This window comes from Cryptomeria japonica, chromosome 8 (assembly GCF_030272615.1).
Source record: "Cryptomeria japonica chromosome 8, Sugi_1.0, whole genome shotgun sequence".
NCBI classification, from domain to species: Eukaryota; Viridiplantae; Streptophyta; class Pinopsida; order Cupressales; family Cupressaceae; genus Cryptomeria; species Cryptomeria japonica.
In genome coordinates this window covers 617,829,899-617,901,987 of record NC_081412.1, presented here as the reverse complement: position 1 = coordinate 617,901,987, position 72,089 = coordinate 617,829,899, and the positions used below count along the sequence as shown (strand labels likewise).

The following is a 72,089-nucleotide window of genomic DNA, read 5'->3' as shown; positions in this document are numbered from 1 at the left end:
GGTCGTCAATGGCACTCTCCTCATCAGTTTCGATCGTGAGTGAGTCTAAATTATCATCACTAGTAGCACCCTCAGGGACAGGTGTCCTCATCCTATGTGATCTTGACCTAGGGCCTTGAAACGAAGCTTGTGCGGGATCCTTATGGGTCGGTTCTTGACCAACTCTGAATTTCTTGTAAAACTCCTCCTCCTTTGTAGGTTCCTCTGGCTCTCTAAATGTCTCGTTGAGTTCATAGTTGCTGGAGGATTTGTCTGAACCCCATTCCCATTCATTGGAATCTGTAGAATAGTCATCTTCTTGTTGGACTTCAGCCACTTTGACTCACCATATCTTTTTTGTTCTTTTGTTGTGAATCTTGGGATTTAGGAAACCAAGCCCCTTGGAGCGTTCCCTTCTTGTAGTTAGCTCAGGTTGTAAAGGCTCCATGACACCTTCTTTGCGTAGTCCAAGAGGACTTTTTCCATCATACCCAAATCTTTGCAGAATTTTGAAACCTTTGCCATAGTTCTCACAGGGTATTATAATTTGATCATGTGTATCCTCTTCAGCGTCCTTATATAGCATTTTATATAAATTTTCTTCCTCTAGTTCGCCCCATTTTTGAAAGACGGTAGGATCCCATTTGAGTAGCATGATGGAGATTTGCTTATTAGGATGTGGCCTCCCATATTCCTTGGGGGAGTTCATGACTTGTCGTAAGAACATTGTTTGATTCAGAGTGTATTCTCCCATGCCTTTGTCTTGAAACTTGGCTCTAAGTTCACCTTGTTTGGATGTCGAGGGCTTTAATGACTCAGGATCAATATATGTTGAAGAAGGAGTAGCCTCACGATTGCTGGGAATGATAGTCTCAGTATGTGATCTCAAGTTATTGCAATATATGAATGGATTTGGATCACCATTGACCATTACCTCGACTCCATTATGAGGAAACTTAATGCATTGGTGGTATGTTGATGGGACTGCCCTCATTTTATGAATCCACGGACGTCCTAGCAATATGTTATACGTGAGGTCTAGATCCAGGACTTGACAAACCACATCCTTTGTGACTGGCCCTATTCTTAGTGGTAAGGTGACTGTACCCTTGGACGAGCGCTCTTCATCATCATAAGCCTTAATAGTGATTTGGTTTGTAGAATTTACAGCTTTGTCAAAATATCCCAATTGTCTGATGGTGCTCAATGTACAAATATTAAGACCTTCTCCTCCATCTATCAGGACTCGTTTTATTCAGTGTTTATGTATGAAGGCTTCAATATGTAGAGGTGCATTATGAGGCTGACTTATGGAGGCGTCATCGGCTTCTGTGAATGTGAGGGAGTGTGGAACGGATAAATATCCCACCATGGCTTGAAACTGGTCCACGTTTAGATCAGTAGGGACAACAGTATCTCTCAAGGTTTTGTCAAGGACAGCTTTATGTGCAGGAGATATACGTAAGAGCTCAAGAATAGAGATGAGTGTGGGTGTTTTCCCTAATTGCTCTACAAGGTCGTACTCAGGCTTGACAGATGAAAGATTGGTATTCTTAGTAGAGGCACCAGGCAATGTGATCATACCTCGACGGGTTGTAACATGACATTCAGAGGTAGATGCGGACAAAGATCCCACACCTTTTAGGACAATTTTGGGTCTTTGAGAAGAATTCTCAGGATTTTTATTTTTGATAGTAATGGTAGAAATATGATTGTCCATTGAGATGTGATTAATAGTGGAATCATAATTGTAAGATGCTCTAGTGTAATTGGCTTGATCATCTGTGACTTTGCCTTTTCCCTTTCATGTTTTGGGAATGGTTCCTTAAACACCTCATGCTCTTGGTTAGATGAATGTCCCTCAATCTCAATATCTCCTCTGTCAATGAGATCTTGTACAATGTTTTTCAATCGATGGCAATTACTTGTCTTATGACCCTTGCTCTTATGAAATTCGCAAAATTCATCATCATTCCACCAATTCGGTTTGACCTTTGGTTCATATGGAGGAAAATCTGGGACCGTGACCACTTTGTTTGCTACAAGCTTTTTGAATACTGATTCAAGTGGTTCTCCCAATGGAGTGTACTTCCTTCGTGGTTTAGCAGCCGTTTGATTGTTCACTTGATTGTTGGTAGAACTTGATCCAGAAAAGATGAACTTTGGTCTCACTGTATTGGCATCAACAACACCATCATTAACCGTGTTCTTGTTCTTGTTCCAAAATTTTGGTTTGTCCTTTCCTTTGAAGTCCTCTTTGTTTTCTTTGAATAGCTTGATAACTCCTTGTTCAATTAAGACCTTTTCTGTTGCTAGGCCCTTTTCAATGACATCCTTGAATGTAGACAAACAAGCTTTTCTGAGATCATAGCCAATAGCTTTATTAACGTTTTGCGTGAACATCTCCACCATTTGTTTTTGCGGAATTTCGCAAGAGCATCTGCTAGCTAAGTTTCTCCATCTCTGTAAAAATGACGCAAAAGATTCTCCTTCCTTTTGTTTCGTATTGCACAAGGTAGTAACTGAGACATCTGTTTCAATGTTGTAAGAGAAATGTTGAATGAATGCCTCTGCCAAGTCGCCCCATGACTTAATACCAAGAGGTAATTGAGAAAACCATTCCATCGGTTGATCTCCTAAGCTCTGTGGGAACAACCTCATTAAGTATGTTTCTTCTGTGGCTACCTCAATGCAAGCTGTGAAGAATTGTCTTATATGTGCCTTGGGGTCTCCTCTCCCTCTATATTTGTCGAATTTTGGTGTTACAAAGTGCGGAGGAAACGGAGGCATTGGAATGCTCTTATCGAAGGGATAAGGGCATATATCTCTCATAGTATATGTGGGTTTTGATGTGCCCATGTCTTCCACTTTCTTTTGTAGATCTCTAATTTGTTGCTCTAAATTATTTTTGGGAGGAGATGGATTTCTTGTAGCATATCCCATGTTTGAAACACCCATTTGAGGAGGAACTTGTTGCATATATGGATGATACTGATCGTAGACATGTCCATATGGAGGTCTATATTGTTGCGACATGTATGGAGCACTTGGCATAATTTCTTGCTGAGGGACCCCATATCTGTTTTGTGTATATAAACCATATTCAATAGGCCTTTCATTTTCCATTGTGTTGCCCCCAATTTTGGCATGAGGTCTCCTTGTGTCAAAATTTTGAGGATGTCCTTGTGTATCCACTTGTCTTAATTGACCCATATCTTGAGCATGTGTTTGAGCATAAGGCCTCCATGATGGTCTTTGAATGTAAGTATCATATGTTTGAGCTTGTGTATGTGGGATTGCTGGTTTTTGAAGCAAAACTGATGGTGACTCCAGCATCATATTATTTGGTCCTCCACTATTTGGTCTCCTTTGATCCATGTTATGTTGAGTTTGTTGTGAAGGTCTACTTTCCATAAGTTGAGATAAGTCAAAATCATGCGGTATTTTGGCTCCACTTTGTGCCATCATGTTTAGAAAGTAGTGACGATCTCTCCTCATTATCTCTTCAACCAAGCTATTGAATTGAGGATCCATTATAGATTCTTGTATGTCTGCTGATAGTATTGAAGAGTTGTCAATATTGTCATTGTGTGTAGTATTGTTGTTTATAGCATTTGCGCTTTCCACATTTGGATTGTTTCTATAAACATTCATGTTTGGTAATGTAGTGTGCTCAGGATTGTAGAATAGATCATTGTCATACTCATAAGAACTCATGTTTGCGGATTCTTGAGCTTCTTTAGCTATTCTCCTAGATTTTTGAAGGCGGGTTTCAACCATGAACTAGGTGTTAGACCAAGATGTGAGAGACTAGATGGAAAATATGAAAAGAGTATGGAAGACCAAGAGTTGTCTGGAGTGTAAATGAATCTTAGGTGTACTTGCAATGTCCAAAGTGTAAGACCAAGTATGTAAGTAGTAGAGTAGGTGTGACTTCCAAAGAGAGGATAGTTTCTCTTGATGAGGTAAGCTGACCTTGACTCTAAGTAAGACCAAATGAGACCCAAAGGTAAGAAACCTTGATGAGGGACCACTTAGCAAAGTGTTGTTGTATGTAGTGTGTTGACAAAGTATGATGAGGACAAGCAAGTGACCTTTTGACTCAAGTTTTAGACAAGTATGAATGTAAAATGAGGTGTGAAGCAATGATGGACTATGTGAGACCTTAGGACAGGTTGAATGCTAGATGAAACCTGAAGAGACAACCTAGGAAGCTCAAGTATGCCGAAACTAATTTTCTTTGTGTTTTTGACTGTTAAAATTTTCAAATCCTGACACAGACGCCTCTGTATACTTCACAGACGCGGTTTTAAGACACAGATGCTACTCTGTTTAACGCAGACGTGATTCTGAGATTTTCCTGTTGATGTTTGCTGGGACTATAACAGTTTTTTGCAATTGTGGACACAGACGCGCCTGTATACTTCACAGATGCGATTCCCAGACACAGACGTGTCTCTGTTCGACACAGACGCTGATAAAAACACAGACGCTATTCTGTACTTCACAGACGCGTTTATCTGACACAGACGCGGTTTGGACAGACACAGACGCGTTTCTGTAACCTTAGTGCAATCTTTCCTATCTGTGAAGTTGTTTTGTTGTGACCAAATCTGATTGTTCGACCGTTTTTCGTGACAAGAGGACACAGTGTTGATGACTCAATGTTTGCCAGTGTTTAGACTCCAAAATGACTCCAAGAAAGTGTGTTGTTTGATGTAAAAAGTTTTTGCATACACTTGAAGACACAAAAGACACAATGTTTTGCTATTTTGTTTTTGAGTGTTTGAATGTTTATCATAAGTCAAGCACAATTCTTATGGCTGGCCAAGACAATAGTTGTTGATCCCACATGGGGTTTTACCCCCGAGGCTACGCTATTCAGAGCGGATACTTAGATGCTTGACCTCACTGGCTCCACCCTCGGCACTCACTTCTCGGGTCAGCCAAGCATCAGTCCCCATGAAAACTCCCCATGGCGAACTTTGTATCTCTACTAAGAACCGTATGTGTGTGGGCCGCTACCAGAGATCCGACCTCCTGCCCCAACAACTAGAAGGATTTGGGCCTTTAAAACAAAATGGTGCTAGTAAGGGCTTCCGCTCGTGTGGCCATACATGCGGCACTTTCAGCTCTGTAAATACAGAAGGCTCCCAGCCGGTAGGGGTTACGCCCTACAAATGATCAAATAAATTTGATCAAACGGGTTTATGGGGAGACATAGTGTCGGTATGAACTAATCAGCACACGTTATTCATAGTTTTCACCATGAATACATTTGATTATAGTGGTTCGGATGAGGTGGGTTTTCCTCGCTACCACTTGGGTCGTTCTCTTCTCACTAGTAGTCCTAATGACCACACGGGAAGACAGGCCCTCTAAAGAGTAAACAAAAAGAGCCTATTGCTCAAGACATAAAAGACAATGATTCAATTTTAGTGCACCAATTGAAGTGTTTGCTAAGCTATGAAAACAAGGCACACAATAAAAATTACAAAACCCTAGCTAAGGCCCTGCAACAAAATTGTTAGTAGTTTGGATTGTTTCAAATGATAACCCCTTCCTACAAGCACACAAGCTAGGTAAATTTTTAGAAAACCCAAAAATACTTTGTGAAAAGGGGCCTTCAACAAAAACGTATTTGCCTCCAAAGCAAGCTGCACAAACCAGGTTAGCTAGATCTGCAAAGGTTAGTCGAAAATAAACCAGATCTGAAACCCTAAGTACAAAATCCGAAAACCCGAATCAAAGAAACTTGAAAAATTTGCAAAACAGAAAGCACAGACGCCTTTATACCAGACACAGACGCGTCTGGGCTACACAGACGCGGTTCTGTAGTTCACAGACGCGATCAAAGGTCACAGACGCGACTGCCAAACACAGACGCGATAATATCAGTCACAGACGCGATTAAAATTCTCAGACGCGTTTCCAGAAACCTGCAAAAAATAAAAATCTGGCAAAAACATAGGCGCGATTCACGATATCACAGATGCTTCTGAAACACAAAAACGCGATCCAAACACTCGCAGACGTGGAAAAAAACCTAAAATGTCGTCGAAATCGTCCGATCTGCAACTTCAAAAATGCTAAATCTACAACAAAAATGTTAAATGCAAAGGGACAAGAGTCCCACCGGGCGTGCCAAAATGTATATGGTGAAAATGGATAACAATAATAACAATATTGAAAGGCTAAATGAATTCAACCACAAAACCCTAGCCTAACAATGAACAAAGATCCACCATAACATATGAAGATAACCTAAGACAATGCAAAATAACTCAAAAATCACAAAGATTATACCATCACATGTCCAATAGGGTTTTGATCTCCATTCTTCCTATCTCCATTGATCTTGCTTGATATATTTGCTCTCAGATTTTTGTATGCACAAGAGCTCAATAAAGAACGGAATGTGGTTGCAAGTAGGATCGTAGTGTAGCAAGTTGCATGAAAGATTATTAGCATGAATGATTAGGGTTTGACAATGAAGAAAGCATCTCCTTAAATAGAAGACACAATATGAAATGGAGGGTTAAGATTGAGAGGTGTAAAAAGAGAGGTCGGCTAGGATTAGAGGGTAGGTATAAGAAATACCAAAATAATGAAAGAGGTAGGTAGTGTAGAAAATAAGAGATGAATGACATGTGTCATGGGTGGAAAAAGATAATGAATTAAATAAATAAATAAAGATTTATTTAAATAATAGAAGAAGTGGGACAATTAAATAAAAAATATTTATTTAATTTAGGAAAGGGATAATTTAAATAAATAAATGTATTTATTTAAATGAGAAATAAGGCTAGAAGAGGATAAATGAATTAATTAAATAAATAAAAATTTATTTAATTAATAGAAGAATTAGGCTTAGATAATTAAATAAATAAAATATTTATTTAATTAGACTGGACAATTTTAGGTGTCTACAGTAATTACTTTGTTTGCTACAAGCTTTTTGAATACCGATTCAAGTGGTTCCCCCAATGGAGTGTACTTCCTTCATGGTTTGGAAGTTGTTTGATTGTTCACTTGATTGTTGGTAGAACTTGATCCAGAAAAGACGAACTTTGGTCTCACTATATTGGCATCAACAACGCCATCATTAACTGTGTTCTTGTTCTTGTTCCAAAATTTTGGTTTGTCCTTTCCCTTAAAGTCCTCTTTGTTTTCTTTGAATAGTTTGATAACTCCTTGTTCAATTAAGACTTTTTCTGTCGCTAGGCCCTTTTCAATGACATCCTTGAATGTAGACAAACAAGCTTTTCTGAGATCATAGCCAATAGCCTTATTAACATTTTGTGTGAACATTTCTACCATTTGTTTTTGCGGGATTTCGCAAGAGCATCTGCTAGCTAAGTTTCTCCATCTTTGTAAAAATGCTGCGAAAGATTCTCCTTCTTTTTGTTTCGTATTGCACAAGGTAGTAACTGAGACATCTGTTTCAATGTTGTAGGAGAAATGCTGAATGAATGCCTCTGCTAAGTCGCCCCATGACTTAATACCAGGAGGTAATTGAGAAAACCATTCCATAGCTTGATCGCCTAAGCTCTGTGGGAATAACCTCATCAAGTATGTTTCTTCTGCCGCTACCTCAATGCAAGCTGTGAAGAATTGTCTTATGTGTGCCTTGGGGTCTCCTCTCCCTCTATATTTGTCAAATTTTGGCGTTACAAAGTGTGGAGGAAATGGAGGCATTGGAATGCTCTTATCAAAGGGATAAGGACATATATCTCTCATAGTGTATGAAGGTTTCGATGTACTGATGTCCTCCATTTTCTTTTGTAGATCTCTAATTTGTTGCTCCAAATTATTCTTGGGAGGAGATGGATTTCTTGTAACATACCCCATGTTTGAAACACCCATTTGAGGAGGAGCTTGTTGCATGTATGGATGATACTGATCGTAGACATGTCCATATGGAGGTCTATATTGTTGCGACATGTATGGAGCACTTGGCATAACTTCTTATTGGGGAGCCCCATATCTGTTTTGTGTGTATAAACCATATTCAATAGGCCTTTCATTTTCCATTGTGTTGCATCCAATTTTGACATGAGGTCTCCTTGTGTCAAAATTTTGAGGATGTCCTTGAGTATCCACTTGTTTTGATTGATTCATACCTTGAGCATGTGATTGAGCATAAGGCCTCCATGATGGTCCTTGAGTGTAAGTATCATATGTTTGAGCTTGTGTATGTGGGATTGCTGGCTTTTGAAGCAAAGCTGATGGTGACTCAGGAATTATATTATTCGGTCCTCTATTTCCTCCACTATTTGGTCTCCTTTGATCCATGTTAGGTTGAGTTTGTTGTGAGGGTCGACTTTCCATAAGTTGAGATAAGTCAAAATCATGCGGTATTTTAGCTCCACTTTGTGCCATCATGTTTAAAAAGTATTGACGATCTCTCCTCATTATCTCTTCAACCAATCTATTGAATTGAGGATCCATTATGGATTCTTGTATGTCTGCTGATAGTATTGAAGAATTGTCCACTGTGTCATTGTGTCTAGCATTGTTGTTTATAGTGTTTGCGCTTTCCACATTTGGATTGTGTCTATAAACATTCATGTCTGGTAATGTAGTGTGCTCAGGATTGTAGAATAGATCATTGTCATACTCATAAGAACTCATGTTTACGGATTCTTGAGCTTCTTTAGCTATTCTCCTAGATTTTTGAAGGCGGGTTTCAACCATGAACTAGGTGTTAGACCAAGATGTGAGAAAGTAGATGAAAAATGACAAGAGTATGGAAGACCGAGAGTTGTATGGAACGTAAATGAATCTTGGGATGTACTTGCAATGTCCAAAGTGTAAGACCAAGTATGTAAGTAGTAGAGTAGGTGTGACTTCCAAAGAGAGGATAGTTTCTCTTGATGAGGTAAGCTGACCTTGACTCTAAGTAAGACCAAATGAGACCCAAAGGTAAGAAACCTTGATGAGGGACCACTTAGCAAAGTGTAGTTGTATGTAGTGTGTTGACAAAGTATGATGAGGACAAACAAGTGACCTTTTGACTCAAGTTTAAACAAGTATGAATGTAATGTGAGATGTGAAGCAATGATGGACTATGTAAAACCTTAGAACAGGCTGAATGCTAGATGAAACCTGAAGAGACAACCTAAGAAGCTTAAGTATGCCGAAACTGATTTTCTTTGTTTGTTTGACTGTTAAAGTTTTCAAATCCTGACACAGACGCCTCTGTATACTTCACAGATGCGATTCCCAGACACAGACGCCTCTCTATTTGACACAGACACTGATAAAAACACAGACGCTATTCTGTACTTCACAGACGCGCTTATCTGATGTAGACGCGGTTTGAACAGACACGGACACGTTTCTATAACCTTAGTGCAATTTTTCCTATCTATGAAGTTGTTTTGTTGTGACCAAATTTGATTTTTTGACTATTTTTCGTGACAAGAGGACACAATGTTGATGACGCAATGTTTGCAAACTGTTTAGACTCCAAAAGTGTGTTGTTTGATGTAAAAAGTTTTTGCATACACTTGAAGACACAAAAGACACAATGTTTTGCTGTTTTGTCTTGAATGTTTGAGTGTTTAGCATAAGACAAGCACAAATCTTAGGGCTGGCCAAGACAATAGTTGTTGATCCCACATAGGGTTTTACCCTCGAGGCTACGCTATTCAGAGCAAATACTTAGATGCTTGACCTCACTAGCTCCACCCTCGGCACTCACTTCTTGGGTCAGCCAAGCATCAGTCCCCATGAAAACTCCCCATGGTGAACTTTGTATCTCTACTAAGAACCGTATGTGTGTGGGCCGCTACCAGAGGTCCGACCTCCTGCCTCAACAACTAGAAGGATTTGGGCATCTAAAACAAAGAGGTGCTAGTAAGGGCATCCGCTCGTGTGGCCATACATGTGGCACTTTCAACTCTGTAAATACAGAAGGCTCCCAGCCGGTAGGGGTTACGCCCTACAAATGATCAAATAAATTTGATCAAACGGGTTTATGGGGAGACATAGTGTCGGTATGAACTAATCAGCACACGTTATTCATAGTTTTCACCATGAATACATTTGATTATAGTGGTTTGGATGAGGTGGGTTTTCCTCGCTACCACTTGGGTCGTTCTCTTCTCACTAGTAGTCCTAATGACCACACGGGAAGACAGGCCCTCTAAAGATTAAACAAAAAGAGCCTATTGCTCAAGACACAAAAGACAATGATTCAATTTTAGTGCACCAATGGAAGTGTTTGCTAAGCTATGAAAACAAGGCACACAACAAAACTACAAAACCCTAGCTAAGGCCCTGCAACAAAATTGTTAGTAGTTTGGGTTGTTTCAAATGATCACCCCTTCCTGCAAGCACACAAGTTAGGTAAATTTTAGAAAACCCAAAAGACTTTGTGAAAAGGGGCCTTCAACAAAAACGTTTTTGCCTTCAAAGCAAGCTGCACAAACCAGGTTAGCTAGATCTGCAAGGGTTAGCCGAAAATAAACCAGATCTGAAACCCTAAGTACAAAATCCGAAGACCCGAATCTCAGAAAAAATTGAAATTGCAAAATAGAAAGCACAGACGCTTCTATACCAGACACAGACGTGTCTGTATGACATAGACGCAGTTCTGTTATGCACAGACGTGCTCAGAGATCATAGACGCTGTTAAATGACGCAGACGCGATTTGATGCAGCACAGACGCGGTTCGGAATCACAGACGCACCTTTCGGAAACCTGCAAAATAAAAACTGACAGAAACACAGACGCGATTCCCGCTATCACAAACGCCTCTGAAACACAAAAACACGATCCGAACACTTGCAGACACGGAAAAACCTAAAATATCATCGAAATTGTCCGATCTGCAACTTCCAAAAATGCGAAATCTGCAACAAAAATGTTAAATGCAAAGGGACAAGAGTCCCACCGGGCGTGCCAAAATGTATATGGTGAAAATGGAGAACAATAATAACAATATTGAAAGACTAAATGAATTCAACCACCAAACCCTAGCCTAACAATGAACAAAGATCCACCATAACATATGAAGATAACCTAAGACAATGCAAAATAACTCAAAATCACAAAGATTATACCATCACATGTCCACTAGGGTTTTGATCTCCATTCTTCCTATCTCCATTGATCTTGTTTGATATATTTGCTCTCAGATTTTTATATGCACAAGAGCTCAACAAAGAACGGAATGTGGTTGCAAGTAGGATCGTAGTGTAGTCAATTGCATAAAAGATCATTAGCATGTGTCATTAGGGTTTGACAATGAAGAAAGCATCTCCTTAAATAGAAGACACAGTAAGAAATGGAGGGTTAAGATTGAGGTGTAAAAAGAGAGGTCGGCTAGGATTAGAGGGTAGGTATAAGAAATAGTAAAATAATGAAAGAGGTAGGTAGTGTAGGAATTAAGAGATGAATGACATGTGTCATGTGTAGAAAAAGATAATGAATTAATTAAATAAATAAAGATTTATTTAATTAATAGAAGAAGTAGGACAATTAAATAAATAAAATATTTATTTAATTTAGGAATGGGATAATTTAAATAAATAAATGTATTTATTTAAATGAGAAATAAGGCTAGAAGAGGATAAATGAATTAATTAAATAAATAAAGATTTATTTAATTAATAGAAGAATTAGGCTTAGATAATTAAATAAATAATTTATTTAATTAGACATGGCAATTTTGAGTGTCTACAGCTACTATAAAGATAGATTTAGATTTTAAAGTATCAACATCATCTGCACCATCATTTGACAAGTCTGATTGGAAAGCCTTTTATGCAAGAGAAATTGAAGAAAGCGGGAGAGAAAATGAAGGACTTGAAGAACTTGAAGCACTATTTGCAATAAAAATGCCTAAAGGTCCAGTTGGAAGTATGTATAAAGGTAAAGCACCCTTTAAATGTTTTAACTATAATAAGATTGTCCATATAGCTTCAAGATGCCTTGATAGACATGCTAGATTAAGAGAAGAAGATAGAAGAACATACAAGCCTATCCCTAAATATCAGAGATACAAATTTAAGAAGAATAAAGATAAAACTTGGTATCTTGTTGATGAAGGAGTCACTGATGATTCTAAAGAGGATCTGATAGACAATAGATGGGTTTATGTTGCTATAACAAAAGATCAAGCAACACCTACTGTTGAACCGGTAGAACATGCCCTGGCAGCTAAAGTTGAAGTCAAGGATGAATGGATCATTTATTCAGGATGTTCACATCATATGACTGGTGATAAAGGTAAATTCTTGAACTTTCAGAAATATAATGGAGGTCTAGTAAGATTTGGAGATGATAAAGCTTGTTTGATAAAAGGAAAAGGTACTATATATCTTGATGGTAAGCATAATACCAACAATGTTTACTATGTTAAATGTTTAAAGCATAATCTTTTGAGTGTTGGTCAATTAGTTAAAAAAGAATTTCAGTTACAATTCAAGAATGGAAAATGCAAAATTATGAACATAATTGGTTGGAAAATTGCAACTGGTAATCAAACTAGAGGTAATATCTTTCATTTGAATAACAGTGAAAAGACATGCTTGATTGCACATATTGATGAAAGTTGGCTATGGCATAAGAGACTGTGTAATGTAAATTTTGATTACATTGTGAAAATGAGAACAACTAAGGCAGTTAGAGATTTACCTAAGAATGTTAAACCTCACAATCCGGTATGTAAGGAATGTCAATTTGGAAAACAAGTTAGAGCATCTTTTAAAAGTATTCTAGAAAAATCCAAGAATGCTCTTGACTTGATTCATACTGATTTATGTAGTCTAGCTAGAACTAAAATCTTACAAGGTGATAGATATTCCATGCTAATCATTGATGACTATTCTAGAATGTGTTGGGTTACTTTTCTTAGAGAAAAATCAGAAGCACTCGGGAAATTAAAACTATTCAAAGCAATGGTAGAAAATGAAACCGGTAAAAAAATTAAATGTTTGAGATTAGATCAAGGAGGTGAATTTACATCTAACGAATTTAATGCATTTTGTGAAGTAAATGGAATCAGAAGACAATTATCAGTACCCCGGACACCACAACAGAATGGAGTTGTAGAAAGAAAAAATAGAACTATCTTGGATGCAGCTAGAAGTATGTTATCTAAAGAAAATCTACCACATGCATATTGGAGAGAGGCAGTAAGTATAGCGGTCTATACATTCAACAAATTTCACATCAAAGGTGAAATCGGTAAGACCCCTCATGAACTATGGTTTGGTATTACTCCTACTCTTAAATATTTTAGAATTTTTGGAAGTAAATGTTATAGTAGAAGAATTGAGTATATTGGAAACTTTGATCCTAGAAGTGATGAAGGAATATTTCTTGGTTATTCTTCTAAGAGCAAGACATATAGATGTTTTAACAAAAGATTGCAATTGTTGAGAGTACAACTGTGAAAATTGATGAGCAATTTAGAGGAACTTCAAGGTATATAGACTTTGAACCGGCAATAGAGATACTAACAAATGAACCTACATTGAACCAACCGGTACAGAATGAAGGTCTAGTTACACCGATATCATCTGAAAATTCCACTGTAACTGAGGAACAACAACAAACGAAGACACCACGATATGTAAGATTGAACCAATCTGAAAATCAGCTAATTGGGAACAAGTATCAAGGAGTTATGACAAGAGAAAGACTGGCAAATGAAGAGGTATGTCTTATTTCTCAAATTGAACCATCATCAATTAATGAGGCATGTGAAGATAAACACTAGATTAAAGCTATGGAAGAAGAATTAGGTCAAATTGAAAGGAATAACACATGGACATTAGTACCCCGGCCTAAAGACAAAAATGTAATTGGAACAAAATGGGTATTCCAAAACAAAGTTAATGAAGATGGTAAGGTAATCAGAAATAAAGCAAGACTAGTGTGTAAGGGATATTCTCAGAAAGAAGGAATTGATTATAATGAAATCTTTGCACCGGTAGCTAGAATTGAGCCAGTCAAATTATTCTTGGCTTTTGCAATACATAAGAACTACAAAGTATATCAAATGGATATTAAATGTGCATTTTTGAATGCAGATCTTGAAGAAGAAGTTTACATTGAGCAACTTGATTGATTTTCTTTGACAGATAATAAAGATATGGTTTGCAAGTTAAGGAAAGCGTTGTATGGGTTGAAGCAAACTCCAAGAGCTTGGTTTGCTAGATTGGATAAATATCTTTCAAAGATTGGTTTTTCTAAAGGTAATACTGACAGTAACTTATACTATAAAGTGACTAATGATGAAATCTTGGTTATATAAGTTTTTGTTGATGATATAATCTTTGGAGGAGAAGATGGTTTCTATAAAGACTTTTCTATTGAAATGCAACAAGAATTTGAAATGTATGATTGCAGAGATAAAATTATTTTTAGGATTTCAGATTTCACAAACTGATAAAGGTATATTCTTGAGTCAATCTAAGTACTTAAATGAGTTACTAAAGAAATATATAATGGAAAACTCTAAACCGGTAAGCACACCTATGACTACAAATGACAAATTATCACTAAGGGATGAATCTACACTTGTTAATCTGACTAGGTACATATCTATGATAGGAGGTTTACTGTATTTGACACAAACAAGATAAAATATTATGAATGCAGTATGTATTGTTTCAAGATTTTAAAGGAATCCTAGAGAAAATCATGAATCAGCTGTAAAAAGGATTTTCCGGTACCTTCAAGGCACTACAAATCTTGGCCTATGGTATCCTAGAGATGAAAACTTTGAATTATGTCCATACACAGATGCAAATTGGGTAGGAGATGTGGATGACAAAAAAAGAACCATAGGGGGAGCATTTTTTCTTAGAAGCAGACTAATTTCTTGGTTGAGTAAGAAACAAAGTTGCACATCTTTATCAACAGCAAAATCATAATATGTTGCAGCAGCAACTAACTGTACACAAGTATTATTGCTTAAGCAAATGTTGAAGGACATAAAGATAAAATGAAAGGAACCTATAACTATCTATTCTAATAACACTGCAACAATTGATATATCTAAGAATCTGGTACTACATTCTAAAACTAAACATGTTTCTATCAAACTAAATTTTCTAAAGGAGAATGTTGAAGTAAAAGAAGTAAAACTGGTTTATGTGAATACTAAAGAGCAGATTGTAGATATTTTCACTAAGCCTTTGTCTAAGGAGACTTTTCAATATCTTAGAGATCAGCTTGGGGTGATACCCCGACTGGTAGAGACTTAGACAATTGATGTTTGTCATCAACCGGCAGAATTAACAGAGAAATCTTTTACTCTGGCTTTAATGAGGAGAGCTACTTCTTAAGGGGAGTAGTTGCTATACTAAATAAGTTGGTATTTTGTATTTGAACCTAGTTTTGTATTGACTTTGGCATTTGATGTCAAAGGGGGAGAGATCGATATGGAAAAAGTCAAGGACAACTCATGTTACTCCTAGGGGGAGTATTTGTTACTTTGGGAGAAATTAGTTACTCTTTGTATCTGAATTTTCATTTATGGTTATAATCTCTTTTGGGAGATTGTTGGTTTTTGGTACTTTGCATTTTTATTTTGGCACTTTGATGGTTTTTCCATCTTGTGTTGCCATCAATGCCAAAGGGGGAGATTGTTGGTATTTTGTATATGTTGATATGGTTTTGTCATTGATGTCGACACCTATTAACACTTATCAACTCTAGAACTTTGGAGAATTGGCAATACTCACTGGCAAGCAAGTGACTTATGCACAATCACCGGTATCTGGTACACCGGTAGGATATATTGTTCACCGGTACTTGGAATGACATGGAAAACATTTGGTTATGTTGAACACATCGTTCAGACACTTTGTCTTGGAGATTTGTTCACTCCTATATTTGTGTTTGCATATTTTCTATTACCAGCAAATAGGTCTAGAATAAGCACCGGCAGGCTTATCTATTCCGGATCAGCATGACATGCTATGGAGATGATTTATTATTGTTGTAAATGCATTAAGACGACATGTTGTATCGATTACTGAATCAGTTATTGATTTACTTGTAAATTGTTTTTGTTGTAATATCTTTTAGAGCCGACCTACTAAAATCAGTCTTAGGTTATGGTATATATGTAAGATCTTATTTGTAAGATGGATAGGCGATTGAATAAAGGAATTGTATGAAAGTATATGCAATAATAAGAAGATCTATACACATAGACATCATTTGAAGGTTGAAGGAAGGTTCTTGTGAAGGCAATCAGAACTAAACCGGTAGTGAATCCAGCATATGAAGATGCTATTTTGAGCAGTACATCATTAATGGATTTAACCATCCAATTGTAGTCAGTGTGACTCCTATTTTTGTTTGAGCAGTGAACTCTAGGCACTTGGTCTTTCTACATGTGTAGACTGCATTTGTATACACATACTATCTGCAGTAGTATCATCTGATTGTGGGTAAGGTTTCCGACCGTGGTATTTCTCCTTACAGGGTTTCCACATACAAATATTGGTGTTATGTGTTGTTGATGTTATTGTCTTTATGTTTCATGCATTAATCTTTACCATTACTACAATTAATTGATAAACTGTCTACTGGCATAAAGTTTGGTTCACCAGTATTAAGAATTAAGTTTGGTTAAGTTGCTTTTGGTTTAAAATTTATTAGACAACTGATTCACCCTGCCCCCCCCTCAGTTGTCTTTGAGACCTAGCACTTATCCCATGCGATCCTATCTCTAAATGCATATCCTAACACTATTTGTAGGAACTTGAGGCATTGCACAAATCATTTAGAAAGTAAATCATCAAAATACCATTGAATATCAGACATACAAAAAGAACTAACAAGATTTTTTATGCACCATTCCATGAAAATTTATTTGAATTACTTGGACAAATACTAAAAAGAAAAATTACAAAAACCAAATATGATATAAAATAATAAAATTATCGAAAAAGCTTCATATATTCAATCTCCATATAAGAAAAGCTTGGAATGAATTTGCACTGTACATTACTAGTTAAATATTTTTATCACATTCAGTAATCCTAATCTGGCTGCCCATTCATACAGGATTCAACGAATTCCATTTACAGTATAAATGGTTCAACAAGTTCCACGGGTTCCCTAAACTCAAGTAAAACATGTTCGAGTGTACCAACCAACAGACAATCTCCACACTGGAAAGCAATTTTGTATGGGGTTCAATAATGTAAAACTAAATCAAAACCTTTTTACTTAGGAATTTTAAGCTTTTGCCGAGAAAAGCTCTGTCAACCATTGAAATTTCATGGGAAACGTGTCGAAGGAGATGACAAAGAAATGACACCACTTTTTATGTGCATCAATTATTATAGCAATATATTTTGTGTGCTATGACTATTTGCTTTTAATAATATATATCCAGTTTACAACGAAACATTCTGTGGGCGGAGATATTAATTATCCTATTTTTTTCTTAATAGAAAAGAACATTATTATTTTGATATCTGTTAATAGGTTAGTTAAAATATTGTAAAGAAATAGAATTTTTTTATATATTTAAATTAAAGCATAATTAATCTAGATTTAATCAAAAAGTTAAAATTTTACAAGTAAAGTGCTAGTTTTGAAAACTAAATGAGAAAGATAGGTGTCACTAAATTTGTAAATTGATGATAGAATATGGATTTTGAAGGCACATACAATCAAATCATGAGACTTATTTTATTTCAAATGTTAAAATGTGGACTAGTACTAATTATTCTAAATGGTTTTATAAAAGTCTACATTTTAAAATATTCTATATGGTTGGAATGAGCTCTGCTAGGGTTTCAAGTTGTGTATTGTTTTTTTCAGATTGCATTTACTGTGGGAATTTAGAGTTTATTATTGATCTGACCAATTTTAGACCAGCAATTGATGTTGGTGCTGAAGTTGCTGCTATGGACTCTTATGGTGCCTCAGAATAAGAGCCCTCGCAAATTTGTTTTGAAAGTGTTTCACGAGGTATGTCCTCACTTGATGTTGTGCTTCCTATTCAAGATTTTGATAATGCCTATGAGGGACTTGAAAAATGCACTTTGATAGGTTATTTTGTGGGTAGGATCCCTCCTAAAAGCATTCTTCATGACTGGGTCACCAAAGCCTGGTCTCTTCATGGAGTCTAGCTTGATGGTGTCCAAAGCCTCACCAAGGGCTTCTTTTTGTTTTGCTTTTCAAACCCTTCCCATGCTGAGGCTATCCTCTCTCATGGCCCATGTACCGTTCAATCTTCCCTTCTGATTTTCCAATGTTGGTTTCAAGACTTTTATGTCTTAGATGACAAAAAGTTACAAGCCCCGATTTGGGTTGAGTTACCTGGTCTTCCTTTGCCTTGTTGGTCTTTCATGCAAACTATTGCTCAGTCTGTTGGCAAAGTTACTTGTCTTGAACTAGACTATTTTTTTAATGCTCACCCTCAAAAGAGGGTCTGCGTTGAGGTCAACCTTTCCTGCGACCTGAAAGAAACTATTGATATTAAAGTGGGTGGCAATACCTTCACCCAGAACGTTCTTTATTTGAACCTTCCTAACACTTGCTATCGACATGAGTCAACAAAACACAAAATCAAGGATTGTCCCTTGGCTATACCAAAAATAAAACCCCTTGTTAAGGAGACTGGATCTCAATCTATGGAGGGAGATAAGAATGATGAATGGACCATTGTGGTTTGCAAAGGCAAAAACTCTATGGCTTCGGCCCAAAATCCACCCATCGGATCAATTTATCAGCCAACAGTGGAGCCTCCTAAGCAGACATCGTCTGCCCAGGTGGTCTCTACGTCATCCGCTTCGGTTTCAAACCGTGGACAGCAGGGGAAGGATTCTTCTGAGGGTGTCGCTCGACCCCCTTGGGGTCACACTCCTTAGGCTGAGTCTGTGATTTCTGCTCCACACTCTCTGCACCACTCTTTCAGCCCTTCTGGGTGTGCTAAGATTACAGATGGGGGCTTAGAAAAAAGATGAGTTATTTTCGGTTGGGACTCTCTTCCCAGTCTCAGTTCAAACTTTTTGCGTAATAGCTTCTCCTCTCTTAGGGGCGAGGATGACATGCGCTATTTTTCATGAATTACATCACATGGAATGTTGGAGGTCTCACAAACCTCACCAGAAAGTATTCTATTAGAGATGTTTGTCAACGTTTTTTAGGCCTGGATGTTCTCTACCTTCAGGAGGTTAAAATTGTTGGTTTTATGCTTACTGTTGCATGTCATGTTATTTGGCTGGATATCCTTGTTTTTACTTCCCAGCATGAAGCTAGTCAAGGTGGATTTGCTACTCTCATTTCACCTTGTTGGCTTTCTATGGTTATTTCTCATGGTTTTGATCCCATGCAGCGCATTGTATGGGTTTTGCTATCAATTGATAATCATTTCATTGGGATTGTTAATGTTTATTCTCCCAATGATGTGGTTGATAGATCACACTTATGTCACTGGATTGCAGACAATCTATCACCTACAACCCGGGTCATGTGTGGTGACTTCATTATGGTTGAGGTGGCGGCCGATAAGGACAAATTTTTTCCTTTTCAATGTACAACTAGCGAGAGGGAAGCCTAGTACTATATGTGTAATAAATTGGGTCTTTTCGACCCCAACACCAACCACCACCACCTAGGTAGGGTCTAGCACACTTGGTCTAATTTTAGAGCTAGCTCAGATAGAATATTTAAAAGGCTTGATCATGCTATGATAACTATGCAATCTTTTTTTCTTTTTTAGAAGATCAAGATTTTCCCGTCACTCCTCTCATTAATGTGATGCTATCCAAGAACTTCCCCATAAAGTTTAGCATTGAATGATAGCTAGCTAGGTCGCATCCTTCCAGGATGCAGTTTTACCTCAACACATCTCTCCTGCATCATAAGGCCACAATGGCCCACATTCAAAGGGTTCGGAATTTGGAACCAAGGCCTCATCATCACATTGGTTGGATTATGTAGTGGAATGATGCCATTACCCCTCTGTGAGGTTTTTGCACATTTATGGTAGGTAACTTGCCATGTACAGTAGGCACTCGTATGATGCGGCCACCAAGGATCTTTGTCTTGCATAAAAGCTTTGGCCTTGAATGCTTTTGATTCTAACCTCCAACTTTGATTAGCCCAGCTCTGTCATTAGACACAAGTTGCAGATAACTACTCTGCTAGAGGAGCTCAAATCAAAGTTAGGTTACATTGACTCAAGGTGGGTGACAAGGCCTTGAAAGAATTTTTCCTTGCTTTGCATGCCCATCATACCTCTGTAGGTATTAAGAAAATCAAAGAAGGGCATGCTATTCTCATCGAGCTGCCTGATATTATGCAAGCCTTCATCCGTCATTATGAGAAGGTATTCACAACACAGGGAAACTCTCCTACTAGAGCCCAAGATTTGAAAGATTGCTTAGTTGTTGTTCCCAAAAGGCTTTCTGAGTCTCAACAGACCTTTTGTGATCTCTTACTAACCATTGATGATCTCAAGGAAGCTATTTTTTTAATGGCGGATGATAAATCCCTTGGGTGTGATGGTTTCCCTTGTGATTTCTACAAAGCCTTTGGCCTTGTGTTGGTTCTGACCTACATAAGGTCTACCTTGAATCTTTTCACTCCCAGTCCCTGGGAAAGATTCTTAACTAGGGTCACATCGAATTTATCAATAAGGCTAGGGATCCGAAGAACATTTGCAATGGGAGGCCTATTACCTTTCTCAATCTCTCATATAAGATCATTTCCAAAGCCTTGGCTCTCATGATTCGTCATCTCCTGCCCTTGATTGTTCATCAGGAGTAGATTGGATTTATCAAGTCCAGGTTCATTTTGGAAAATATTATTACTGTTTGGGAAGGGATGGACTGGACCAAACACTCCAAACAGTGGGCAATCTTCCTTAGGATTATCTTCGCTAAAGCGTATGATCACATTGAGTGGCCATTCATTTTGGGTATGCTCAAAGCTATGGCTTCGGCCCCAGATTCATTCAGTCTGTCCAAATGCTATTCAGAGATGCCTCACCCTGCATCACCATCAATGGTCATCAATCTAAGACTTTTGGTATTTTTAGATCCATTCGCCAGGGTTGTCCTCTGGCTCCTTCTTTATATGTTCTTGCAATGGAGGGTTTTGGGTACTTGCTAACGTAATCTCTATTGGGCATGTCTGTGGAATCTCCCTGCCTGAGTCACCTTCTCAACTTGCCAATGGCCATTTTGTGGATGACTTCTTTCTCACTCTCATTGAAGAAGAAGATAATGTTCAGGCTTCTCTTCAATGTTTGGACACTTTTTGCTTGGCTTTCAGCTTGGCCATTCAATGGCACAAGACGCAATTTTATAGGAAGTCTTTTCTTCCTACTTGGACTCTTCAATATGGTTGGAAATGGCTTCATCATGGTGAAATTTTTTTCTTTCTGGGCATTCCTTTTGCCTTTCAAGCTTCGTGTGCAGATCTTTAGAATTATATTTTAGCCAGGATTGAGAAAAAGTTTGCCTTTTGGATAACCAAGCCTCTCTCTCTAGCTAGTAAATTTTAAATTTGTTTGAATGTTTTGGCTATCACTCATGTCTATTACTCTTCATTTTGGGCTCCTTCGAAGGCCTCTTACATGAAGTTGGAAAGACTTATGCGGGCTTTTCTTTGGGCCTCTTCCGACCATCAAGGTTTTCACAGAGTTGCTTGGGAGTGTAAGGAAGTAAAGTAGCGGAAACAACTTCCTACACTAACCTTGAGAGGAGGGTAATGCAAAACTTTTTCAGATCGTTACAATAGTTACAGAAAATAGAAATAGACATAATAGCATTCATACCACAACACAGTGATTTACATGGGGAAAACCCTTTCGGGAGAAAAACCCCACCCTCCAAAAGCAGCTCAATATTTTATTCAGCAATCAAAAACAGATTACAACATACTTGCAGAGCAAGCTCTTCACAGGAGTACCACTAATCAGAGATTCAGAGGCAACTCAATAGCCATGAGACTCTTACACACAACCTCTATCTCACACACCTCATAAATAGGAGATACAATACAAGAAACCGTCAAACGGTATTACAAAACCATGAGCTAAAACCACCCAATAAGGTGTAGCCGACCTTATCTCCCTTCTATGACATGTTAAAGCACACATCAACACGTGTCGCTCCCTTTTACAGCTCATTTATGTATCCGATACAAATTATTTTTCCTATTTCAGGAGTACAAACTTCCGGAGGCCATAACTTGAGAACCGGGTGTCCGATTGACGAACCGTTTGAAGCGCTGGAAAGCTCGCAAAGTGCTCTATCACCTCGTAATTGGCTGTTTTGGAGCCTCTAAAGTCCCCAAAATTAAGTTTAAACAATTTAATGCACCCCTCCAAGATGAAAACATTAATATCTTCAAAACTAGCTGTGACCTTGCGACGCAACTTTATCGGAATGTTTATCTAGCCAACCAGAAGCTTCAGGGAGAGTTTCGCACCATTTCGTGCTCAAATGAAAACTTACTATAAATAGTAACCTCGCATAAATGCAAGGTTGAGACACCATTTTTCCCAACAAATCTCCCACTTGTCGAACACCTTGCATGAGCGAAAGGGAATGTCAACACAATGAATCAATTGCTAGTGGCCATAAGGCCCATAGACTCTGAACACCATCTGAACTTCTCTGTGGTCACAGCCTTAGTTAAAGCATCTGCAACATTCATCAAAGTTTCCACCTTAACCAGCTTCACCCTACCATCTTCGACCATATCTCTAACAAAATGATACTGAACATCAATATGTTTGGTCCAGGCATGAAATGTCGGGTTCTTAGCTAGGCTAATTGCACTCTGACTGTCACAGTAAACTGTCACTGTACCTTGTTTTATTCCAATATCCGAACACAGTCTCTTAAGCCAAATGGCCTCTTTACAAGCATGAGTAGCTGCCATATACTCTGCTTCAGTAGTGGATAAAGCAACCATAGCCTGTCACTTACTCATCCAACTAATTGCACCACCAAACAAAGTAAACACATAAGCACTGGTGGATCTTCTGCTATCAATATCACCTGCCCAATCTGAATCCACATAACCATGGATATCAAGGGAAGTCATGTCTCCAACTGAATTACCATGATAACACAAAGAATACTCTGAAGTACCCTTCAAATATCTAAAGACTCTTTTGACTGCATCCCAATGAACTCTACCAGGATTAGATATATATCTAGAAAGTACTCCCACTGCTTGGGCAATGTCTGGTCTAGTACAGACCATAGCATACATCAAGCTTCCAACCGCACTCTGGTAAGGCACTCTGCTCATGTCTTCCATCTCCAATGGGGATGTAGGACAATCTGAAATAGATAGTTTCATTCCAACTGTAAAAGGAACACTCAATGGTTTACAATTCTGCATGTTGAACCTCTGTAACACTGAATTCACATACTTACTCTGGCCTAGCCATAGCTTTCTGTTCACCCTATCACTTCTAATTTCCATCCCAAGAATGTGCTTTGCTGCTCCAAGATCTTTCATTTCAAATTTAGTAGCGAGCTGAGACTTCAGTTCTGAAATCATACCTTTCCCTTTACCAATGAATAACATATCATCAAGATACAATGTAATGAATAAGAAATGATCACCATAAGATTTATAATAAACACAGTGATCTGATTTAGAATGTTCAAATCCCAAACTCAACACATATGTATCAAATTTTTGGTACCACATCCTAGGACTTTGTTTGAGGCCATACAAAGATTTCTTCAATTTATAGACCAAATTACTTTTGCCTTTCACCACATAGTGCTTCGGCTGTGTCATATAAATATCTTCCTCCAAATCACCATGAAGGAAAGCAGTTTTCACATCCATTTGCTCAACCTCTAAATCATAAGCAGTAGCAATAGAAAGCAAAAATCTAATGGACGTCATTTTTGCAACAGGAGAAAATATCTCACCGTAATCAACACCCTCAACCTGAGAGTAGCCTTTTGCAACCAACCTTGCTTTATACTTCTCAATGCTTCCATCTGAACCAATCTTTTTCTTGAACACCCATTTACAACCAATAGGTTTTCGTCCTTCGGGAAATGGTACAAGATCCCATGTATCATTCTTTTTCAAAGCTGCCATTTCTTCTTCCATAACAATCTTCCAGGATTCTGCATCATTCATACCTAATGCCTCTTCTACAGATTTCGGTTCATCAACACTAGTATTCAGAGCAAAAATACATCTCCAATCATCAGGTGAATACCTTTCAGGTGGTTGTCTATGTCTTGTAGACCTTCGAACAAGCTGAGTTGGAGGTTCTTCCTCCTCTTCTGAAGATTCAGAGCTAGACGAGCTCTCCTCAAATTCTTGCCTATCTAGGGGTCTCGATTCAACTCTTTCAGGTGTAGAAGGAAGTTGAATCACATCTTCTTTTTTAGTCTGTTCTGGCTGCAATGCAACAGAAGGAGACTTAATTTCTCTAAAAATAACACTTCTACTATGAATTACCTTTTGTGCAACAGGGTCCCAAAGCTTGTATCCTTTCACACCATAACTATACCCGATGAAGATACATTTCACAGCCTTGTTCTCCAACTTTGTTCGCTTCTCCTTTGGCACATGTGCATATGCCTCACAACCAAAAACTCTAAGATGTCTCAATGAAGGCTTGTGACCTGACCATGCTTCCATAGGCGTTTTATCAACAAGAGCTGATGTAGGAGACCTGTTAATCAGGTAACAAGCAGTGGCAACAGCTTCAGCCCAAAACTTTTATTCGAGACCAGCACCACTCAACATACTCCTAGCCTTCTCCATTAGTGTCCTGTTCATTCTTTCTGCAACTCCATTCTGCTGTGGAGAATACGGAGTTGTCTTCTGCCTGTTAATTCCACAGTCTTTACAGAATCTATCAAAATCATTAGAGCCAAACTCACCGCCATTATCAGTTCTCAAACATTTTATTTTCTTTCCAGTCTGCAACTCAACCATTGCTTTAAATTCTTTAAAACGACTAAAAACTTCAGATTTACTCTTTAGAAAATAAACCCATGTCCTTCTACTAAAATCATCAATAAATGAAACATAATATGTGGATTTTCCAATCGAAGAGACATCTACTGGACCAAACACATCAGAATGGATAAGATCCAAAACACCACAAGTTTTATGAGAACTCGAGTAAAACTGAACGTGGTTTTGTTTTCCATAAATGCAATGCTCACAGAAATCAAAGTCAAGATTACAGTCATTCAAACCTTCAACAAGGTTTTTATTTTTCAAGGTCCTTAGACCCTTTTCTCCAATGTGGCCAAGTCTCTGGTGCCATAACATAGTCTTCTCTGCAGGTAACTTTGCTTCAGACGAAAGAGCACCCTTAGGTACCCAAAAACCATTTCCATCTGCTGAAGGTGAAACCTTCAAATCTTCCAGTGAAGTATCCGCAGATTTACTTTTTACAGAAGTGCTATTACACTCAACAGTGTATGCTTCAAGCTTATACAAAGTGCCAAACCTGACACCTCTAGCAACTACCATAGCACCCTTAATCATCTTACATCCTGCTTCAGAAAAGACTACCTGCACACCTGCATCTATCAGTTTGCTCACAGATAACAAGTTTCGTTTTAATCCAGGGATATGCAACACACCATTAATCCTTTTTATTCTACCATCAGAAAACCTGATTCTAACTTTACCTCGACCAACAATGTCTAGATGTGAATCATCACCCAAGTACACCTTACCTCCATTAAATCCTTCATATTCAGAAAACCAATCTCTATTGGAAGTCATATGAAAAGATGCACCTGAGTCAATTAGCCAGGCATCATTACCTGCATGAGTCGCCAAAGCCGCAATAAAGGCATCGCCATCTTCCTTATCGGACTCAGAATCAGAATCGAACTTTTTCTTTTTCTTCTTCTTTTCTTCTTTGCAGTCCTTACGGATGTGACCCAGTTTACCGCAATTCCAGCAAATGACTTTGGACTTTCCAGGAGATTTCGATCTCCCTTTGGATTTGGACTTGCCACGCTTCTCATTCTTCTTGCCTTTCTCCTTAGGTCTTCCACGAACAGTTAGGGCTTCCTTTGAACTGATGGATACCTTCCTTCGCATCTCTTCACCGAGTAGGGCACCCACCACATCTTCAGATTTCAAAACAACATAAGTACTACCGATAGCCATAACAAGAGAATCCCATGAATCAGGCAAAGAGCAAAGCAAGATCTGACATTTTTCCTCCTCGTCCATCTTAACACCGACGGATACTAATTGAGCCACAATCATATTGAATGCTTCTAGGTGGTCTGCAATTCGTCCACCCTCTTCCATCTTTAAGGAATACAATATCTTTCTTAAGAAAATTTGATTTAATAAAGATTTCACTTGATACATCTCACCAAGCTTAGTCCATAGCTTCTTTGCAGAGTTCTCTTCATGGACATTGATTAGAACAGAGTCTGCCAGGCACAGTCTGATTAGACCCTTGGCTTTTCGGTCCATAACATCATACTGAGCTACCATAGTAGGATCTGAGGGCCTTTGGACATTCGCATCAACAGCATCCCAAAGATCTCGATCTATTAGCAGATCTTCCATCTTCAACTTCCACATCTCAAAATTACTTCCATTAAATTTCTCCACCTCTATTCTCCTTGACGAACTCGCCATCTGAATATTCCTGCAACAAGATCAAAAAGTGTCTTTTGCACAAGCTCCCACTCAAATCTGGATTAGTTCAAAAAACCCAACTGCCCACAATTGAAACCAAAGGTGATCAGGCTCTGATACCACTTGTAAGGAAGTAAAGTAGCGGAAACAACTTCCTACACTAACCTTGAGAGGAGGGTAATGCAAAACTTTTTCAGATCGTTACAATAGTTACAGAAAATAGAAATAGACATAATAGCATTCATACCACAACACAGTGATTTACGTGGGGAAAACTCTTTCGGGAGAAAAACCCCACCCTCCAAAAGCAGCTCAATATTTTATTCAGCAATCAAAAACAGATTACAACATACTTGCAGAGAAAGCTCTTCACAGGAGTACCACTAATCAGAGATTCAGAGGCAACTCAATAGCCATGAGACTCTTACACACAACCTCTATCTCACACACCTCATAAATAGGAGATACAATACAAGAAACCGTTAAACGGTATTACAAAACCATGAGCTAAAACCACCCAATAAGGTGTAGCCAACCTTATCTCCCTTCTATGACATGTTAAAGCACACATCAACACGTGTCGCTCCCTTTTACAGCTCATTTATGTATCCGATACAAATTATTTTTCCTATTTCAGGAGTACAAACTTCCGGAGGCCATAACTTGAGAACCGGGTGTCCGATTGACGAACCGTTTGAAGCACCGAAAAGCTCGCGAAGTGCTCTATCACCTCGTAACCGGCTGTTTTGGAGCCTCTAAAGTCCCCAAAATTAAGTTTAAACATTTTATTGCACCCCTCCAAGACGAAAACATTAATATCTTCAAAACTAGCTGTGACCTTGCGACGCAACTTTACCGGAATGCTTATCTAGCCAACCAGAAGCTTCAGGGAGAGTTTCGCACCATTTCGTGCTCAAATGAAAACTTACTATAAATAGTAACCTCGCATAAATGCAAGGTTGAGACACCATTTTTCCCAACAGGGAGTATTGTTACTTTCCCAAGGAGTCTGGAGGGCTCGGCCTTATTTCTACCCAAAAACAAGGGCTTGCCTTATGTGCTAAATGGATCATCAGAGCTTTATCTCACGAAAAGGCTTGGAAAATCCTTCTTCGGAATTGCATTTCTTTGGGATTCCCTACCAATAGGCTTGTTTAGAAGGGGATTGGTTCTCAAACCCTACTCATTATGAAAGACCCAGTTTAGATCTAGGGTACTTTTTTTGTTAAAATAATCTAGCATTCTTGGGAAGCTATTAATCCTTGGCTTCAATGGGTGGGTGATGGTTTTCCTTATGGGATCTCCATGAATCAACACAACCTCTGGTGGTCACCTCTTTTTTAGGTGCAAGGGTTACCGCTAGCCAAAATCCAGGGTGTTAGTGCTCTGCATTTTCACATTTACGATATTTGAACACCTAAGGATCTATTTTCTAGATTTTCTATGAGTCTTCGGTCATGGGATGACCTCCAGGTCTAGTTTCGTCTATCTCGACCTAATCGACAGACTTATGACCTTCTGGTTTCAGCCTTACCCTCACATTTGTTACATAAGCTTTCCATTTAGTCTATTAGACCTTGGTGGAAGGATTGGAAGTGGTATGCTTGGACTCCTTTCACCAGCTACAAACTAAAACTGGGTTATCTCTGGTTGGTAGCCCATTTGCCTATGGTCCATATTTTTAAGTAGTGGTGGCATTTGCAATCTTCTCAAAAATCCTGGAGACTCAGGTTTCTTGCTATCTAGTCCACCACTAATGAACCCAAGATTGCACACTTTTCTTGGTGTGTACTTTTTCAAGGGTTTCCTTTGGGTTTCAGACTTGAGCATTTTGGGGTTTCTGATCCTCGGTGCCCTTTTTGTGGTCACCCATAGACTTTTATGCACATTTTATGGTTTTGTAGAAGAGCTCAATAGTATTGGAGTTGGATCCATGATTTCTTTCAACCTTTTCAGCCTAAGCCCTTTTCTTGGCATATGGCTCTTCTGGGAGATTCGCCTAGAATCCCCTTCAATTTTTCCCAGAAATGGCATGCTTTCAGAATGGAGATCCTATTTACTCTTTGGAAAGATAGAAATACAGTTCTTTTACTCACAACTCTCTAGATATTAATGTCTCGCTTTATGCTAAGCATGCATTTGTAATAATGTATTAATACAAATTTAGGTGCAAGCAGATAAAGTGGCTCTTGAGGTGGATCACTTATAGGAGCTTCTTTGGGATTAGGGCAATGCCCCTTGTGTGGTTGCCAGAGTGCCATTGGATTCTATTTCTATCAACCTCACTCCACCTCATGGCCACCACCATGGCCGAAGTTCCTCTGTCCAGTGTTGTCAGACCTCGTGGTCCCAGGCTCCTCATTGCTCCTCTGGTGGGAGAGATGACGTTTGGAGATGACGCTCGACTTCTCCTCCATGTCATGGCTCTACCTTGGGGTGGCCTTTTGTTGCTCCTGTTACTTTGGCTCTTGGTGCTGGTGATGGCTCTAGGTGGCCTACTACCACCACCTCCAAGTTTCCTTGCCTGGCTCTGGCTATTTTGCCTCCGAGGAGGGAAGAAGGAGAAGAAGAAAAAGACTCTGAAGAGGGATGGTCTGTGCCAGACCCGACTTTTGGCCTCGCTGATGTATGAGGCAAGAAAGATGATCCAAATCCCCCCCCCTTGGCTACCTCTTCTTTGGCTTATTGACCTTAGATATTGTTTATTAAATAGACCAATAACTATTGCAATGCTTACAATATGATAAAAGGTTGAGAAAGAATACCATGTTTACATGGTGACTTTACTTTTCAAAAAATATAAAAAAGCTGTAAATGATTTAAGGTTAATTTTTCCCAAGACCATCAAATTTTAGTTTGTAATTTGTATTTTTTCTTTTTTCGAACCCTTTCAAAATTTAGTATATGTGAAGCTTTATATCTATTAAGAATATTTTGGAGAGTCATATTAGGAGTTTAAAGAAGGCGACAATGATGAATTTGTTTATAATTCTTAGCTTCCTTTAAAGAATGCTCATAAGATTATTAGTCTAGTTGAGATGCATGTACCTAATGGAAACTTTGGAGCAACTAAATCGTATCTAATGCATAGTATTGCATTAGCTATCCATATATACAAGATACGATGCTAATTATGTGTGATATTATAAAAGGTGACATTTTATTAATCCAAGCAATCAAAACTAGTCTAAACTATATCAGCCACATCAAATCAAACTACTACCATGTGAGAATATAGTATAGATTTTGTAAGTAATTTACATGAGAGAAAGAGTGCATGAATATCTCATTACATTGTTTGACATTTTTTAAAATTTAGATAAATGTAGAACATATCAGAATATAATTTGAATTAAAATCAAAATTAAAATTGAAAACTATACTCAAATCATTGAAATGATAAATTAGGGAACATGAACCTTAGAGAGAATTTAAGGAATCTAGTTGAATTTAACAAAGATAATTCATTTAAAATTTCTATGAAAATTATAAAAATTAGATCAACTTACAACATGTAAGAACATAATCCTAATATTAAACTTAACTCTAAAACTATAAACTATACTAGAATCCTATAGTTGAGGAAGCAAGCAAAAGATACATTCCCTCTAGATGAATTAGTGAATCCAATTTTCTCTTCACGTATAGAATATATATTTAGAATATATGTAGGTTTGTTGAAATTTAGAATAATGTAGAACATGTAGAAATCTAATATAAGTATTTAAATTAAATATAAAATTAGAAATTATCTTCAAATCTTATATATGAGTAAGTAGAGGAAATAAATTTACAACTCATAGATATGAACTAGTGATTTTAGCCAAGATAAACTTTTTAACATTTATGTAGAATTTAAATTTTATATAATTACAAAAAAAAAGAAAGAATGTATTTTTACAAAATAAATAAGGCTAAAATTAGAAACTGTATTAAACCCTACAGCTCAAAAGTAGGGGAGATATCTACAAACCCTCAAGAGAAACTAGTGAATTTTTTGTATACTAGTAAATTATTTGTATAGAATTCATTTAGAAACCTGTGTAGAATTTGAAATGTATATGAATGTAAAAAATATAAATTTATTGTTTTATTGAAATTAAATCTAAAATAAGAAAATATATTTAAACCTAGAGTTCATAAAGTAGAGACAAATAAAACCTATGAGTATGAAATTTTTTAATACATATTAAAAAAATTATACATGCTTTGTTTCCTTTTGATATATCTTTCTACCCTTTTTGTGAGATAAATTTTGCTCATTTTCTATTGAAATTGATCACATGGCCTTGCTTTGTCCTATCTTATCATTTAGCATTTCTTCTAAAAAAAAATATTTTATCAACATTATTTTGTCAAATTTTCTCTTTTCTCAAACAATAACAAATTATGAACACAATATTTTATAAAAAATATCACGTGTAAATAATCAAAATTTGATTTTTTTTTAACAAATTTGATTGCCTTCACATTATTATAGTATCTATTTATTTTTAAAAATCAACCTTACCTCTTTTATACAAATTCAATTTTATTTTTTTTATTATTCTTGAAAACCTTCATTTAGTTTTTTTTTAAACAATATTTATTAATAGTTTTGTTAGAAATTGAAAGACCTTTGGGTATTTATTTAAATGTCGTACAAAGTAAGATTCTTGGATGGTCCCTCGCCTTTGCTTTTCAAAATTTTCTTGGAATTTTCAATTATAAACCTTTGGTTGGACCTTTAAATGAAATCAACTAAGTATGACAATTTGATGGTATTAGCATTCTAAGAAACCTTTCCCATGAATACAAATTTAAATATAGTTAATTTGATTATTGTATTTATTTTTATTTATAGTGAAGATAGTTCTTTCAAAAATTATTAAGGACTTTGATCCATAAACATGAAAGAATAGTAACATAGATGAATTAAAAAATATATATATATATGCACTAGGTATTGATGACCTTGTCCCAATTATTAAAAAGAAGTTGGTTAGTTCAAGTACATACAAAAAAGATATAGAAATAAGAATAAGAATCACTACTTATAGAAATATATTAGACCATGCAACAAGCTTCGTTGACTCATGTAACAATAAATTTATATCATGAACTCAAATCATAACTTATATGCATACAAAAATTTTGACAAGTCAACTTGGTTTCACTTCAAAAATATTCTATTCAATTATCTAAATAATTAAATGAGTATTCATATATGCTTGATGACCATGAACACACTAGGTATGCAAAATAATCTTTGCCCACGCTAGGTATTTTGCAATGACAATAAGACACTTAGTGTGATGAAATGATTTTGTACATAAAACCCAAAAGAAAACTAAAGGATATTTATCTTTACAATTTAATATATATATATATATATATAATATCCATACTAGTTATGCATTATATGAGTCCTACAATAATTTCAATACTATCCACACATTGCCTAATTCATTTATCCTAGCATATGGATAAAATCAAAGAAAACATACCCTTGAATATAAAATAAATTAATAAATATATTTATAATATCTATATTAATTAGACATAATTTCATTTCACTTGTGTATGCAAATCGAGTGACTAGACTACTCTAGAAGTAGCTATCTAGTCCTTAAGATACACCAATGTATTAAAAAATTGTCTATGCACATACCAAAAGAACATGTGATAAGATCGTTTTTTAAATTTAATAATGAAATTACAAAATAGAAAAATAACTGTATTCAGATTTTTAATTTAATTATTAAATTAAGAAAACTGTCTTTATCACAAGTCCATTTATATTCCATTTATGGTATATAAAGTTCTCTCTTACATTAGTACATTCTAGACCATTTCAAATTATTCCAATATGCTCCACATCAAGGAAAGCACAATACACACGGCATTGGAATGAATCCACACCTGTTTCCGAGTACGTAAATAATTTGAGTCGCTATAGGCTGTTCTTATCTGTCTGGCAGATTCCGGTGGCATTCATGACAACCACACAACCACAGATAATCCAACAATTCCCAATTGTCCCATCTGCAAGAGTCATTTCATTCTCGGACATTGCAATATCTTTTTGGGAATCTTCTAGTTTTCTAGCCCCAAATCTCGCTATTAATGTGAACAATTCACGAGCATCTCTTTACTGGCACAGACCAGAAAGAGCTTTAGTGAGATATACTGCAGCGCTTAGCGGAAGACCATCACAATGGAAGTGCAAAGTGGGAGGAGAAAGCCTCATGTTGCCACTTTCCCATGCGTAGGAGTCGGCCATTTCGTCCCTACAGCGCAATTCGCAAAGCGGCTTTGTGCTAACCACGGCTTTTCTGCAACCGTAATAACGAGCAAGTGGATGCAAGCAAGTAAACAAGTCACATACGCTAACTACTTGGCATCTTCAGGCCTTGACATACGCTTTACAGAGCTTCCCGATCTGGCCTTCCATGACGAGCACGACGTGAGTATGAAGCTCCAAACTCGTATATCAAAGTACATGGAGAAAGCCGCACCACATGTGGGGGATATTCTCCACTCCTTGCTCAGTTCCTCTTCGCCCATCTCTACCTTTGTTACAGATTTCTTCTGCACCGCCACTTTCGATGTTGCAGCCAAGCTAGGCTTGCCCACTTACGTATTCTTCGCATCCGGTGCGTGTATGCTTTCACTTATGTTAGGTTTCCCCAAGGTCGCCATGGAGCATAATGTTTCGTTTAAAGATGAAGGGGAACTTTGTATAGAGATACCAGGGCTTCCGGTATTTTGCGCGAGGGATTTGCCTGAGCCAATGCAAGACAGATCCAATGAGGGGTTTCACTGGTTTCTCCACCATTACTCTCGCCTTCCAGAAGCTACTGGGATTCTGATAAATACTTTCGAAGACTTAGAAAAGGAAGGTTTAGAAGCCCTCAAAGAAGGTAAGGTTCTCAGCTCTTCTCCAACGCCGTCAATATATACAATTGGTCCCATCATATCCGAGGGTCATGAGACACACGAGTGCCTGGAGTGGTTAGATCAACAACCTCACTCCACCGTTGTGTTTGTCTCCTTTGGAAGCGGAGGTTTTTTGTCGAGGGCGCAGATTGCAGAACTAGCGTATGGACTGGAAACAAGTGGTCATCGATTTCTGTGGGTGGTGCGGGGAGAGCATAAGTATCTCACCTTCAATCCCAACCAAGATACGAACCTTTCAGAGCTTTTGCCCGATGGTTTCGTGAGTCGAACCAAAGATAGAGGACTTGTGGTTCTCAATTGGGCTCCTCAAATTGCTGTCCTTTCTCACCCGTCCGTTGGAGGCTTCCTTTCTCATTCCGGTTAGAGCTCTACACTAGAAAGCATTTCGAATGGGGTTCCAATGATCTGCTGGCCTCTGTTTGCTGAACAAAAGTTGAACAGGCTTATGCTGGTTAATCAGTTCAAGGTAGGCATAGATATAAAGATGGAGAAAGACGGGTTTGTACATAGAGCGGAAGTGGAGAATGTAGTAAGGGCGCTGATGGAAGGAGAAGAGGGAATTAAAGCAAGGGAGAATATGCGTGTATTGAAGGAAAAGGCAGAGCTTGCGTTGATGGAAGGAGGGAGTTCGTAGAAGTCCTTGGCCATGGCTGCTTCTCGTTTCGTGCAGAAGTAGAGTTCAAATGACACTCGACTGTCACAAATGTATGGTTAATTAGTTGTATTGTTATCTGTTTGATGTATATATCTATGGCGTTTATTTCACGATATCCGCAGAAAGTTTATTTATTATAGAGTTTAAAAGAAAAAAAACAAAAAAAAACTATAGCACGGGATCAAATGATCACATTGTTCGGTCAAATGGCTTTCAATGATCATGGCAACTGGCATGTTTTTGTTCTTTGCCTTCAGATAAATCTAAGCAACTTTTTCTTGTTATTTTGTAATGATTCGGCATAATATATATTTTTATCTCTGACTTAAATACTTTTTAAAAAACTTCAGGAAGAGCAAGATTCTCTAGTATATGGATTGTTGTATTAGGATGGATGACTTGATATGAGAATTTCTTTTAAAAAAAATTTATTGCGTTGAAAGCATTTTTTATATGAATTTCATTGGAATGTACAAATATTTGGATCTTTTCAATAATAAATTTATATATTGAGATAAAATACTAGTGCTTGCATCAAAAGATGTAATGGTTATGCCGATAGGAGGATATAATTTGAGTGATATATTAGAAAGAAGAAAAAATAGAGAAGAAAATAGAAATGCACCATTTTTTGAAATGAGAATCCTGGTGGCAAGTTTATGGCACCTTATCAATACAGTTAGGGTTAGACTTGTTGGTAGATGCTCTTCCTAAGTGTACAAAATTGAAGTCACATTATGTAAAACCACTCTTTTGCAACATTATGTCAAAGCATTAGTTATTATGGAAACAATTAGCAGTAAAGAATAAAAAATAATAATCCTATTTGATCTCATAAAAAGAAGGCATTCATAATGTTAAAAGTTCTAAACTAACACTATCTTCAAATTTATAAATATATATTCCCAAAATTTGTGTTTTTTCAAAAAATTTTATCACAAATAAAAGTAATGGAATCCAACATATGAATAAATTTTTAATAATAAATTAAAAAATACAATTCATGAAAAAAAAACTAAAAAAATATTTTTATAACAGTAAAATTATTCTAAAAACTTACTACACATTTTACAAAAATACAAATAAATTTTTGTTCCTCATAAAACTTGATTGGTCATAATCTACACTAATCTATATATATATATAAAAGGCCCGAACAACCTTGTGAAGTGACAAATACAACATGGGACCCATTTTATTTTTCAGGCCAATTTACTGTAGTGAATTGATTCATGGTATTACCGAAGTCAAAGATGGATTATTATTATTAGTAGTAGTAGGAGTAGGTGTATTCTTTTGAAATAAATAATTATGACCTCTAAACGGCTCATAGCTACCTGCTCACTATTTGAGCAAAATAAATGAAAGGATTTAGAATTGTAAACTTCTCAGGTCAAGTGTGATAAATGAACAAGTAATTGCAGCCTGAAATATAAAGAATTGGTAATGAAAAGACAACAAATCTCTAGAACAAGAAGTAGTCAATAGGGAAAGGAACTTGATATGATGTTTACATGTCATATTTGAAACAAACAAGAAAGTTAATTTTATGAAAGTTTATATTTGAAGAATTATGTTAAATTAAAGTACAAATCAATTTGATCCTGTAAATTATTTGTACATTTAATATTCTTGATTCACAAATTAAAAAGAGAAATAAACATGTTATTGAAAATATTACTGAATGCTAGTTGATTATTTGTCGTTGGTGAAGCAACATCAATTGGAATTCCTCTGATTTCAGACTTTTCTTCATAATGAATTGTATTAGGTTTGCATATGCCAGACTTCGATGTTAACATACTATCTTATCTTTTTACAAATGAGATTTACAACCCACTTAATCTTCTGCTACGATAGTGTGGATTTTTTTAAAGATTCATCTTTTAGGGGTTAAAAATTTATGACATTTCATATATATCATAAAAGAAGACTTACTATAGTTAAATTCTTTTTTTCATATTTGAAGATTATTATTTTTCAATGAAGATTGATAAATTATTATTCAAATTTTTAATTTAGCAATAAATTTTTTAAATAAATATTATTTTAAATTTATAATTTTTTTATATTAAATTTTGCTAATTTTTTAAATAAAATTGTGAAGTATATGGTTAAAATAGTTGAACTTATGTTCAGTGTTCATACTATTTTCTTCTAATCAATCAAAGTATACCTATCTGATCAAGAATTTAAAACCCACTTATCAATCAGAAAAAGTAATATTAATCAAAGCTAAAGCTCAAACATTGGAACGAGGTCAGCAACAACATCTTCTAGGAAAAGTGGGCAATTGAATCTCAGCTTAGCTAGCTTGCATATGTATATGCTAAGGAGGGGCTTTAAGTCTAATATTGAAATTAAAGAATGAAGTTGAAACTATGGAGGAGGAAAAATGTACCAGAGACAACAGGTTGAAAGATAGGGAAAACATTAGCTTAATCAAAGCTATGTTGGAATACATACAACCTGTAACGTGGGAGGGGGAAAAAAAATTCGCACACCTGGACCTAAACCTGTTGTTCTCTCACATCCTGTTCTTTGTTATTTCTGTCTCTGATGAGTCCATATGTTTGGCTTTGTCCATTTAAAGAATCTAAGGCGATGCAGTGGAAAGCAATGACTGCTATAACTTGGTGTGCACTCCACAGCAATATAATGCCCAATACTTACATTTAGGGGAAGAGTATCAGTAGTCGTCATAACTACACGCACCTACAGATCCTAAACGGTACATCACATTTTGATTTTTTCTTTTTAGTAGTTTTCGTATGGGACTTAACTGTTTATAGTTATTGATCTGGCTTCTGGGTAGTAACTATGCACATATGCACAAAGGTCAAAAAGTACACATTTCAAAGTGTCCCTCGATACCTAACTAAAGATGTTCCAGTAACCTTCAACTCAAAATCGCATGTACTTGTTGACAAATGTCCCAATAGTGGTGCACAAATGTTCCAATAGTTGTGCACAAATAGACCAATTAATTACAAGAATGATAACATGACAATAAAATGACGGTTATTGGAACTATGTTATCTATTAATGCTCTTCACATAATAAACTTTAGACACCGTGCTCGTTCTTTTTACTTTTTATTCCTGTAGTTGGTTCTTGTAGCTGGTTTACCAGTCAAGTCGACACCGTACTTACCCATTTTTGTTGGTTCTTGTAGCTGGTTTACCGGTCAGGTCGACACCGTACTTACGCCTTTTTTTACATGTAAGAAATAAAGTCTGTTGTGAGAGATTAAATTTCAACGGCATCCGAACTCGAAGTGGCTCATTTCACAGTCTGATCTTAATGTGCAGTGCGAAACTTTGGATTGTGAAACACGTTTTGCTTCTTTGAAGCGTAGAATTCACTGCCCATGGCTGGACAAGACGAAAACTGCGACGGGAAGTTGTTCCTTCAGATAAAAAACGGACCTTATCATGGACAATGAAACAATTTTATATGGCGTGTAAAAAAGTATCCTGTAAATCTCGACCTGACGGAAAAAAAATCTGGCATCTGACAGTAGACAAATCCGGTGGCCATTGCCACCGTATATAGCATATTGGCTAATTTTAAATTAATATTTATTTTTTTAATAAACAGGATAAATGACCAAAATAAATCCGGTGGGCGATGGTTTCCTGAGTCGAACCAAAGATAGAGGGCTTGTGGTTGTCAATTGGGCTCCTCAAATTGCGGTCCTTTCTCACCCGTCCGTTGGAGGCATCCTTTCTCACTCCGGTTGGAACTCCACACTGGAAATCATTTCGAACGGGGTTCCCATGACAAGCTGGCCTCTGTTTGCTGAACAAAAGTTGAACAGGCTTATGCTAATTAATCAGTTCAAGGTAGCCATAGATATAAAGATGGAGAAAGATGGGTTTGTGCCTGGACCGGAAGTGGAGAGAGTAGTAAGGGCGCTGATGGAAGAAGAGGAAATTAAAGCAAGGGACAATATGCGTGTATTGAAGGAAAAGGCAGAGCTTTCCTTGATGGAAGGAGGGAGTTCGTACAATTTCATGGCCATTGCCTCTGCTCGTTTCGTGCAGAAGGAAGCGTTTAAATGACACTCAACTGTCAAAAATGTATGGTTAGTAGCTGTACTGTTATGTGTATGATGTATATGTCTATTGCATTTATTTCCTGATATCCGCACAAAATGGGTTTCAATAATGATGGCAACTGGCATCTTTTGGCCTGCTGTTAAACTGGTTTCATAATACGGATCAATAGTATTTGTGTTATTGATTTTTGTCATGATCAGTAGAGTTGACTGTGGTTTTGATTGTTCAAAATTTTTAGAAAAATCAATAACACTCATTTTCGTATGTATTTAACGTACCATTTTAGACCGAAAAAAGTTGTGTCCATATTTTGCGCTAGGAATCTGTGTCTTCAAATAAATCTAAGCAAGTTTTTATTGTTGTTTGTAATGATTGAGCACAATATATTTTTTGATCGGACTTAAAAATTTTATTAAAAATTTCAGGAAGTGCAATATTCTCTAGTACATGGATTTTTATATAATGTTGGATGAGTGATATGAGAATCTCTTTTGAATTTTTGTTTTATATATATTTGTTTTAATTTTAATTTTCTGGAAATCTATATGTTGTAATTGAATATAATTTTTTCATTAATATATTTTATTTTGAAAGTAAAAAATATAATTTTCTAAAGTTGTGATATGTCCAAATTTCAAATTTAATAAAAGTTTGAGTGTAAAAATTAATTGAACTTTTGTGCAAAGCTTTCCCTCATTTTTTTTGGAATTTAAGAAGACAGTCAAACTGATTTTTTTTTATGTAATTGAAATATTAACAACCATGTGATATCTTCTAACATTAAAAATACAAAGACACTTTAAGTTTTTGTGTACTCATATATAAATTGTTTAGCAACATAGATTACAAAAGTTTTTTTTTTTTTACTCTAATATGATGTTCTATATGAAAATAAATCTCACTTCTAAAGTATTTTATATGTAATTTAAATTTTTAATAATGAATAGAAATAAATATTAAATTAATAAATATAGATAAGAGAATTAGAAATAGTTTAGCTTAAATTTTCACCTCCTTCAATATGGTCATCAAATTGACCACACAAGGCATATAAAAGTGTTCATCCTAATCAAAATAGCAATTTAGAATCTAAAATACATCATCCACCATCTTATGTTTGGAAAATAAAAAATAATTGCATTAAATTCTAACCTCTTGATCTTAGTCATCCAAAATATTTTTTATATTTTTCTTTTATACCTTATCATATTTTAATAGCATGTTATATTTGATCATTGCGCTTTTAAAATGTGCCTAGTTTTTTTCTTGATTATCTATGGTAGGTACCATAAACTCTTGTAATATTGATAAAGAATTAAATCTAATAATCCTAAAATCATGGTCCTACACATCATTAGATTAGATGTTACACATTGTAAGCCTTGCACAACTATCACATCAAGTTTACAAAGGATACATATTTATGTATCATTCCTAGTTTTTTTTTTATTATTTCTCTTCATATTTGGGTGAGATTCTACATGTCTCAACTCTACTGTTTATTAAATTAGGTTATGGCATAACATTAGTAATCTAAAATTGTAATCTTGCATGTAACATGAATAAACATTTTAACATGGAATAATCAAAGATATTCTCTATCTTTAGACACACATAGGAATTATATTTATTTCTTTGAATAGTTTGGAATTGAAACTAAGAACAAGAAAACTGACTTAGTTACTAAGCTAAAATAGAAGGCATATGGCCATGATAAAGGTTAAGGGGCTGCAAGAATTAAACAAAGAGCCTGTCATAATACTTTAAAATATAGTTAAGATGGATCAAAGGAGTAAGATAATGTAAAATATAATAATGAAGGATCATATCAAATATGGGATCTCATGTTTATAAGATTAACTAGTAGTGTAACAATATTTCAAAGGATGAAGATAAATGAACCCATATCAAAATATATGTTAACAATACAAAAATAAGGGGACACATGATGTCTTCCATGTGAAAGGACATGAAAATAAAAATTCCAATGTAAAGGTGAAGATGTGTCTAATACAGTGTTGTCATTGACTTCAAAATTTATGTCATGATGTTGATGTTAAAGAGATTGTGTTATGTTGGAGAATTTAAGTACAACAGATAACATAGATTGGTAATGTTGGATGGCTCTCTTAATGTTTTCATCATGTATCAATGTCAATTGCTCTTAATTTTCTAGTGTATTTGTGGAGGTCTATAAGTGTCTACAATAGGTTTCTAAGACATATTACCCAAATATAGTATTTGTATCATGTTGCATGTCATAGTTTTAGGTACTATGTTCTACCATTCTTGGTAGTTATGACTTGTGGTTGGGAAGATAAGTAAGGATATACACAAAAATAAATATTCCAACATTTCAAAGGATTTGGCTGGGTAGATATAAAGGTTAAAAGTGATAGAAGGTTGATTGAGTTGGCTTGTTGACTATGTAGATGTTCCTATTAGATGCGTATGAAGATGGTTTTGGACTAGTTGAGTTCATGTGTTTGATAACACATACCATGATCTCACTCTTGTTGTAATATGTTGGCTTTAGGATTGGCCAACTACATGTTTGGTTGAAGAGATTAATCTTTTTTGACTTGCGTATATTATAAATAAGTTCTACAAAGACATGAAAGTTCAATTAATATTGCAATGCATATATAATCTAAGTAATTGCACCAATATGGGGGATCAAAACGAGGTCTTAAGATGCCACTTTTAGTATGATTACACTCAAAATTTGAAGATGTAAAAGGACAATAGTTATAGTGCTTTGAATCTACATTTTAAACCACTATTTTATATTTTTTAAATGGTGGAGATTAAGGGTTTAAAAAATGGGAGCCACACAAAGTGTTCCTATTTAAAAAAAAATAGAATAGCATGACAAATCTATTTTGGTCCATATAAAATGTTGATTTTTTTTTAGAATTGAACAAATTTCTCTAGTGAGAATAACACCATGTAGTTTATTCCATACTTTAGGGCTTTTTTTTTAATGAATATATGATTATTTGATATTTTCAAGGTAGACACATCCCGATAGTTAAAATTTTAAGCAAAGTCCCCCTTAAAAGTTTAAGATACAAACAAAGAATTGAAAAATCAACATGTTTAGAATCTAGAGTCTAGTTTCTAAAATAGTAATTTGTTTCAAAATATAATGTACATGTAAAAAACTATGCCTAAAATAACACATAATACATATTTCCACAAAAATAAACACACTAAAACAATAAATAAAAATGAAAACATTAACATAATCAAAATTTTAAAAAAATAATATTGTTAGATAGATAAGAGAGAGATTAACATCATTGTGGTAATTAGTTCATTTGCATTGAAAAATTTGCAAAGCTCAAGGAGAGAATGACAAAAAATGTGTGATTTATTTTACCTTTCCAAAACAACACATATTTCATATGAAATCATCACTTGACTTTGGATTGGATGCCCAACAAAAATCCCAATACAAAAAAATTCACCAAATTGTCTTCATTGGATAAATTCTCTCTCTCTCTCTCTCTCTCTCTCTCTCTCTCTCTCTCTCTCTCTCTCTCTCTCTCTCTCTCTCTCTCTCTCTCTCTCTCTCTCTCTCTCTCTCTCTCTCTCTCTCTCTCTCTCACACACACACACACACACACACACACACACACACACAATTTTATTAAGGCTTAGAGTTTACAGTTTACAATTGATGATGCATAGTTGAGGTTTTAAATTTCACTCTATTTTATCTCCTTCTCTATCAATACTTCCTTTTCTCGGTCTCTTCTCTCTCTCACTCACCTATCTCTCCCCTCTCTAGATCTCTCCCACCTTTTCTCCCTCTCTACCTATCCTTTCCTCCTTATCCGCATCTTTATCCCTCCCCCCCTCTCTCTCTCATTTCTTCTTTGTCCCTATCTTATTATTTCTCTCCCCTCTCCCTATTCTCTTAATCACTACCCCTCCCCCTCATCCTATCTCTCTCCACATCTCTAGGTCTCTCCCTCCCTTCCTCTTTTCCACTCTACCTCTACCTCCTTATCTTATTACCAGCATATCACTCCCCTTATATCTCTCTCACCTCTATCTCCTTCCTAGGTCTCTTACTCCTCTCTCACCCAAATCTAAATATCTCACCTATATATATCTCTAGGTCTTTCCAACTCTCCCCACCTCTTTCCCTACATAACTAACCCTCTTTCTCTCTTTTTGAACTTATCTCTCATTTTCTTTCTCCATCTACCTCTCCCATCTCTAAGTATCTTAATTGTGCCTTGTCACTTCACCATCCCTCCCTCCTTAGACCTTTCTTTTTCATTCTTATTATTTGTCTCCTCTTCTCTCTCCATCCTATATCTACATTGCCATCTCTCCTTTCCTTTTATAGGGTTTAGGTAATATGATGTAGGATATAAGGTTTAGGGTTGAGGGTTGAGGGTATAAGATTTAGGGTAGAAGATTGATGGTGCAAGGTTTATGATACATAGGGTTGAGGGTGATTCATGTATTGGTACTTTCCTCTATCTCTTTCTCTCATTTTCTCTCTTCTCTCTCACCTCTCTCTCCCATCTCTAGATCTCTCCCTTTCTTTCTTCCTTTCTCTCTCTCTATCATGCATCCCTCCTTAACCCCATATCTATCTCCCTAGCTCACTATGTCTTATTTTATCTTTCCATTGTCTAGGTTGTCATTTCTACTTCTTATCTTCTCTCTCCCCTATTTAGGTTTATCCATCCATCCATATCCAACTCTCTACCTCTACTTCCATGTCTCATTATATAGCTCTCTCTATATTTGTCTATCTCACTCCTCTCTCTCCTCCTTTATGTTTCTGACCTCCTTATTTTTCACTCTATTTTTATCCCTTTGTCTCCACTTCTATCTCCACAATTCTTTACCCCTTTCCCATTATGAAATTTCTCCCTCTCTACTCTCTTCCCTCACTTCCCTATCCCGTCCTTCGTTATGTCCCTCATTCACTCCATGTCTATGTCTCCTTCAATTCATTCTTACTCCTCTTCGTCTCTTATTTTATTTTTTCTCACATCTTCTCCCTAAATTCCCTAAACATTATCTTGCATAGGGTTTAAAATCCATAAACTATTTAGGGTATATCTTTTAGATAATAGAGTGTATGATATAGAATTTAGGGTATATCATTGAGGGTATATATGTTAGGGTTAAGGATATTGTTCTAAGGATTAGGGTACAAGATTGATGGTACAAAGTTTAAGGTATGTAAGGTTGAGGTTATTGCCCATGTTAATACTTCCATCCATCTTTCCCTATCTATTTCTCTCTTCTCTCTATCATGTCTCTCTTCCATATCTATGTATCTCCCTTTATTTATTTTTCTCGTCCTCTCTATATACCCCTACCTCCCTACCCCAATATCTATCTCCCTCTCTCTCTCTCTCTCTTATTCTCTCTCCCTCTTTTATTCTCTCTCTTCATTGTCTAGGTCATCACCTCTACCTACCATCCTCTATCTCTCTCCTCTTTATCTTTCTCCCTCCATATCCACCTCACCACCTCTTTATCTATGTCTCATTACCCATATTTCACACCCATCTCTCCCCATCTAGGTCTCTCACCTCTTTTTATCCCTCTAGGTATCTCACCTCTCTATTTGTCCTATATTTATTTATCCCCCTTCCACTCCTCCTCTCTTGCCATCCCCCCTTACCCATATTCCTTTATGAACTCTCTCCTTTTCTCTCTATCCCCACCTTCTCTAGGTCCGTCACTCACTCCATGTCTAACTCTCCCTCCATCCCTTCTTACTCCTCTCCCTCTTTGTTCTTTTGTGTCTCCTATTCTCTCTCCTTCCTCTCTATAGAACACTACATCTCCCTCCATTTTATATTGTATAGGATTTAGGGTATAAAAACTATTTAAGGTATAGGTTCTACTAAATATGGTGTATTATGTAGGGTTTAGGGTATGTGTTCAATGATACAAGATTGATGGTAGATAGTTAAGGGTACATAGGGTTAATCGTATAGCCAATGTTGATATTTCTCTATATCTCTCCCTCTCCCTCTCTCTCTCTCTTCTCTCTCTCTCTCTCTCTCTTCTCTCCCTCTATTCTCTCTCTCTTCTCTCCCTCTATTCTCTCTCTCTTCTCTCCCTCTTCCTCCCCTCTCTATGTCATCCTCCCTCCTTGTCCCCATATCTATATGCCTCTTATCTTGCCTCCTTATCTCTCTCTCTCTCTCTCTCTCTCTCTCTCTCTCTCTCTCTCTCTCTCTCTCTCCTTCAGATCCCTAGGTTTCTCCCTCCATCTGTCTCATTATTCACCTCCATCTATCTTGTATCTATCACACCCCTCTCTGCCCATCTAGGTATGTTACCTCTCTCTCTTCCTCTAGGTATCTCACCTCTATCTTTCCTATCTCTAGTTCTCTCCCTCTCTCACACCTTTCTCTCTCAGTAATCACCCCTTACACATCTCCCTTTATGAAAATTATCCTTCTCTTATCTACCTTCACTTGTTTCTCTCTCATGTTGCCCTATGTCCCTCACTCACTCCATGTATACCACTCCCTCCATCCCTTATTACTCATATCTCTTTATTCATTTTTTCATCCTCTTACTCTCCCTTGCTTTTCTAGGTTATCACCTATCTATCTTCTTTATATGTTATAGGTTCAAGGGTTTATAATTTCTATAGGGTATAGGTTTCAGTGAATATGATGTAGGATATGGGGTTTAAGGTATAGTGTTGAGGGTATTTGTATAGGTTTTAGGGTATAATATTGATTCTATAGTTTATGGTACAAAGGATTGAGGGTATTGCCTATCTTGATACTTCCCACTATCTTTTTGTCTTCCCCTCTCTCATATCTCTCTTCCCTCTCTAGGCCTCTCCTACACTTTTCTTCTCTTTCCCTCCTTACTCCCATATCTATCTCCCTTTGTCACTCTCACTTATTGTCTCCCTCTCTTATTATTTCTCTCCATTAACTAGGTCATTATCTTTCCTCTAACCATTTTATTCTCTACTCTCAAGGTTTATCTTTCCCTCGCTCTACACATATCTACCTCTCCATCCATGTCTCATCACCTAGTTCTCCCTATCATCCTTTATCTATCTCACACGTTTCTCTCCCCATGTATGTATATCACCACTCTTTCCCCCTCTAGATTTCTCATGTCACTATCTATCCCCTTTCTAGTTCTCTTCCTCCCTTTCTACCTCTCTCTTCATCCCCCTTTACTACTCGTCTCCCTTTATGAAGTCCTTCTCTCTCTCTCACTCCTCTCTAAGTTACTCCCTCCCTCCCTCTCCACGTCTCTACCTCTCCATCTATGTCTCACTAGCCACCTCTCTCTATCCCCCTCTATCTATCTCAACCCACTCTCTCCCAATGTAGGCATAGGATATAGGGTTTTGGGTACAATACTGATGGTAAAAGGTTTAGGTAACATAGGGTATAGAGTTTAGGTTTTAGGATATTATTCTCTTTCTATCTCTTATTTTCTCTCTCCATTGCCTAGGTCACCATCTCTCTTTCCACCCCTCTCTCTCCCAACTCTAGGTTTATCTCTCCCTCCCTCTTCACATCTCCAGCTCTCCATCCATGTCTCATTAACCACCTCTCTTTGTACCATAATATCTATTAGGTTTTAGGGTTAAGGGTATTGGTATAGGGTTTTGGGTTTTGGTTTCATAGTAAAGAGTATAGGATTTAGAGTATTGGCTTTATGATTGAGGGTATAAGGTATAATGTATAGGGTTCAGGGTTCAGCGTATAGTATTATAGGGTTGAGTGTATTATTATAGGGTATATAATTTAGCTTATAAGGTATTGCATATAGGGTGCATAGTTTTTGGTTAATGATATTGATTATAGGGTTGAGCTTATTAGAACTACTGCTGAGCATATAGGTCAAGGGTCTAGGGTTTAGGGTTGATGATATAATGCATCTTTTTTGTTGTTTAGGGTATTTTGTTTATAATTGAGGTATTTGGGGGTAGACTATCATTTCATGGAAATTAAACTAAATTTTATTTAAAAACCCTAATTCAGTCTAGAATTTAGTCAAACCATGAAACTAAAATACTAGAGATATTTACCTTTTTGACCTCCTCTATGCCTTAATAGCATCTTGATGAATATTTCACAACTTCAAGATAAAATGTGATAACAAATATGAGTCAAAAAAATGTGGGTCATAGAATAAATAGTAGAAATTAAAAGTAACTTTACATTTTTTAAGTACTTTTACATTTGATGCTCATGGAAATTTTAGAATAGTTTCTCTGATTGTGACAAAAAATTAAAGCAACATCTTTATGGTCCCCCATGTTGGTGAACTTCCCAATCCAATTAATTTCAATTACAATGTGTAGTTGTTGTGATAAAAGTTGTGCAAGTTTCTTACTCAATAAGGAGAAGTATAGATACGATAAAATGTGCAAATTAATATGCAAATCCTATAGATATTGTGGGAATGTTCTTAAGAAGGTTAGGTTAGATCAGACATATGATGAAGGTTGAGTTTAGAAGGTTCACATGATATAGATTTTCTATTTCCTGTAACTTAGTTGTATTTTATTTTGGTGTCTCATTGTATGAGTTGGTACTCAGCGCTTTGGATTAGAAGATTGGTTTTTCCTATAGACTAGTGCTTACAAATCATATTAGGGATTAGTATCTCTATCTTAAGTTGAAATTCCCATGGGTTGATGCTTGCAATTTCATTTTAAGTTCTTTATTATTCGGTGAGGCTAGATTTGGGTAGTAGATCCAATTAGCTATTCTCACTTTATTTTTACCCTTCTTGGTTTCAATGTATATATTTGGTCATCTCTTGTGTTGATACTCTTGCATAGTTTTTTTCATGATATTATGAAATGTAGTAATGGTTTTGATGTTCCATTGGTTTTGAAGTTAAAATTATCATATATTAATTCACCCCCACTCTCTTAGTATATTTTTGCTTAACAAGATACTTGAAGGCCTTCATGTGTAAAATGCGAGATTAATAATGTATATCCAAAAGGAATGGGGTGAAGATATATAACGGTCCTTGATGTGACTCAAACTATTTCTTGTTATAAGATTATAGTTAAAGAATGATAAGAAAATAAGATATAAATCAACTGATTGATAAGAGACATTGTAGGTCATGAACGCTTATAAAAACTAAGGATGACAATATGTAACTAAATAAGTAAAAGGTTCAAAAATATCTAAGGTGAATATTAGAGCATGTTCTTAGGAACTAGTTCATATAAGTTTTAATATACATCAATTTATGTATTAATAGTTAACATAATTGCATTAGTTGCATATTTATCATTAATTAACAAATAACTATGTCAAAAGATAATGAACTCAAAAATTTATAATTTATAAATTTTTCACTTATATTGAGTTTATATATGATTAAATTATTTATATTATCAATTGTACATCTTGTATGAAAGTATAATATTTTTAAATGATAAAAATGAATAAAAATATGTCATTCACTCAAATAACTAATTCAATAAATAATAATTAAAAGTTTCAATAATGTTTTACTTGGAGGTAAAAAAGAAATAAAAATTATTTATTCATTCATCCATTGAGTCCAAATTTCAAGAGAAAGAAAATGCATGACCAAATATTCATCATGAAAACCCTTTTATGGTGTTATTCCTTAGAAAAAAGGAGGAGATGACAAGTTCACAACATAAAATTCAAGAACAGTGGCATAAAATTGGGGCAAAATGTATTTTTCATACAAAAAATTAAAAAAATTTGATTAAATATATATGTTTCTTATTATCGCGCATGAATCCAAACCATGCATGAATAGTATAATATCTCAAACTATCATTTACTTTTAAATGATTTTGAGAGACTATATTCAAATACCATTTCCCATGAAATAATATTTGTTGGTACATATGCCCATAAAATGTAAGTCATTAGGTAAGATCATATTGTTGGTATTTTGGTATGGTTTTGTCTTTGATGTCAACACCTACTAAAACTCTAGCACTTTGGAGAATCCAGCTACATTCATTGGCAAGCAAGTGACTATTGCATAGTCACCAGTATATGGTACACCAACAAGATATAATGATCACTGACACTTGAAATGACATGGAAGACACCTAGTAATATTGAAGACATCATGTGGACATCTTGTCTTGAAGAATCGGTTATTGACATTTTCATATTTTCATATTTGCCTGTTACCGGCAAATAGGTCCAGGGTTACACCAGCAGATTTATCTTTTCCAGATCAGCATGGCATGCTATGGAGATGATTAATTATTGTTGTAAATGCACTAAGCCAACATGTTCAATCAAAAAATTGCATCAGATATTGTATTGTTTGTAAAATGATTTTATTGTAATATCTTGTAGGGCCGACCTACTAAAATTGGTCTTAGGTTATGGTATAAGTGTAAGGTCTTAATTGTAAGATCGAATGTGGAATGAGAAGAAGGTCTTTGTGAAGGTATATGAGAGATTAAGCAGAGATATACACAAAGACATCATTTAAAGGTGAAGCTAGGTTTTTGTGAAATCATATCAGCATTACACCAGTATTGAATCTAGCATATGAAGATGCTAATTTTAGCAATACATTCTTATTGGATTTAACCATCCAATTGTAGTCAGTGTGACTCACATTTGTGTTTGAGCAGTGAGCTCTAGGCGCTTGGCCTTTCTGCATGTGCAGACCCCATTTATGTACACTTACTATCTGTAGTAGTATCATCTGATTGTGGGTAAGGTTTCCCACTGTGGTTTTTCCCCTTATAGGGTTTCCATGTACAAATATTGGTGTTATGTGTTGTGGATGACTTTGTCTTTTATTTTCATGTATTAATCTCTACCGGTATTGCATTTATCTGTTAATCTGTCCACTAGTATATCAGACTGTCTCACCGGTACTAAGCAGTAAATTGTTTAAGTTATTTTTGGCTTAAAATTATTAGACAACTGATTCACCCCCCCCCTCTCAGTTGTCCTCGGAACCTAACAATTGGTATCAGAGCCAAGTCCTCTTTTGCAAAAGTTTAACAACTTGAGAAGATCCAATGTCTACTAACTATTTTAGGAAGGACAGTCCTAAACTTGATGGAACCAACTATGGGATATGGAAGATCAGAATTGAGACACATCTGAATTGCATTGGGAAGGATATCTAGGATGTTACAAAGAATGGCTATACTGCTGCCACTACCACCTAGCCTAATCCACCTAACTTGACTAAAGATGAAGAAAATGATTGCAAAGCAAGAGAAGCACTTTTGAGCGCATTAACAGATCAACAAATCATGGGATTATCAGACAGATCAATTGCTAAAGCTATTTGGGATCATTTGGAAACATTGAATGAAGGAGATTCCATAGTCAAAATTGTAAAACTTGAAAGCTTCCGGGTCAAGTATGAAAATCTGAAAATGGAAGAAGATGAAAGGAAATCTGCTTTTATGGAAAGAGTAAATGAAATTATTCTGGGTATTAAATGTTGTGGAGGAACCTTAAGTGAAGATGAAATTGTTTCAAAAGTTTTAAGAGGATTGCCACCGACATACAAAATGAAGGTTACTACTATAAATGAATTAAGAACAATGGCTAATACATCAGTAACTAGGGATACATTGATTGGAAAACTTTCAGCCTTTGAAATTGAGGAATTTGGTCCTGTTGCTACTATAAAGATAGATTTAGCTTTCAAAGCATCAACATCATCTACATCATCATTTGATAAATCTTATTGGAAAGCCTTTTATGCAAGAGAACTTGAGGAATGTAGGAAAGAACTTGAAGAACTTGAGGAACTTGAAGCACTATTTGCAAGAAAAATGCCTAAAGGTCCAGTTGGAAGTAAGTATGAAGGTAAAGCACCCTTTAAATGTTTTAACTACAATAAGATTGGTCATATGGCTTCAAGATGCCTTGATAGACATGCTAGACTAATAGAAGAAGCTAGAAGGACATACAAGCCTAATCCCGAATATCAGAGATACAGATTTAAACAGAATAAGGAAAAATCTTGTTATGTTGCTGATGAAGGAGTGACTGATGATTCTGATGAAGATCCGACAGACAATGGATGTGTTTTTGTTGCTATAATAGAAGATCAACTGGCACATGTAGTGCAACCGGTAGAACAGGCCTTAGCAGCTAAAATTGAAGCAAAGGATGAATGGATCATTGATTCTGGATGCTCACATCATATGACTAGAGACAAAGGTAAATTTTTGAACTTTCAAGAATATAATGGTGGTTTAGTAAGATTTGGAGATGACAAAGCTTGTCAGATCAAAGCTAAGGGTTCAATATCTCTTGATGGTAAGCATAACACTGACAATGTCTACTATGTAGAAGGTTTAAAGAATAATCTTTTGAGTGTTGGTCAATTAGTTGAGAAAGGATTTCAGCTACAATTTATGAATGGAAAATGCAAAATCATGAACAGAACTGGTTTAGAAATTGCAACCAGTAATCAGACTAGAGGTAATATCTTTCATTTAAATAATAGTGAGAAGACATTGTTGATTGCAAGTATAGATGAAAGTTGGCTATGACATAAGAGACTATGTCATGTAAACTTTGATTGCATGGTAAAAATAAGTACTACTAAGGCAGCTAGAGATTTACCTAAAATTGTCAAACCTCACAATACAGTATGTAAGGAATGTCAATTTGGAAAATAGGTTAGAATTAGTTTCAAAAGTATTCCAGAAAAATCCAATAATGCTCTTGATTTAATTCATACTGATTTATGTGGTCCAGCTAGAACTAAAAGCTTACAAGATGATAGATATTTCATGCTAATCATTGATGACTATTCTAGAATGTGTTGGGTTACTTTTCTTAGAGAAAAATCAGAAGCACTTGGAAAGTTCAAACTGTTCAAAGATATGGTTGAAAATGAAACCGGTAAGAAAATCAAATGTTTGAGATTAGATCAAGGAGGTTAATTTACATCTAACGAATTTAATACATTCTGTGAAGTGAATGGAATTAGAAGACATCTATCAGCACCTCTAACACCTCAGCAAAATGGAGTTGTTGAAAGGAAAAACATAACCATCTTGGATGTAGCCAGAAGTATGTTATCAGAAGCAAATCTACCACATGTATATTGGAGAGAAGCAGTAAGTAGAGCAGTCTATACATTCAAAAAAGTTCACATGAAAGGTGAAACTGGTAAGACCCCTCATGAACTATGGTTTGGTATTACACCTACTCTTAAATATTTTAGAATATTTGGAAGCAAATGTTACATTAGAAGAGATGAGAATATTGGGAAATTTGATCCTAGAAGCGATAAAGGAATATTTCTTGGTTATTCATCTAAGAGCAAAGTATATAGATGTTTTAACAAAAGATTGCAAAAAATTGTTGAGAGCACAAATATAAAGATTGATGAAAAATTCAGAGGAACTTTGAGGTATATAGATTCTGAACCGGTAACAAAAATTCTAACAAATGAATCTACACTGAATCCACCAGTACAGAGTGAAGATCCAGTTACACCGGTATCATCTGAAAATTCCACTGTGATTGAGGAATAACAGCAAACAAAGACACCCCGGTATGTAAGATTGAATCATTCTGAAGATCAGATAATTGGAAACAAATACAAAGGAGTTATGACAAGAGGAAGATTGGCAAATAAAGAGGTATGTCTTATTTCTCAAATTGAACCATCATCAATTAATGAGGCACGTGAAGATAAATATTGGACTAAAGCTATGGAAGAAGAATTAGAGCAAATTGAAAAAAATAACACTTGGACATTAGTTCCCCGACCTAAAGATAAAAATGTAATTGGAACAAAATGGGTATTTAGAAATAAACTTAATGAAGGTGGTAATGTTATTCAAAATAAAGCAAGACTAGTGTGTAAGGGATATTCTCAAAAGAAAGAAGTTGACTATAATGAAACTTTTGCACCAATAGCTAGAATTGAGGCAGTTAGATTGTTTTTGGCCTTTTTAGCACATAAGAACTACAAAGTATATCAAATGGATATTAAATGTGCATTTCTGAATGGAGTTCTTGAGGAGAAAGTTTACATTGAATAGCCTGATGGATTTTATTTAATAGATGACAAAGATATGGTTTGTAGGTTAAAGAAAGCATTGTATGGATTGAAGCAAGCTCCAAGAGCTTGGTATGCAAGATTGGATAAGTATCTTTTGAAAATTGGGTTTTCTAAAGATAATGTTGACAGTAACTTATACTATAAAGTAACTAATGATGACATCTTTTCTATAGAAGGTTTTGTTGATGATATAGTATTTGGAGGAGAAGAAGGATTGTGTAAAGACTTTTCTATCAAAATACAACAAGAATTTGAAATGTCTATGATTGGTGAAATAAGATTCTTTTTAGGATTGCAGATTTCACAGACTGACAAAGGTATATTCTTGAGTCTATCAAAATACTTAAGAGAGTTACTTAAGAAATATGGGATGGAGAACTCTAAATTGGTAAGCACACCTATGACTACAAATGACAAACTATCTTTAAGAGATGAATCTACACTTGTTAATCCAACAAGGTACAAATCTATGATAGGAGGTTTACTGTATTTAACACAAACAAGACCTGATATTATGAATGCAGTATGTATTGTTTCAATATTTCAGAGTAATCCTAGAGAAAACCATGAATCAACAGTAAAAGGATTTTTCGGTACTTACAAGGCACTACAAATCTTGGATTATGGTATCCTCGAGATGAAAACTTTGACCTATGTGCATACACAGATGCAAATTGGGCAAGAGATGTGGATGACAAAAAAAGTACCACCGACGAAGCATTCTTTCTTGGAAACAGATTAGTTTCTTAGTTGAGTAAGAAACAAAGTTGTACATCTTTATCAACAGCAGAATCAAAATATGTTGCAGTAGCAACTAACTATACACAGGTACTTTGGCTTAAATAAATCTTGAAAGATTTAAAGGTAAAATGCAAGGAACCTATAACTATCTATTGTGATAACACAACAGCAATTGATATATCTAAGAATCCGGTACTACATTCTAAAATAAAACATGTTTCTATCAAACTAAATTTTCTAAGGGAAAAAGTTGAAGCAAAAGAAATAAAACTGGTTTATGTGAATACTAAAGAACAACTTGCAGATATTTTTACTAAACCTCTATCTAAGGAGACTTTTGAATATCTTAGGGAACAGCTTGGGGTCATATGCCCACTGGTAGATACTTAAAAGTTGATGTCTGTCATCAACCAACAGAATTAATAGAGATATATTTTTAAGTTCGGCTTTGATGAGGAAACTACTTCTCAGGGGGAGTAGTTGGTATATTATAATTGGTTGGTATTCTGTATATGTATCTAACAATTGGTATTTTGTTGTAACTTTGACATTTGATGTCAAAGGGGGAGAGATATCTATGGAAAAACAAAAACACACTATCTTTTGGGAAGAGATTGGTACAGAAAAACATAAGGAAACTCATGTTACTCTCAGGGGGAGAGATTGTTACTTTAGGGAGATTGTTGATTTTTACACTTGGCATTTCTGTTTTGGCACTTTGATGGTTTTTCCATCTTGTGTTGCCATCAATGCCAAAGGGGGAGATTTTTGGTATTTTGGTATGGTTTTGTCATTGATGTCAACACCTACTAAAACTCTAGCACTTTGGAGAATAAAGGTACATTCACCGGCAAGCAAGTGACTATTGCACAGTCACTGGTATATGGTACACCGACAGGATATAATGATCACCAACACCTGGAATGGCATGGAGGACACCTAGAAATATTGAAGACACCATGCGGACATCTTGTCTTGAAGAATTGGTTATTGACATATTCATATTTGCATATTTGCCTATTACCGGCAAATAGATCCAAGGTTACACTAGCAGATTTATTTTTTCCAGATCAGCATGGCACGCTATGGAGATGATTAATTATTGTTGTAAATGCATTAAACCGACATGTTCAATTGGTTATTGCATCTGATAATGTATTGTTTGTAAAATGATTTTATTATAATATCTTGTAGAGCCGACCTACTAAAATTGGTCTTAGGTTATGGTATAAGTGTAAGGTCTTAATTGTAAGATTGAATGTGGAATGCAAAGAAGGTCTTTGTGAAGGTATATGCGAGATTAAGTAGAGATATACACGTAGACATCATTTGAAGGTGAAGCTAGGTTTTTGTGAAAGCATATTAGCATTACACCGGTACTAAATCCAACATATGAAGATGCTAATCTTAGCAGTACAATCTTATTGGATTTAACCATCCAACTGTAGTCAGTGTGACTCCCATTTGTGTTTGAGCAGTTTGCTCTAAGCGCTTGGCCTTTCTGCATGTGCAGACCCCATTTATGTACACTTACTATCTGTAGTAGTATCATCTGATTGTGGGTAAGGTTTCCCACTGTTTTTTTTCTCCTTATAGGGTTTCCACGTACAAATATTGGTGTTATGTGTTGTGGATGACTTTGTCTTTTATTTTCATGCATTAATCTCTACCGGTATTGCATATATTTGTTAATCTGTCCACCAGTATATCAAACTGTCTCACCGGTACTAAGCAGTAAATTGTTTAAGTTGTTTTTGGTTTAAAATTATTAGACAACTGATTCACACCCTCCCCCCCCACCCCGCCGCACACCCCCCCCCCGCCGCACATCCCCCACCCCCCCCCCCCCCTTCTCAGTTTTCCCCGGGACCTAACACATATCATATATTTACAAAATATTTTTTAATAAGTCAATTTGGCTTAAGTTGAAAACTATTCTAAGTATTTATCTAATTAAGAAGATGAAAATTCATGTATACTTGATGATCATGAGCACATTAACTATAAAGAACAACCTTTGCTATTACTATAATAGATGGATTGAAAATTATCTAATTGATGTCCAAGGGGTTGAACTTAGTTGGTTAAAGCATTGAGTTCTCAATGTGGAGACCCAAGTTCAACTCCCATGAGGGACACCTTTGTGTAGAATTCTAAGTTGTCACTCTTGGTTTTCCATTGGTTGTTTAAAGTGGATTTCTAAGTTGTGACTCTTGGTCTTTCAATTGTTATTTCCAGTTTGGTGCTCAAAAAGAACTAGTATTTGTCATGACCAAAGAAACAAAGAACAACTAACATATATAACACTTTTCTAATAAACCTATACTAGTTACACATTATGTGACCCTAAAATAACATCAATACCATCCACACATTATCTTATTAACTATTGAAAAAAAAACCACTACATTCAGATAAATCTGCACCCTTAAATACCACATAAACTAAATTTATTTAAAATATCGTTACTGAGTGGACAATGTAGGCACTTAAAACCACTTCATGCTATCCGCAAACTCCCTACTTAGGCCATTCCCGTTCACCCAAAGATCAAGAGGACCACATGAACACACACGGCATTGGAATCAATCCGCACAGCTGGATACTACGCAAATATTTTGTCACTATAGGCAGTTCTTGTCTTGCTGCACATTATGTGTTGCCTAGTTCCAGTAGGATTCATGACAACCACAAACAATTCAACTATTCCCAATTGTTCTTCATCCACCGATATTACAAGAGTTTATCAGGAATCTACTAGTTTCTCAGCCCCAAATTTCGATAATTATATAAACAATTCACAAGGATCTCTTAATTCGCACAGACAAAACAAAGAGCTTAAGTGAGACATAGAGCAGCCCTCAGTGCAGAACCCTGCAAAATGGAAGTGCAATGTAATGGGAGAAAGCCTCATGTAGCAATTTTCCCATGCGTAGGAGTTGGCCATTTTGTCCCTATATCTCAATTCGCAAAGCGCCTTTGTGTCAACCACGGCTTTTCTGCAACCATAATAACTAGCACGTGGATGCGCGCAGCCAAGCAAGTCACATACGCCCACTACTTGGCATCTTCCGGCCTTGACATCCACTTTACAGAGCTTCCCGACGTGGATTTCCATGGCGAGGAAGACCATGATATGAAGATCGAAACTCGCATATCAAAGTACATGGAGAAAGCTGCACCACATGTTGGGGATATTCTCCACTCCTTGCTCAACTCCTCTTCGCCCATCTCTGCCTTTGTTACTGATTTCCTCTGCACCTCCACTTTCGATTTTGCAGCGAAACTAGGCATACCCACTTACGTATTCTTCACGTCGAATGCGCGTATGCTTTCTGTTATGTTACACTTGCCCAAACTCACCTCGGAGCATGATATCTCGTTTAAAGATGTGGAGGAATTCTGTGTAGAGATACCGGGAGTTCCAGTATTTTCCGCGAGGGATCTGCCTGAGCCTATGAAAGACAGATCCGATCCATCGTTTCATTGGTTTGTCCATCACAGCAATCGCCTTCCAGAAGCTACCGGGTTTTTAATAAATACTTTTGAAGAGCTAGAGGCTGATGCTTTGAAAGCCCTCAGGGAAGGCAAATCAATGCCATCCAGCTATGCAATTGGTCCAGTCATATCGGAGTCTCACGAGACACACGAGTGCCTCAACTGGTTGAATCAGCAACCTCCCTCCTCCGTTGTGTTTGTTTCCTTTGGAAGCGGAGCATTTATGTTGAGGAAACAGATTGCAGAACTTGCACATGGACTTGAATCAAGCGGCCACAGATTTCTGTAGGTGGTGCGCGGGGAGGAAAAGTTTATTACCTTCTCCCCCAAGCAGGTTACGGACCTTTCAGAGCTTTTACCCGAGGGTTTCGTCAGTCGGACCAAAGACAGATGACTTGTGGTTCTCAATTGGGCTCCTCAAATTCCGATTCTTTCTCACCCGTCGACCGGAGGTTTCCTTTCTCACTGCGGTTGGAACTCCACACTGGAAAGCATCTGGTATGGGATTCCGATGATCAGCTGGCCCCTGTTTGATGAACAGAGGTTTAACAGTTTTATGCTGGTTAACCACGAAAAGGTGGCCATTGATGTCAAGATGGAAAGAGATGGGTTTGTAATGAGAGCGGAAGTGGACAGAGCAGTGAGGGCACTGATGGAAGAAGAAGAGGGAATTAAAGCGAGGGAGAATATGAGCGAATTGAAAGAAAGGGCGAAGACTGCATTGATGGCAGGAGGGACTTCGTACAAGGCCATGCCCACTGCCGCTGGTCGTCTCATGCAGAAGTAAGAGTTGAAAAGACACGACTATATTATGCATATGCCCATGGCGTGTTGAGATTGTGTATATGTTTTATCTGTATCATGTATATTTGAATGGCGTGTTGAGGTTTGTGTAAGTGTTTCAGGAAAATGGACAAAGCCTCTAATGTAGGTTTCAGGAAGGTCCAATCCATAATATTGTATGTTTATTAGTCCCTGCCTTACTGCCTTATACAAGGCAGGAGACTAATGTTATCAAGCGTCATCAATTTGCAATTAATTTATTCCATGGCAATTCCGTGAAACAATATGAATATAGTCTGATATTAAGTTTTTATTGTATGCTAGAAATGTTTGTATCTCTTAGTCAATAAGAGAAACATAAAACTAGAGGTGTCAATGAAACATTAGATATAAAAACCAATTTAGTTAAATTTGTTTAAACAAGATAATCTTTCAAGAGAGTTTCATTGTTCTCTATTTCATAGGATTCTTCAAGTCATGGTTGCTCTCAAATCATTGAGCAACTGATCTTTGAAATAACAACTCCAAGAACGAGTGATAAACGTGATCTATATGCAAATGCAACAAAAATCTATATGGTTTAACAAAGCTTGCTAAGATGAGATATTATGCTATGATAATGAGAGTTAAACAAACTATGCTAACATGTTATATGCTAAACATGATAAAATACTATACTAACATGGTTATAAATGATTAAAATGAATTGCAACAAAGAGAGGCAAAAGCTTGAAGAAAATGGACTATAATCTGGATGTATAAAAACTTGGATTGATGATAATGAAGGAAATGGGGCCTATTTATAGAAGAAATGGGCAACTGAATGGTTAAGATTGAATAATCTTAACAAGGGCTAGGATTGAAGGATAATCAATCCATATCTACAGTTTTCACTAATGAAATGGTGACAATGTCAACAAGAGATGGCCTAAGATGAGAGAGAAGAGACATTAAATGCCTAAGAAGACATGGTGGTTACCCTAGGGGGTATGGTTAGGGTTGAGTTATTGGATAAAACTTTTATCCAAAGGGTAAACTTGTGTGGAAGGTTTAAAGGGATAACCATGGTCAAAGCAATGAATGCTTGAAGAGACCCATGGGTTAAAGAATGGTTGAGTTAGAGAGAAAGTCTCTAACCAAGGGTCAAGTTTGAGTTAACCATTAATGGTTATTGAAAACTTTAGAGGTTAACTTGTTGGAGACACAAAGCCTTTAATGGTTTATGAAGACTTTGAGGGTTTTTGAGAAGTGACCTCTTCTTAAGAAATGTGCAAATACTTACTTAAGGGGTAATTAGGCTAATTAGAATGTATTAGAAGAATCTAGAAGGGGAGATTAGACATGCAAGTGAATTTTGTAGGAGAATGCAAGTGGGAGGACTTTTGGATTTAATTTAAAATAAATTGATTTATTTCAAAAGGGTGGGTTACAACATGCATTGGGAGGATATTTAAATAAATATTAATTTATTTAAATGCAATTGGACTTTTAATTAAATGGGAAAGGGGTGATTTAATTAAATAAATGCGATTTATTTAATTAAAGGCTAGAATGTGGTCAACTGAATTAAATCAAATAAGTTGAATAATTTATTTAACTAATAGTAGAATGTGGGTGAATTAATTAAATATGATTTAATTAATAGAATAATTGTTAAGTGAATCAAATAAATATTAAATATTTATTGAATTAGGTGGTCAGATTTATTCATCTACATTTTGCCCCTCTTTGAAGTGATGTGTGTGTACATGTTGGTTCAAAGAAAAATTACTTGATGATGTTGATTAAATTTTTTATTTTTACCCCAAATGTTGATTCAATATATGATAATGCGATGATGCTCCATTGGGAGATGAATCGGGGAGTTTTTCAATTTTTGAGAATTTTAAAGAAATTTTTAATTTTTGAAGATGTTGACGATGTTGCATTTGCTTAAAATGTGTCAATTGATTCATCTCCAAAAAAAAATGATGTAGACGGCTAGGTTAATTAATGTGAAGAAGTGGAAAATACACTCCCATTTAGTTACCCTCTTTTTACCCCCTTAAAAAGGTAAAAAATTGAAAAGTAGACCCATTTGAACATTTGTCTTCTTGTGATTGGAGAATAGAGCATTGCAGATAAAATGTCAATTCCGTACTAGAGTCATCAATTTGAGTGTGTTAGGTAGTACCGGTGACCCACCACATATGGACCATCAGTAAGTGCTCAAAAAGCATGCCATTATGTAAGATTTTTGTCAATTCTTAACACAAGTTTAGTGCATATGCAACAAAATTTAGCACATAGGACTCTAGGGCACTGCTTTAACATGTTTGATGAATAGGTTAGCGTGTATTCCTACTAAATTAGTGCATAGACATAAATTAGCTCATACACAAGGTAGTGTAGCACATTTGAGGTATAAATTAGTGCATGCGTTCAATTTAGCACATGGGACCATCAGTCTAGCATGTTGACCATGAAGATTAGTGCACGAGTGATTTTTAGCACTTTTACATTTAACTTTATCGCAATTGTAGACTATTTTAGCATGTGTAATGTGAAAGATGTAAAATTTGTTTGGTTTGCTGGATGTGGATTATGGATTAACTTTGATATGGTGTATGTGGATTTATTAGTGTCATTATGAGTATTTTTAATCTAATTCTTGATATGGGCCTCTTTGATCTTGATATGTTGTTGTTTGATTTTGATATGGGCTTATCGATATAAGTCTTTTGATTTTGTTATGTTTCTCAATAAGGGTCTTTTTGATCTGATTCTTGATATGGGTCTTGTGATCTTGATTAATTTGAATTTAAATTTTGATGGTTGGATTTTGATATGCTTGATTTTATCTTGATATTGGTCTTGTGATCTTTGATTAATTTTAATTTCAATTTTGATTGTTGGATTTCTATATGGTTATTTTTTATCTTGATATGGTTCTTGATTGAGTTTGTAATTGATCTGATTAATTGGTATGATTGATCTTCTTGATGTGATTCATTGATCTGATTGATGAGTTGTGATATGTTATGATTTGTAGGAGGATTTAGGTTTCCTTCAATCTTGAGAGTGATTCCCGAAGATGTGGAGACTAATTCATTCCTATCATAGACTAACAAAGATATTATTGAGAGGTGTGGATTATCGTCACTGCTCGATATGCCCCGGTATATGATTAACTAGGGTCTACCGATGGCTTTGGTAGAGTATAGCATAACGACACCAATAGCTCTCATTTAGAAACTGGAGAGATGACAGTGATGCCTGAGGACATCTATAGGATTCTTTGAATCCCTATGGTGGAAGATCTTCTACTGTATGAGCACAATGAGAAGGGTGGAATAGAGGCATTGCGACAAGTTTTTTAGGATGAGCACATCAGCGAGTATGAGATTCCCTGGTAGGAGATAGCCGATAGTTATGTGTCATTGCCATTTTTTCTTGTAGGATTCATTGGAGGTTTTCTATATCCCAACCGTAGGTCGAAGGGATGAGCAGTGAGCTGGGGGATAGTTCTAGATGACATGGTGACTGAGGGCAGGACATTTTCTTAGGCATCATGCATTTTGTCCCATCTATATAGGGAGCTATACCAAGTAATGTATCAAGGATACAAGATTTTATCTGCATGGGTGACATTGCTACAAGTATGAGTCTGGGAGTACATAGCGGTTACTCAACCATTAGTAGATAGAGATAGACCAGTTGGCTGACCGTATGTATATGGATAGATAGGTGTAGTTGTCCAATGCAAGCTGGGCAAATTAAAGTACTGGCATCATGCATTGGATGATTTGGATTTGATAATCTAGAGGTCATATCTAGATTGCGAGGTGTGGCTTGAGGATAGAAGAGAGATGTCGTTTGTGTATATATCAAGATATTTGATTGGCTGGACACCATTCATCATTGAGAGGTTCTTACACATCAGGGTGTACTTGCAACATGGTCAACAATAGGGGATTCCTCAAGGAGCTTTTTTATATGCTCGTCAACAATAGGATGTGTCAAAGTGGGGGCCTACTATCTCTAGTGATGGAACTATTACAAATTATCTATGTTTGGCTAGAAAAATTTGGGATTATGGGGCAGGGGTGATTGATGTAGATATGACCACATATGGAGTACTCCCAGCATTGGAGAACTCATGTAGTGCCATGATTGTTAGATCTTACTAAGCCAACACTGAGCCTAGATGATGAGGAGGAAGACAAACCATAGGGTAGAGGAGGGCACAAGCATAGGGATGACGGTAACAGGGGTGATGATGATGATGAGGATGGGGATGGAGGATCAGGGTGAGTAGGTGGAGTAGGTGCCATCAAGGATAGACAAGATATAGGGAGAGAAGTATAGAGGAGGAGATCAGGGTTTAGGCCCCTCAATAGGGTACAGGGACAGGGGCAAGAGGTACCTCCTCCTAGGTTTTGATACAGATCCATGTGTCGTCACATCTACAGGATGCACAAATTAGAGAATTACAGGTCATAGTATAGAATCTATAGGAAAAGGTTGCTCAACAAAAGAGACAGATCAGTCAACAGTAGAGAAATTATAGAGTAGCAGAGACAGATTACAGAGTGATAGACTGAGAGGGATACAACTCTAGAGTGGCAGGGATGGGCAAAGGAATTGGCTAACAGTTTAGATAGGGAAGTAGTAAACTATCCTGCTTACAAATACTCTGAGAGAGATGTTGTCCTTGCCTAAGGAGATTGAGTATTACAAAAAATTATATAAGGATTAGGTCCCTCGAGATGAAAGAGCACCGATTCTTGCAGCTATGGCTTCTAGGAGATCTAGACGGAGTCACTCCCAGACCAAGAGTAGGGGTGTTATAGAGCCACTAAAATGAGATCCACCTAGCATAAATTTTGGGGTAGGAGCATCTAGTAGGGGTACAGGTGTAGTTAGGCCATCAACATCTGGAGGCAATCATGTCTGATTGTATTTATCTTGATGTTGTATAGACATTTGTGATGGATATCATTCTTCTTTATGTATCTCATGGATAGACATGATATCATTTGTATACTCATCCTTTATTTTGTGGATTAATATGAGATGCAACAATGATTTTCCTTGCTTCCGCATGTGGTATTTATACATGATGATATGATGTTAGATGATGATGCTTATAGATGGATGCTATGAGTTTTCTCTTATATGCTTATAGATATGTGATGAATTCTTTTTATGAATGCGTATAATGATTTGTATGATTTTATGATGAGCTATATGATCTTCTTATGAGATGCATGTTTGATATTGTTCCTATTTCATGCCTATGCTTATATGTGATGATGATTTTCACAAATAATTTATATATGATGTTATGGATGTAATGATGTTATGTATCACGATGATATGAAAATGTATTTAAATGACGCGACATGAAATTTTATGTTGATGTCATGAATGGATGGACACTGGGTTTTTTTTTAAATGTAATCTGAATGATGTAATAATGATGATGATTAAATGTCACTAGATGCCAATGATGTAATGATGCAAAATTAAATAAGGATAATGAATGGTATCATGATGATAATGATAACTATATGCAACTAAATATAAATGTAATTGATATGAATGGAATCTATTGTAACCATGCAAACTAATTATGTAATGTTGTCATTTTGTCAACCAATTGCTTGTGCTCATTTTATCATTATTGAACTTTTAAAATGCTAGAAGTTTAGTACAAACATAAATGGTATAATTGAACCACGATGACCTGAGTACAACTAACATGGATTTTAATATTGGAAAATGACATAAGCATCAAGGTATAATTGAACCATGATGACTTGAGTGTTGTTTGTATAAAACAGATAAGATTTAATCATCAGTATTTGAAAATGCAAAATATCTTCAATGATATGTTTCCAATCATGTCTTGTGACAAATTTGCATAGTACTAATGATCAGCTCACAGATAGTAGACAAAGAAAATATTAGACTCCTTCCTTGCTTCTCTAGTTCAATGCATCCTGGAGTTTCTTAGGAGATCTGATAACCGAAAATAAATATACCAACAATCCAACCTCACACTAAAGTAATCAAATCATGATTTAGAAATAGATCATCCATTGTGTTTCATTTGTACCAATCCTTATTTTTCAGTCTAATGATCGTGATCCTAATCTTGATGTTAAGCCTGGTGATTAGCTTTGTATTCTATGTTCATTATTGAGGTGCGTTTTGATTTTATTTTTTTATTTTGATGCATTTTCCCTATTAGTGGATGTCTATTCGGTGAAGCCTATAATGGATTTCCTCGACTAAGTTTAGGATTTTGCTCCCTATATTGACACAACCTTTTATTTTGGATGTATATGATGATCAGTAAGTCATGGTGAGATGTTATTGTGATGCTCGAGGTATATACCAAGTCTTGTTTCTGGATGGATATGGATAATGATACTTGATAGAAGATATATGATATAGGTACTAATAGATAGAAGAGTCAATCAATCACAAATAGTGGCTATTGCTAGGTTTTCATCATTTTTTTTTATTGCATCTTTTTTATTTTTTAAATTTTTTGTTTTTTCTTGCTTTTTAATTTTTTGTTGTATTTTCTTGCTTTTTCATGTATTGGATAACTCACGTGTAGAACCTTTTGACATGAATTTCATTGATAAGTTCATCAAACATTTTGTTTCCTTTTGATGTAGAGTAGATATGCTCTAGAACCATATGATGTTATGATGACAAAAGGCCCTAACCAGTTTGGTTCAAACTTGCCCTTCTTTTCCTAATCCTATTGATTGGGAGGATTCTCTTTTAGTACCAAGTCACCAAATTGAATCATCCTTGGCTTCACTCTATGGTTATACCTTTGAGACATCCATTGTTGATATGCATTTAGATGATCAAAAGCATGTTGATGATGTTCATCTATCAGTTCCAGTTCTTGTAGTTTGTTGACCCTGTATTCTTCATCTAGGATGAGTCCTCTTAGTGCCACTCTGAGTGAAGGTATCTCGACCTCAATGGGAAAAATGTCTTATGATCCATACACAAGGGCATATGGTATAGCTCTTGTAGGGGTGCAGATAATAGATCGGTATGCCCACAAGGTAGGATTGAGTTGAACATGCCAATCTTGACCCACATCGTTCACATTTTTCTTCATGATTTTCAAAATGGTTTTATTTGAAACTTTTTCTTGGCCATTCCCTTGAAGATAATAAGGTTTGGAGAAGGGATACTAGATATGGAATCTTTTGTATTGTTCTTTCACATCTTGTTTCTTGAAGGGTCTACCATTATCAATGATAATGGAACTGGGAATGTCATACCGACAGAAAATGTAGTTTAAAATAAAGGAGGATATTTGCTTACTAGTGATGGTGGTTAATGGAACAACTTTAATCCATTTTGTGAAATACTTGGTGGTTGTGACAATGAACTTGTGTCCATTTGTGGAGGAGGGATGGATCTTACCCATGATATTGAGTCCCTCTTGACAAAATGGCCATGTTGTTGTGTTGATGCATGTATAGGATTCCCATGGACCTTAGAGTTCTAAAATTTCTTAGAAAACTAATAGGCTTCTTTTTTCATGTTTGGCCAATAGTATCCTAGCCTCAGCATTTTCTTGGCTATAGTAGGATCACTTGAATGCATACCAAATATACCTTCATGAACTTCTTGTATTTAGTGGTTTCAGATTCGTCACTTTCAAGACACCTGAGGAGAGTACCATTAAGATCCCATCGGTAAAGCTAATGCAAAGGCAAGAGGTTAAGTTGCAAACTTGTAGAGAAATGTGTGATAAGGACCCAAACCCAACACTCTTCAGGTGATTCAAGTGCATCTAATGCCTCTAAGAGGCTCAAAACTTGTCCTCCACTAAGACAAGTGGATCCTCTACCACTACACCATTTAAACACTCCCCAACAACATGTATGTAAGGTTATAAAGACATCAAGTCTTCATTTGTCAAGATAACTCAAGTGTTAGCCTAAAACTAGGCCTAGGCTCCTACTAGCCCTACAAACACTATTTTAGGTGATTATCTCCTAGAAGTTGCAAAACACTAGACAAAAAAATCATGGATCAGGATACACTTTGCAGCCCATAATAACATATACAAAAGTCAAGTACTATTACTTTAGAACAACAATCTAAAAAACTCACTGTCCTCTATATCCGATTAGCTAATTAGGCCACATTTGCAAAGGAAGTACTTCCCAAATACATCTCCAGAAAGAACCCTTCCATACAGTCTTTGTTTATGATCCAAAACGAAGGATTTTCTAGGTTGTATGATCAGGTAAGGCTTCTATGTGTCCTAACCCCAAAATCCTCACTAATTCACCCTTAAACTTAGGGCTTGCTCAAAAACTCATCCAAGAACACTTCCAGAATCAAATGAAGGATGATTCACCATGTCCCCAACATACTCTTACTATTTTAAATATTAAAATATCCTCTCCTTAAGGCTGATCTGTTACTGCTATAAATGTGGCACAAAAACCATGCATTTTCAGTTAATCTTTCCTGATATACACCAAATTATCACTCCTTCCTATCATTAAATTGTGAGGAATGTATGATACAAGTTAGGTTTGATCCAATCCATAGGAAATAGAGTCTTACATCTATGGTTGGATCACTATGTCAAAAGGAAACCAACAAAACAGTGAACAAAATGACAACATACTTAGGAGTGAACAACACGATTTGTGAACCCGGGGTTTATTAAACCTTCAGCAGATCACAAACATGTAATAATTCATAAAAACTACCCTCACTTCATTACTAAACCAATAGAAAATCTAATTTAGTGCAAAAAAAACATATAAAATCCATATCTGCAGGAGAAATAAGTAGTTTTATTGCTATATTGGGTTACAGTCCGTACAACCCTGTACTTTCTTGTGCTCTCTCATACTAATAACTTTTATGGATTTACGTAGGCCTCCAACAACTACCCCAATTGATTCATATAGTTATGTGCCATTACAAATGCTTAAACAGCCATATTTGGTTATCTCCCACCAAAATGACAGTAGCTGTTATATTTAAATATTTGAATTAAAAACTCTTATTAAACAACCTATTATGACTTCTATCCAAAGCTAATGACTCCTAAAGAATCAAAATGCTTTGTTCAAGAGATACAAACACTCTAAAGACCCTTCCTAATCATATAACCCTGAAATCCCATATTTGATCCTATGGTTCTATTAGGCCCATCAGGACAACTAACCATTACATTAGGATCATTACAATTAATTTCTATAATTGGCTTTAAAACATCAAAATTGAGTCTATTAGACCCATACACCTCATTGTCATGCTTCCAAGGTGTCCTCCAGGTTTTCTTCATGTTAGGGGCTCCTGCACCATACTCCCCCCCAATGAAAAATCTCTTGTCCCAAGAGAACAAACCTGGTGTGTTTAGATCTTGTAATTATTGTGATGGTTGTTTGGTACATGTCTGCACCTTGTTCAAATTCTCAAATGGAACTCTATGATCTCTACAACCTGCATCAATCTCAAAACAAGAATTAGTGCTCAAAATCTTATGTTTTGGTCTTGTCATGGGACTATCTTTTGTCTTCCCTTGTTGCCTTCTTTCATCTGCTATTTGATCTACCTTTTGCTGAACACCAATGCCACCATTATTGCCCCTCTTTTGCACTCCAATGGGACACAAAACTGATCCCAACATTACACCATCCATACTACTAGTCCATGGTACATCTGTGCTTACTAACTTGTTGTCATCAACCACCATCTTTTGCTTCACATGAGGCTTATCTCTAACCTACAAATTCTCATGCATTGGATCTCTAGACCATATGATATTTTTGTCATTTGAGTCAACAAAATTCAAAGGATTCATCAAAAATGTTTGTACATCTTTATGCACAAGGTATCTATTAGTGTATCCATCATGCATTGTCTTTCTCCCATACTACCAAGGTCTTCCTAGGATTAAGTGTGCACAATTCATAGGTACCACATCACACAAAACCCTATCATGATACTCCCCAATTGAAAAAATTACATATTCTTGTTCCCTAATGAGGATATGTTGTTCTTTGCTAACCCAAGTAGCATTATAAGGACTTCTATGAGGAAACATTTGTAAATGAAGTTTATTGACCATCTCATAGGATACCAAGTTATTATGTGAACCTGAATCTACAATCAATTTGCAAATTTTACCTTGACACAAACACTGAGTTCTGAAAATGGATACCTTATGCTCTTCTTGCTGCTGCAACTTGCCTTTGTTAAGCATGAGGAATTCTCCTTCCAGCACTGGACTTTCTTTCAATGGTTCATTTTCTTATTTCTTTTCTTCTTCTTATGTCAAGTTGACTATCCTATCCCTGCCTTTGTTTGATTGTTCCCACTTAGGACATTTAAAAGAAGGATGCCCCACTTCATTACAATTGGTGCATCTGCCTATGACAGTGCCTCTACCTGCCACAAATCTTCCACCTCCTCTATATCCTCCTCTTGAATCAGAAGATGTCTCTTTTCCTTTCTCATTTCTTTGTACTTGTTCCCAATTTATTCTACCACCTCTTCCTCTTCCTCCTCTTCCACCATTCCCTTATCTTTCCTTCTTCCTCTTCAACTTCTCTTTTTCTATAATGGCCGACATCTGCAAGCCTATTTCATCTTGAAGTTTAAATCTTAACCCATTCAAGTACCTTGCTATCTTTTCTTCTTCATCCTCTAGACCGCCTCTCATACTAAGATTATGGAATTGTTCAGTATAGGACATCACTTCCATGTCCTGTTGCCTCAAATTATGCCTCATCATCTTCACATGAATTGTATAATCAAATGGTAAAACCTGATCCTTAATCAAACCCTTCAATCTAGCCCATATTGTGATCTTTTCCAATCCTCTAGACATTCTATGATTCTGTATATCAGACCACAATGTCAAAGTTGTACCTCTCAACTTAGTTTTGGAAAACTTGACTTTCTTTTCTTCATCTATTTACTCAAATTCAAAATGGTTGTCTAAGGCATCTAACCAACCTAAGATTTCTTCACTATCCATCCTCCCTTGGTAGATAGGTAGGTCAATGTTATTCTTACCTCCACCTTGGACTGCCTTTACTAATCTCACCAATCTCTTCTCTTCAGGATATTCTTCTCCCCTTCTAGGCTCTTCATGCCTTTCCCCTTCATCGTGTGCTCCCATTTCTTCATTCATCTCCTCTCTTCTAGGTTCTCCCCTTTCTTTCTCTAAGGCTTCAATCCTTTCTATAAGTTGTAACCTCTCTCTCCTTTGTTGTCTATCCTCCCTATCCTTTGCTGCTTCCAATTACCCCTTTTCCCCCTTCTCTCTTTCAAGGGCTTCTCTCAACTCCTCTATATCCCTAGCCATTTCATTTTTAGGTGCCATCTTATCAAAACCTTCCTCCAAGATCTACTTCCTTCTATGATACCAATCTGATGTAGAGGAAAGAGGTTAAATTGAAAACATGCAGATAAATGTGTGATAAGGACCCAAACCCAACACTCTTAAGGCAATTCAAGTGCATCTAATGCCTGTAAGAGGCTCAAAACTTGTTCTCCACAAATCCAAGTGGATCCTCTACCTCTACACCATTTAAACACTCCCCAACAAAATGTACCTAAGTTTATCAAGACATTAAGTCTTCATTTGTCAAGATAACTCAAGTGTTAGCATGAAACTAGGCCTAGGCTCCTACTAGCCCTGCAAACATTGTTTTAGGTGATTATCTCTGAGAAGTTGCAAACTGCCAGACAAAAAATTCATTGATAAGGATACCCTTTTTATCCCATAATAACATATCCAAAACTGAGGTACTGTTACTTTGGACCAACAATCTCAAAAACTCACTGTCCTCTGTATCTGGTAGGCTAATTAGGCCACATTTGCAAAGGAAGTACTTCCCAAATACATCTCCAAAAACAACCCTTCCGTACAATTTTTGGTTATGATCCAAAACCAAGGATTTTACAGGTTGTATGGTGAGGTAAGGCTTCTATATGCCCTAACCCCAAAACCCTCACTAATTCACCCTTAAACCTAGGGCTTGCTTAAAAACTCATCCAAACACACTTCCAGAATCAAATGAAGGATTATTCACCATGTCCCCAACATACTCTTATTGTTTTAAACATAAAAATATCCCCTCCTTAAGGGCCATCTGCTACTGCTATAACAGTGGCACAAAAACCATGCATTTTCAGTTAACCTTTCTCGGTGTAGACCAAACTGTCACTTCTTCCTATCATTAAATTATCAAGAACATATGATACAAGTTAGGATTGATCCAATCCATAGTAAAAATATTCTTACATCTATGGTTGGATCAGTATGTCAAAAGGAAACCAACTAAATAGTGAACAAAATGACAATAGACTTAGGAATGAATAACACAATGTGTGAACCCAAGGTTTATTGAACTGCCAGTAGATCACAAAAATGTAATAATGCATAAAGACCACCTTCACTTAATTACGAAACCAATATCAAATCTACTTTAGTGCAAAGAAAGCATATAAAATCCAGATTTGTAGGAGAAATAAGTAATTTTATTGCTATTTTGGGTTACAGTCTATACAACCCTGTGCTTTCTCGTGCTCTCCTGTAAAAATACCTTTCAAGGGTTTAAGTAGGCCTCCAACAACTTCCCCAACTAGTTCATATAGTTATGTGCCATTACAAATGCTTAAACTAGCATATTTGGTTATCTCCCACCAAAATGACACTAGTCGTTATATTCAAATATTTGAATTAAAAACTCTTATTAAACAACCTATTATGACTTCTACTCAAAGCTAATGAATCTTAAAGGATCAAAATTCTTTATTCAAGAGGTCTAAAAACTCTTAATATCCTTCCCAATCCTATAACCTTGAAATCCTATTTTTGGTCCTATGCTCCTATTAGGCCCATCAAGACAACTAACCATTACATTAGGATCATTACAATGAATTGCCATAATTGGTGTTAAAACATCAAAATTGAGTTTATTAGACCCATACAACTCCTTGTCATTCTTCCATTGTTTCCTCCAAGTTTTCTTAATGTCAAGGGCTCCTGCACCAAAAGCATATCGGTTGATAGGGTGTAGCGGGTTGTTTAACAAATAAAGTTTCATTTTTGGTTCCTGGATAGATCTAGTGGAAGGGTATTGTCTTTTAGATAGGTATAGATTTTCTCATAGATTGGGGATTTAGAACCAATGAGGTGGCATATGACTTGAGAACCAGGATTATCATAGGCGGGAGAAAACAATTGTTCCACCAAGAACTCATAACGATTTTGTCTTTTTGGAATTTGTAGAAGAGAGGAGATGGTTACCATGGCATCTGTGGCTTTGTTATCTAGCCTTAGAATTTGTTCAAAGGTGATATTGAAAAAATATTTCTTAAAATCATGCACCATTCTTTTGTATGGCATCAGCTTGTTGTCCTTTGTTTGATAGTCATCATTGACTTGATTGATGACTAATTGGGACTCACCAAAGACTTGTAGCTCTGTGATTTTCCACTCTACTGCTAGTTTGATACCTGTGACCAAAGCTTCATATTTAGTCATATTGTTGGTGCAATTGAACATCATTCTGTAAGATCTAGGGAGTGTGTGTCCCTACAAAGTGATAAATAGGATTCCAACACCTAATCCATGAATTGTATAAGAACCATTGAAGTAGGGTATCCATGGTTTTTGTACCAACTACCAATATGTATTTGGAAATTGCACATGGATTGGATGATTGTCTTGTAATGGTACTTCTACTAACTGGTCTTCTATTGCTTGCCCCTTGATGACCCTTTTGTCTATGTAGTGAATGTCAAATTCACTCAATATCATCCCCCATTTTGCTAGTCATCCTATTAGAGTAGCCTTGTTGAGCAGATATTTTAAGGCATCTACTTTTTCTATCAGCTTAATTATCTGAGATAGCATATAGTGTTGCAGGTTTTGAGATGCAAACACTATAGCTAAACAAGATTTTTCCATGAATGTTTTGTTAATTTCATAACCACTTAATGTTCTCCTGATGTAGTAGACTTCCCTTTATTTTCCAGTAGAATCTTTGTGTGCTAGAAGAGCTCCCAAAGATACCTCGGTAGTTGATATGTAGAGTAGAAGTGGTTTTCTTGCTACTTGTGGTACCAAGATAGGTGGATTCATTAGATATTTATTTAACAGGTTGAAGGATTCTTCACATCTTTCCTCCCATCTGAAAGGAATGTTTTTTTGTGTAGGAGATGAGTGAAAGACAAATATTTGGCAAGCAATTATGTGATGAATATCCTAATAGATTGTCACCTTCCTTGTAATGATCTTAGCTGGCTGATATTTCTAGAAGGTGGAATTTCCATGATTTCTTGGACCTTTGTGGGATCCACCTTGATACCTTTAGCTTAAACTATGTATCCCAAGAGTTTGCCTAAAGTTACTCCAAATACACACTTCTTTGGATTCAATCACAAATTCAATTGTTCTATCAACTAAAAGATCTTGTCTAGGATCTCCAAATGTCCTTCCCTGGTAAATGATTTTTCTGACAAGTCATCTACATAGTCTTCCATGAATGTGTGCATCATATCATAGAATATTGCACAATCAAGGCACTTTTATAGGTCGCTCCTACATTCTTCAAGCTGAAAGGCATGACGTTCCTATAGTGTCATAAATCTGTGGCCCTTGCAATTTTTGATCACATTAGGGTGTTCACATTGGTGAATTGAATCCCCAAGCATGATTGGAGACCCGAGACTTGCTCAATCCCCAAAACTGCACTTTTTTGGCCCCCCACACTGCTTG

At 36.2% G+C, this 72,089-nt stretch overlaps 2 pseudogenes; both read left to right on the top strand.

The window, feature by feature from the left end:
• The first annotated feature begins 32,641 nt into the window (after nt 1–32,641).
• Nucleotides 32,642–38,420, top strand: LOC131043667 (UDP-glycosyltransferase 88B1-like; annotated as a pseudogene).
• Nucleotides 38,421–55,665: 17,245 nt separating this feature from the next.
• On the top strand, nt 55,666–57,602 carry LOC131043679 (UDP-glycosyltransferase 72B1-like; annotated as a pseudogene).
• Nucleotides 57,603–72,089: the final 14,487 nt, after the last annotated feature.